Genomic DNA, 72,089 nt, shown 5'->3' with positions numbered 1-72,089 from the left:
TTGAGTTTAACCATAATTTTTGGATATAGTTTCATGTTCATAATAAAAATCATTTTCTCAGAATAACAACTTTTAAATCAAAGTTTATCATAGTTTTTAATTAACTAACCCAAAACAGCCCGCGGTGTTACTACGACGGCGTAAATCCGATTTTACGGTGTTTTTCGTGTTTCCAGGTTTTAAATCATTAAGTTAGCATATCATATAGATATAGAACATGTGTTTAGTTGATTTTAAAAGTCAAGTTAGAAGGATTAACTTTTGTTTGCGAACAAGTTTAGAATTAACTAAACTATGTTCTAGTGATTACGAGTTTAAACCTTCGAATAAGATAGTTTTATATATATGAATCGAATGATGTTATGAACATCATTACTACCTCAAGTTTAGTAGGTAAACCTACTGGAAGTGACAAGAAATGATCTAGCTTCAAAGGATCTTGGATGGCTTGAAAGTTCTTGAAGTAGGATCATGACACAAAAACAAGTTCAAGTAAGATTTTTGCTCGAATTAAGATAGTTTATAGTTATAGAAATTGAATCAAAGTTTGAATATGAATATTACCTTGAATAAGAAAGATAACCTACTGTATATAACAAAGGTTTCTTGATCTTAGATGATTACTTGGAATGGATTAGAAAGCTTGGAAGTAAATTAGTAAACTTGAAGGGATTTTTGAAGTATTCTTGAAGTGTTCTTCCTATGATGATTATAGCTTGATTCTTGAAGTGATTTTTGATGAAGATGATGATTAACTACTGGAAAAATACGTTCATAATAGTGTGGGTGTGTTGAGAGAGAATTAGAAAGAGATTTGGAAGTGAAATGGAGTGAATGATGAGTGTTAATTGGTGAGTGGTGAGTGGGGTTAAAAGGAGTTCTAGTTAGTTGACTAGCTCATGGTAGAAGTTAAAATTGATTAGTCATACATGACATAATCAAGAGTGGAATTCCATGCTAGTTCCTATTGGTATATACCCATAGTAAGTACGTTTTGAAGCTGTGTATAATACGGGTAAGAATACGACTAGAATTCTTGATGAAAGAAAAGAATGGGAAAGTAACTGTAACCATTTTCGTTAAGTATGAGTGTTTCGATATATGTCTTGAAGTCTTCCAAAAGTATTTTAATACATCTAAATACACTACATGTATATACATTTTAACGGAGTCGTTAAGTCATCGTTAGTCGTTACATGTAAGTGTTGTTTTGAAACCTTTAAGTTAACGATCTCAATTAATGTTGTTAACCCATTGTTTATTATATCTAATGAGATGTTAAATTATTATATTATCATGATATTATGATATATTAATATATCTTAATATGATATATATACATTTAAATGTCGTTACAACGATAATCGTTACATATATGTCTCGTTTAAAAATCATTAAGTTAGTAGTCTTGTTTTTACATATGTAGTTCATTGTTAATATACTTAATGATATGTTTACTTATCATAATATCATGTTAACTATATATATAACCATATATATGTCATCATATAGTTTTTACAAGTTTTAACGTTCGTGAATCACCGGTCAACTTGGGTAGTCAATTGTCTATATGAAACCTATTTCAATTAATCAAGTCTTAACAAGTTTGATTGCTTAACATGTTGGAAACGTTTAATCATGTAAATATCAATCTCAATTAATATATATAAACATGGAAAAGTTCGGGTCACTACAATAAGCAATCCAAATTGTTGAGACTTGTGTTTTTGAAAAGAGTTTTACACAACGTTTGACTGTCCAATATGACCGATGATATCACGAACTATATAACATACGATAATTATACATTTGTGTATATATATGTATTTATATATATATAACATGATCTAAGGATGGTTTAACATCTCATTGTGTACTAATGACAATGAGTTATAAGTATATTTTGAAACTACTAACTTAAGTTTTCAAAACGATAACTATACGTAACATTCTTTGATATATATACTTATAATCTATAATGCTTATACATGTATCGTATATATAATGTATTTAATCACTTTTTAAGGACTTAAATACATAAAACAATATAAGTATATTCACAAAAGATAGCTATATTTGAATTCTCGTTCCGTTTCCTCAAGATTTCTATACGTATATCTAGGGTATATGTACCCGTATCATACCCAGCTTCTATATGTATTTACTATTGGTATATATACATCAAATCAACATCCTAATCAACATTATTACTGCCCTAGATATGAGGTAACTAGGATTTGTCAAGTAGTATGAATTATTAGTAAGAAAACAAAATTAGGAATCCTTTTCTTTCTTTATAAACTAAAAACGTTTTTATAAATGAACACCATTTCTTCACTCCATTTTCTCATACCTACACCCTCATTTCTCTCTCAAAATACTCCTAACTTTATACTTGATAATCTCCAAGCATTTTCCCCATCATTTAGCTTCAATTACAAGCCTTAAACACCATAAGAAAACTCTTTCAAGAACATATCAAAATAACCACCCATTTGAAGAAGTTTACTTCCAACCTTTTGATCTAACTCCACCACTCTTTGATTTCAAGATTATTTCTTATATTTTGCAGTAACTTTGTCCAACTAACTTGAGGTAGTAACCTTGTTCATAATCTTATTCAATTCATATTCATATAGCTATCTTATTTTGTGGTATAAAATTTTAACAACAAGAACATAGTTTAATGATTTCAAACTTGTTCGCAAACTAAATAGATCCTTCTAACTTGACTTTTAAAATACTTCAAGACCTGTAATATATCATAATGATATGCTAACCTAACAAGATATAACTTGGTTTTACAAAGAACATCTTAAAAACTGAATCTACGTCGTCGGAGTACAACCGGGGGCTGTTTTGGGTTGGATAATTAAAAACCATCTTGAACTTTGAATTGGAAGTTTATGTTCTGGAAAAATTTTATTTCTTATGAATATGTTAACACATAAAAATTTCATGATTTAGCTCAAAGTGTAAGTATTTTTAGAAAAATGATCATTAAATGTTGTTTTTATGATGGAAAATGATCACTTTCATAAGTTTCACCAAAGTTTGACCTATAACCTATGATTTCGAATACAAACTAAGGTATTTTCAGTTCATATTCTTAAAATTTGACTCGATCCAAGGAAGTGGCAAGTTGAACCAACAAAAATGGAGTTGTAATGAAGAAACTACGACTAAAACAAGATTGGGTATCCGAAGCTAGTTTAGCTACGAAAATATTTGGAGAAAAAGTAAATTAATCATATCTTTTCTAATTAATATGATATTTTATATATAATTACTTATGATTTGATTTTATATATTTCAGGACCACCCGTAAACAACACGAGAAGATTAATCATAAGACCTCATGATTGTACGCAACACGTCATTTGACAACACGGTACTTTATGTACGCAACACGTCATTTGACAACATGGTACCATGGGTCGAGATTAATTTTGATCAATATGAATACGATGGGGTCTTTATTTATTTTATTTAAGCAACTAATTGTGGACCACTAATATCGGACTGCTAACTACGGACTAAGAAAATATTAAAATTATTAAAAGTATATATATATATGTAACGATTACATAAAAAGAAAATATGTTGATATATTATATATATGGTTAGGTTCGTGATATCTATCGGAGACTAAGTCGAATTAAATACCTTCAAGGCAAAAGTGAGTTTCATTTGCTCCCTTTTTAATTGCTTTTGCAATATATATTTTTGGGCTGAGAATACATGCGCTGCTTTTATAAATGTTTACAAAATAGACACAAGTACTTAAAAATATATTCTACGTTGAGTTGTACCACTGGCATATTTCCCTGTAGCTTGGTAACTACTATTTACATGGGTATTGTAAACGCGAATCCTGTTGATAGATCTATCGGGCCTGACAACCCCAACCGGACTGGACGACCAGTATTCAACGGTTGCACAGTACTTCGTTTTGGTGACTACACTTGGTACGGTGTAGTGAGATTTCATAATAAAGGGAATATGCGACATTGATTAAATGTAAAGTATGGTTACCAAGTGCTCAACCACTTAGAATGCTTTACATACACTTGCGAGTGTATTATGTTTATGATTATGAAATCTTGTGGTCTATTAACATATTGAAATGATTGTTATGATAAACCTATGAACTCACCAACCTTTTGGTTGACACTTTAAAGCATGTTTATTCTCAGGTAAGAATTAAGTCTTCCGCTGTGCATTTGCTCAATATAAGGACATTACTTGGAGCCGATCATCGCAATGGGACCAAATGTTGATGACTTCGTCCAGGTGGATTAGGACGGGTCCTTTCAGTTGGTATCAGAGCGGTGGTCGTAGCGAACCAGGTCTTGCATTAGTGTGTCTAACTAGTAGTTGTTAGGATGCATTAATGAGTCTGGACTTCGACCGTGTCTATATGTCAAAAGTTTTGCTTATCATTTCTAGTCGGAAATCATCTGCTTATCATCCTTAGGAAATTACCTGCTTATCATTCATAAGTCTAGACACATTTTACTGCATTTACTGCATTGATAGTGTATAGACGAATTCTTATCTTAGCATATCTGTTATTGCAAACTTTGACTGATATCTTTTCAAAGATTCTCCGTAATTTACGGGATTTTGGTATTATATATACATATGTAAATTATGTATTGAAGAGTACCAAATCTAACTCCTATAATCTATTCCATACCAAAAATTCATTTTCCCCATTATACAAGATGGATTCCGCATCTAGGTCGAATTCTTCAGATTCCGACAGTTATGCCGATATGGATTTCCATTCGGGCTCCGAAAGCAGTGTCACCGGAATGGATCAACCAATTTCCCATCATCTATTCTGGATGAATTGGGGATGGGTTCGTAATATACTAAATCACTGGAGACAAGAAGAAGGTGATCCATTCCATCCACCAAATTGCCCTCTTGGCAATGAACCTGAAGCACTTACCGGCGAACCTATTCGAAACACCATTTTCTCTCTCATTTCTAGAGTATCTCGTCACGATTATATACTATCCCATATTACAAATCTTGTTCATTCACTCGCTCCAACCGCCAATCATCCCGGTGTACTAGCAGAAGTTAACGAACTTCGCGCTCGCGTGACGGCTTTGGAGAACCTGGTGCGAAGGTTGCAAACACCAGCAGCAGCACCAGCAGCATAATCAGCACCACCATTAATAATATCAACAATACCATCATCACTACTAACAAACAACATCCGCATCACACATCTCGACATCATAATCTATCCCACAAACATCAACATCATACGCACCATAGATACCAAGGAGTACCAACAATAATGAACGATGAAGTATTGATCCATAACTTCATTGATATTCTGCGAAGAATATGTGGTTTCAAAAAGTTTTACAGATTTCTTATTCTAGCTCAAACCGAAAAGCAAATGAGATTAATATCATATTAACTCATTAAATTCATGATTTCATCTGAAAAAAATATATATGTATATATGTTTTTATAAAGATTGTAATTAAAAGTTCTTTTGTACAAAATATTAATGGTGAATTTTTTTTAACGGGTAGGTAATACCCGAGGAATAATTAGATTTCATCTTAATAAGTTACATTGTACATTCGTCGAAGCTGATTCAACAGTCATTTACTATCCTACTTACAAACACTGATATATGTATCCGTTCACCGCAGAATAACCATTTTCATTCAATTTCATATTTGGATTTTGACTTCCCAGAATCCAACAAGTGGCATATGAAGAAAACATATGACAAAATAAAATCTGTTAGAAACAAACAAATTAACTATGAAAAATTTTGTTAAGAATCCATGCTATCTGTTCCAGCTAACTGTTCCTAGCTAACTGATTACATTTTATTTATCACAGTTTATTTATCGCAATTTAATTATCGCACTTTTATTTATTGTCATTTAATTTCTGTAATTATTTTACGCACTTTAAATATCGGGACACGTATACAATGTTTTGACATATCATATCGACGCATCTATATATATTATTTGGAATCACCATAGACACTCTATATGCAGTAATGATCGAGTTCTCTCTACAAGGTTGAGGTTGATTCTACAATAATATATATAGTTTGAGTTGTGATCGAGTCTGAGACGTATACGGGTCACGACACGTATTAATTAATTCGTATATTATATATTAAACTATATATGAATTATTGGACTGTTACTGTGGACTATCGACCATGGACTAATGACATTGGACAATTAAAATGAATTAAAATATTGATTATAACATATGAAACTAAACATTTCTTCAAAATTGCCACTTGATTTCATCTTAAACCTCATTGTATCTCGACGATTACAATCAGCGTTCAAATCTATCATGATTCTTAAAAACACCTCAATCGAGAGGATAAACCAACCGCACTTCATCTACAGAAGAAAATATTGATGCATATAGTTATGCACCTGAAAAACCCTCAGAAACTGAGTAAACATTTGACACGTATATGTTCTAGTTCCTTTGACATTGTTATTACTGAAGATCGTTTTGCAATCCCTTTCCAAAGAAGCTAATTTTGTCACAGCTCCAGCAAGTCAACTCCGACTTTTCATCCGAAACAACTTTATTATAACCGCGATATATATGCGTACTCTTTATTGTTACTGGGGAACCTTTTATATTCCACAATATTACCATCAGCGATTAATCATTCTAAAAAAAACACAATTCTCCTGAAACTACCTCGGTTTGATAACCGATGACTCAGATCAGTTAACTTTGAAAATACTGACAAAGCAGCATGTTGTAGATGATCTTAATGGCCAAAAGTTTGATAATAAAGAAAGGAGTGTTAGGAACGCTCGATAGAAAATTTAGTACCGAAAAGCGGATTATGCGAAACTATGAAGAAAGCCGTGGACAAATCACAAAGAATAAGTTTGCCTTCAAAGAATCCAAATGATTCTGTGCCTGCTGAAATCGTTAGCAAACATCTTATTTCTCATTCTAAACCTTCACAGACAAATCTTCTTCATCATCCATTGATATTAGAAATTCTAAGATATTCTCGTATGTTCTATTATAAATATCCTCCATATTTCTGGCGATATTTTCACAACTATTCTTATCTGAGATGATTTATCTCTCCGTAATATCTGCAACATAAAAGAAACTGTGTTAGTTTCTAAATTCTGAAACCTTCGAGTTTAAAATATGAATGTTTTGAAGTAGTGTTGGGAACTGAAGCATGGATTAGTATAATATAATGACACTTGATCAACGTCATTATATTACAGTAAGTCATGCTGAGTTTCTAATGAAGCATGATGATTCACAGTACTGTCATCATGTGCCATTTACACGACTCTTACATTCTATCTAATCTCTAAACATATCAAGAGAATATTTTTCTGGATGACTCGGTCTTCTCCAGGGTATTCTGGTAATTTAACAAATCAAAATTGTTCTATTACCATTTTCTTCTTAGAGCATTAGCTATGTTCATTCTGAATTTCATATCTACGAATTCCGGACCATTACTCGCTTGACTCGAAGTCGGGAAGAGAAAATGAAAGCATGAAGCTTCGAAAAATAATGAAGAATATAAACTTCGATAATAACCCCGAAATTACAAACCGTGTATATCGATGCAGATAGCAATATAGAGACACGGGAGAATTAGAAACACTATAAACACAAGAGTATAGTAGAAGTTAATAGATTCTTCTGGTGGTAGATGAAAAAGAAGAATGACAGATATAAAAGTTAGGAGTATATCAAGAATCAAGACTGGATGGAGCATATTGATGAATGCTTTAAAGTAAGAATCAAGGGAGAAAGAATAGAAGGTGTGAGTCATGGAAAATAAGGAAACGAAGGGGTGAATTTATAGTGAAATATTCGATAGAGCAATCGAAACAGATTATTGCATATAATCAAAGAAGATCCAGATTTCCTTAATCACCATAGAACCAAATCTTATTACGTAAGATTCTCTTTAAATCCCTTAAATCCCGGAAATCAATCATAACTACGTCATCGGTTAAGACAAATATATTTTACTCATCTCACTCTTTTACGATAGTCTCATTTATATTCTTCGCATAATTGAATCGTTTTATCTACATTACTCAATGATGATAAAACTCCATTATCACCTTATATTTGTCATGAAAACCTTCTTATTGTTATCCATAACAACCTCTATCAAATTTCGGGGACGAAATTTCTTTAACGGGTAGGTACTGTAATGACCCGAAATTTTCCGACCAAATTATACTTATGAGATTAATATTTACATAAATTAAACCATACCAACATGATAAGCAATCCAAATTGTTGAGACTTGTGTTTTTGAAAAGAGTTTTACACAACGTTTGACTGTCCAATATGACCGATGATATCACGAACTATATAACATACGATAATTATACGTTTGTGTATATATATGTATTTATATATATATATATATATATATATATATATATATATATATATATAACATGATCTAAGGATGGTTTAACATCTCATTGTGTACTAATGACAATGAGTTATAAGTATATTTTGAAACTACTAACTTAAGTTTTCAAAACGATAACTATACGTAACATTCTTTGATATATATACTTATAATCTATAATGCTTATACATGTATCGTATATATAATGTATTTAATCACTTTTTAAGGACTTAAATACATAAAACAATATAAGTATATTCACAAAAGATAGCTATATTTGAATTCTCGTTCCGTTTCCTCAAGATTTCTATACGTATATCTAGGGTATATGTACCCGTATCATACCCAGCTTCTATATGTATTTACTATTGGTATATACACATCAAATCAACATCCTAATCAACATTATTACTGCCCTAGATATGAGGTAACTAGGATTTGTCAAGTAGTATGAATTATTAGTAAGAAAACAAAATTAGGAATCCTTTTCTTTCTTTATAAACTAAAAACGTTTTTATAAATGAACACCATTTCTTCACTCCATTTTCTCATACCTACACCCTCATTTCTCTCTCAAAATACTCCTAACTTTATACTTGATAATCTTCAAGCATTTTCCCCATCATTTAGCTTCAATTACAAGCCTTAAACACCATAAGAAAACTTTTTCAAGAACATATCAAAATAACCACCCATTTGAAGAAGTTTACTTCCAACCTTTTGATCTAACTCCACCACTCTTTGATTTCAAGATTATTTCTTATATTTTGCAGTAACTTTGTCCAACTAACTTGAGGTAGTAACCTTGTTCATAATCTTATTCAATTCATATTCATATAGCTATCTTATTTTATGGTATAAAATTTTAACAACAAGAACATAGTTTAATGATTTCAAACTTGTTCGCAAACTAAATAGATCCTTCTAACTTGACTTTTAAAATACTTCAAGACCTGTAATATATCATAATGATATGCTAACCTAACAAGATATAACTTGGTTTTACAAAGAACATCTTAAAAACTGAATCTACGTCGTCGGAGTACAACCGGGGGCTGTTTTGGGTTGGATAATTAAAAACCATCTTGAACTTTGAATTGGAAGTTTATGTTCTGGAAAAATTTTATTTCTTATGAATATGTTAACACATAAAAATTTCATGATTTAGCTCAAAGTGCAAGTATTTTTAGAAAAATGATCATTAAATGTTGTTTTTATGATGGAAAATGATCACTTTCATAAGTTTTACCAAAGTTTGACCTATAACCTATGATTTCGAATACAAACTAAGGTATTTTCAGTTCATATTCTTAAAATTTGACTCGATCCAAGGAAGTGGCAAGTTGAACCAACAAAAATGGAGTTGTAATGAAGAAACTACGACTAAAACAAGATTGGGTATCCGAAGCTAGTTTAGCTACGAAAATATTTGGAGAAAAAGTAAATTAATCATATCTTTTCTAATTAATATGATATTTTATATATAATTACTTATGATTTGATTTTATATATTTCAGGACCACCCGTAAACAACACGAGAAGATTAATCATAAGACCTCATGATTGTACGCAACACGTCATTTGACAACACGGTACTTTATGTACGCAACACGTTATTTGACAACATGGTACCATGGGTCGAGATTAATTTTGATCAATATGAATACGATGGGGTCTTTATTTATTTTATTTAAGCAACTAATTGTGGACCACTAATATCGGACTGCTAACTACGGACTAAGAAAATATTAAAATTATTAAAAGTATATATATATATGTAACGATTACATAAAAAGAAAATATGTTGATATATTATATATATGGTTAGGTTCGTGATATCTATCGGAGACTAAGTCGAATTAAATACCTTCAAGGAAAAAGTGAGTTTCATTTGCTCCCTTTTTAATTGCTTTTGCAATATATATTTTTAGGCTGAGAATACATGCGCTGCTTTTATAAATGTTTACAAAATAGATACAAGTACTTAAAAATATATTCTACGTTGAGTTGTACCACTGGCATATTTCCCTGTAGCTTGGTAACTACTATTTACATGGGTATTGTAAACGCGAATCCTGTTGATAGATCTATCGGGCCTGACAACCCCAACCGGACTGGACGACCAGTATTCAACGGTTGCACAGTACTTCGTTTTGGTGACTACACTTGGTACGGTGTAGTGAGATTTCATAATAAAGGGAATATGCGACATTGATTAAATGTAAAGTATGGTTACCAAGTGCTCAACCACTTAGAATGCTTTACATACACTTGCGAGTGTATTATGTTTATGATTATGAACTCTTGTGGTCTATTAACATATTGAAATGATTGTTATGATAAACCTATGAACTCACCAACCTTTTGGTTGACACTTTAAAGCATGTTTATTCTCAGGTAAGAATTAAGTCTTCCGCTGTGCATTTGCTCAATATAAGGACATTACTTGGAGCCGATCATCACAATGGGACCAAATGTTGATGACTTCGTCCAGGTGGATTAGGACGGGTCCTTTCACGACTGCTCTCGACGATTCACGAACAATTAATTGTAAATAGATATGTGTGTATGTATATATAAATAAAGAATATTAAAAATAAATATTAAATGATTGTAATACTTGTTTGATGTTCGATTGATATTAAGCAAGTTAAATTCAAACTTATGTAATTTTAAAATAAACGGTGATACGAAAATGAGTTCTATAAATTTTAGGCTTATTAAAAATGTATTTAGGAACTATTTGTTGAATTTTAAAACTTTTTATATTTTACTTGGGGATGGGAGTGAATAATTAATGTAATTTTTATTTAATAGTTAATAACCGAATTTTATACCATAATGACCAAAATAAATAAATATAGTTACTGTAAAAATATGGGATCTTTCTGAGTACTTTTGTCCGCCACTAATTATAAACGGACTACGAATCATCACCCGTTTCAAACTGTCGACAGATGAAGAATAGGAAGACACGTTTTATTATCTTAACTAGTTCGGCTCCGGCCCGCGCGATGCGGTGGGGGCTTTCGGGCTGCGTATTCATATTTAACGTAGCGCTGTGTATTTACATAGGGGAACACGACCCATGTGTTAAGCGACGTTGTTGGTGTTGTCATCTTTATTGTTTTTTAAAATATGTCCGGTTAGAACGTAGTTAGTTTCGTTTTGTTGATAAAATTATTTCAAGTCTGACGGTGCTCGCGAAAAAATTTAACTCACGGCGAGCAGGAAGGTACGGGCTGTCGTTGTGTTTAGCGTTTTTCAAAAAGTGTCTGTTTCGAACATACTTTTTATCATTTTGTTCATAAAATTATTTCGAGTATGACGCTGCTGTCAGAAAAATTTAACTCGCGGCGAGCGGGAAGATACGGGTTGTCATTGTGTTTAGCTTTTTTAAAAAAGTGTCCGTTTCAAATGTAGTTAGTTTCGTTTTGTTCATAAAAATATTTCGAGTTTAACGGTATGGTTGGTGAAATTAAACTCGGAGCGGGCAGAAAGATACGGGCTGTCGAAGTGTTTGGGGGAGTTTTTATTTTAATTGGGGAAATTTACATTTTACCCCCTGAAGTTGAGGGTAATTTTTGTAAATTGGTTATGATTGAGGGGGGAGAATGAAAACTGTGAGTGTGAAAAGGGGGTTTACTGTTGTCATTTTTCCCCTTAGGGGACGACCAAAAACCCGTTGGGTTTTAGTATGTAAGGGATTAATTATTATTATATTAATACTTTAATTATTATTACATGATATGCATATTATATATGTATGCACCTAGTTGCAATAATCAAGCACCAACCACTTCTCCTTCTTAATCTCTCGTGAAAGCCCACTTAAGTCACCATAACACCGCCTCGTCGAGCACCATATCACCACTGTAAACAACCACGGAGTACCACTTTTGATCACCCATATTACCATCCTAAAACCGCCAAGTTTCCACCACGTTTTATTATCTCCTCCCGTTAGAATCATGAACACCACCACCCTTTCTCCTCCACCCTTAGAATCACCATCATGAAACCCATCATCACCACAACCATTACCACCGTTAACCACCACCTCACTACATACCCAACTCAAATTAAATCCTTATTTTCTTACTATTGTCAAAGAAAACTTAACAACCATCATCACTCATAAACTCTTGACCGATTACTATTTCGTTTACATGTTTGTTCGACCCATATCACCACCATTCACCATGAACCACCTTCTTTAATTTTGTTTTGATGAACCATCGGCTAACCATAAACTCGAGCACCATATCTCACCATCTTCACGCCACCACTCAACCTACTACAACCTTACACCTCCACCATTATTCACCACCTTTCACCACCTCTTAACCACCTACAACTATGAGCAACCACCACCCTATCCACAACCACCTTCATCATCAACAACCACGAAATCGCCACCACCTTTCTTCAATATTTTTTTTTCTCTCTCTCTCCCCCAAGCTCTACCATAAAAACCACCTTAGTTATTTATATTATTATTGCTCGCTGCTAGTTTGGTTTCTGTTTAAACCACCATCTATGCCATCCATGAAACTTAATTGCTACTATCCATTGCCGTTGTATTTCGGCTGCACCACTTATGTTTTCGTTCGAATTATTAAATGAAAGTTGATGATTATAATGAGGAGGGGATGTGGCGATAAAGATGAGTTATAAATAATGAAACTGCATGATGTATTTCTTAATACTCCATAGGTCATCATCATTTGGTGGGGTGTCGACATATTCAAGTGGGTGGGGAAAAGAAAGAATAATTCATGTTTGCAAAGAATATATGGTCACAATTTGTTTTAACTTTTGCGTATTATTGAAGTGATCTAGGTGTCACGGCTACAACAGCCATACCTCTTTGATGTTTATACTGACAATCAAGGAAAGGAATTATAATATATTATGGAGTGCATGTTCAAAAAGGAAAGTGGGATAAGGAGAAATGTGGCCGACCAATATTAAACAAACATCCCCACTCACATTTCCTTTTTATATGTTGAGCACCACCCAAATTTCAATCTAACTGTCGGTGGTTTTATTTGGAAACAAGCTAACGGACTTTGAATCCATTTAAGCATGAACCATGTTTCATTTGATAGTTGGGCTGTAAATTGAGTAGGCTTGTTGGGCCGTTTGTGTTTATTATGTTGGATCAAGCCTAGGTGGGTTATTGGACTAGGAACGTAAAACACAAACAATAGGGATTATGAAGTTTTATTTTTTTTTCTTCGTTTGCTGGTGATCTGTCTTGGCAGCTGGAAGCACCATGGCAAGGGTCAAAGATAACAGTTCCATCGAAGCTAATTGTTGGAGACAAAGATAATGGGAATTAAGATATAATTTAAAAACTTGCATGTGGAATTAGATACAAATTAATGGCCGACCAAGACAATTGGTTATATTATATTTTTTAGCAAGTTTAGAAGGAGATAAGCAGAATCAGATGAATGGTTAAGAGGGTTGTGTAACGAGAGGTCTCGAGTTCGAGCCTGTGCTAAGGCATTTTTTTTAGAACTTATTGGATTTTCCGTTTCTTCGAATGATATGATGGGTCAATCATTTGCTTCAGAAGAAGGATGCAGACTTAAAAGTTAAAAACAATTTAAGTTGGGTATTATTTCAGAATCGAAACATATAGCGTAATGGTTAAGGATGTTATTGGGTTAGCGGGACGTCGCGGGTTCAAACCCAAACTTGGGCATTTTTTAAGGGCTACTTCTTTGAGGTAGTTTACTTATTATTATTATTATTATTATTATTATTATTATTATTATTATTATTATTATTATTATTATTATTATTATTATTATTATTATTATTATTATTATTATTATTATTGTCATTAAGATTACTAAAATCATTATCTTCAATATTAACATATAACTATTATTATTATTATTAAATGGTAGTAATAGTATTATTATTAAAATTATTATCATTATAATTAGTATTATCATTATTATCATTATTATTATTAATAGTATTGTTTTTATAACAAATTATTGATTTTTGATATAATACCAATTACAATATATATATATATATATATATATATATATATATATATATATATAACTATATGTATGAATATTGATTATTTTACAAAATAACCATATATAAAATATAACTGAAGATATAAAACATAAATAAAGGATATATATATATATATATATATATATATATATATATATATATATATATATATATATATATATATATTATATTTTAATTAAAACAATTAAAATACATAAATATTATATAGAAGGAATTATGTGATTATATGTGTTAATATATATATACTTGATATAGGTTCGTGAATCCGAGATCAACCCTGCACTTGTTCAGTGCCGTCGTATGCATATTTTTACTACAAAATATCGTATAGTGAGTTCATTTGATCCCTTTTACTCTTTGCATTTTTGGGACTGAGAATACATGCACTGTTTTTACAACTGCTTTATTAAATGCTTTTGAAATATATTTTTGAACTGCGAATGCATGAAATGCTTTTATTAATGTTTGACGAGATAGACACAAGCAAACATTCCTCGAATGAATTATTATGCAGACAAAAGTTCTGCGGATTATTATTGAATTATGTGGACATGATAATTGCCACCAATTGATGAGAATATTTTTCCCCTGATTATTATTGCTTGGTAACCTAAGAATTAGAATCGGGTATGGCCTTAATTCACGCGAATCCTAAAGGTAGCTACCGGGTTTAACACCCCCACCCAGAATGTTCACTAGGCGGAAGAGCTAGTGGGCGTGGTGTTTAGTACTTCGAAGTTTATATATTATACAGATGAGAGGTTCTGTTTTGGGGATATTATTGATGCACATTATATGTTAAGGTCGGTTACCATGTTGAGCAATGAAATCGAAATGAATGTTATGTATCGAGAGAATGATTATTATACACAGGTTATGTGTATTAGTTTTGTGCACGAGATATGTGCACGATTATTTAAAAATCGCGAGGCAACCTACGGGGGAGAAAAGGATACGAACCTACTCTGCTAAGCATTATGAAAAATGGTTTTGTACACGGGATAGGTGTACTGTATTTAAATCTTGTGGTCTATCAAAATGATGAATTTTATTGTTTATGATAAACCTATGAACTCACCAACCTTTTGGTTGACAGTCGAAATCATGTTTATTCTCAGGTATGAAAGAAATCTTCCGCTGTGCATTTGCTCATTTTAGAGACATTATGTGGATTCATTCATGGTATATTTCAAAAGATGTTGCATTCGAGTCATTGGGTTCATCAAGATTATTATTAAGTCATTTATAGTTGGATGTATTATGAAATGGCATGCATGTCGTCAACTTTTGATGTGAAGAAAGTTTATCTTTTAAAAACGAATGCAATATTTGTAAAATGTATCATTTAGAGGTCAAATACCTCGCAATGAAATCAACTATTGTGAATCGTTTATAATCGATATGAACGGGTCTATTCAGTTGGTATCAGAGCGGTGGTCTTAGCGAACCAGGTCTTGCATTAGTGTGTCTAACTGATAGTTGTTTAGATGCATTAGTGAGTCTGGACTTCGACCATGTCTGCATGTCAAAAGTTTTGCTTCTCATTTTGTGTCGAAAATTACCTGCTTATCATCCTTAGGAAATTACCTGCTCATTATTCTTAGTCTAGACATGTTTTACTGCATTGACTGCATGAATAGTGTATAGACAAAATTCATATCTTAGCGTATCTGTTTATGTAGACTTGTCTGACTTATGCCGTAAATTCCTCCGTAGTCTACGAAATCTTCAGTACTATATATATATATATATATATATATATATATATATATATATATATATATATATATATATATATATATATATATATATATATATATATATATATAGATATTCTATGTAGTTAGAATATCATCCAATATTCGAAAATCATTTCATTTCGAAAATCCTTTATCTAACCGTGCAAGATAAATTCTGCAACCAGTGCAAGTTTCTCGGATTCCGACAACTATTCCGATATGGATTTTCACTCGAACTCCTAAAGCAGCGTCACCAGAATGAATCAACCAATCAGCCATCCCCAATTCATCTGATGGGTTCGTAGTCGACTTAATCAATGGAGACGCGAAGAAGGCAATCCTTTCCACCAACCGAATTCACCTCTTGGCGAAGAACCTAAAGCACTTACCGGCGAACCTATTCGTAATACCATTTTCTCTCTCATTTTCAGAGTAGCTCGACACGATTATATTCTATCCAATATTCTAAACCTTATTCATCCGCTCGTTCCGACCGACAATCATCCTGGAGTAATGGAAGAAGTCAACGAGTTTCGCGCTCGAGTAATCAATTTGGAAAACATGGTGCAAAACCTACCAGCTTCAGCAACAGCACCGGCAACACCAGTACCACCAACAACAACACCCGCAGCACAAGCCTCAATACTACACACCTCAACATCATAATCTGTCCCACGAACATCAACATCATACGCACCATAGATAACAAGGAGTACTAACAATAATGAACGATGAAGTATTGATTCATAACTTCATTGAAGAAATATTCTGCGAAGAATATGTGGTTTCTAAAAGTTTTAGAGATTACTTATTTTAGCTCAACCCGAAAAGCAAATGAGATTAATATCATATTAACTCATTAAATCCATGATTACATCCGAAGAAAATATATATGTATATATATTTTCATAAAGATTGTAATTAAAAGTTCTTTTGTACAAAATGTTAATGGTGAAAATATTTTAACGGGTAGGTAATACCCGAGGAATATTTAGATTTCACATTAATAAGTTACACTGTACATTCTTCGAATCTGATTCAACGGTCATTTACTATCCTACTTACATCCACAGATATACGAATCCGTTCACCGCAGAATAATCATTTTCATTCAATTTCATATTTGGATTTTGACCTATCAGAATCCAACAAGTGGCATAATGAAGAAAACATTGGACAAATAAAATTTGTTAGAAACAAACAAATTAACTATGAGAAATGCTGTTAAGAATCCACGCTAACAAAATCCTAGCTAACTGTTCCTAGCTAACTGTTAATTCCTATTTATATTTATTTATCGCAATTTTAAATCTCTCAATTTTATTTATCGTCATTTAATTTCTGTTATTTATTTTTATGCACTTTAAATATCGGGACACGTATACAATGTTTTGACATATCATATCGACGTCATCTATATATATTATTTGGAATAATCATAGACACTCTATATGCAGTAATGATCGAGTTCTCTATACAGGATTGAGGTTGATTCTAAAATAATATATATATACTTTGAGTTGTGATCGAGTCTGAGACATGTATACAATGGGTCACGATACGTATTAATTAATTCAAATATTATATATATGAATTATTGAATTAATAACTGTGGACTACCAACATTGGATAATTAAAATGAATTAAAATATTGATTATAACATATGAAACTAAACAATTCTTCAAGATTGCCACTTGATTTCATTTTAAACCTCATTTGTATCTTGATGATTACAATCTGCGTTCAAACCTTTCATAATTCTTGAAAACACCTCAATCAAGAGGATGAACTAACCGCACTTCATCTACGAAAGGAAAGATTTAAGCATATAGCTATGTACCTAAAAAACTCTCGGAAACTGAGTAAACATTTAACACGTAGCTGTGCTAATTCCTTTAGTGTTATTATTATCGAAAATAACTTTGCAACTCCTGTTCGAGATAGCCAGTTTTGTCACAGCTCCAGCAAGTCAACTTCGACTTTTCGTTCGAAACAATCTTATTATAACCTTGATTTATATGCGCGCTCTTTTATTGTTACGGGGAACCTTTTATATTCCACCATATTACCAACAGACGTACCAGCAGCCTCGTTGCTCCTTGGCTTAAATCTCTCTGACAAATCACTATATTTATCTATTGAAGTCTTATCATGAACTCATCGGCATCTTAAAAACGATAATTACCATACCAAATACCGAGAGGCATCAATCGATAATCTCGAATTTCTCAGCAATTCTATGACAACAATTATATATATATATATATATATATATATATATATATATATATATATATATATATATATATATATATATATATATATATATATATATATATATATAACTTCTATCTCCTGGATTTACGAACTTCAATTCTGAATTTCTGAAAAGCACTTTAGCCTATGAATCAGTTTTCTGAGTTTTGAAAAAGTTGATGAAGCAGTGAAAATTGAAGACTGCCTTAACAGTCAAAAGTTTGATGATAAAGAATGGAGTGTTGAAAAAGCTTAAAGATTTTGATACTGAAAAATGAATTGAGCAAACCATGAAGGAGACTCTGAACAAATCACAAGGACTAAACTTGTACATAAAGAATCCTGATAATTCTGTTCTGATGAAATCTTTAACAAATACCTTGCTCCTTAATCATTCTAAATCATTGTGAATGAATTTTTTTTTCATCACACTTTGATTCTAGAATTATAAGATATCATGGTATCTTTCATTATAAATATCCTCAATATTTCTGAAGATATCTTCATAAATATTCTGGTCCGATATTATTTATCTCTCCGCGATATATGTATTACATCATAGAAGAAACTGTTTCAGTTTCTAAAATTTCTGAAACCTTCGAGTTTAAAGTATGAATGTTTTTTTGAAGTAGTGTTGGGAACTGAAGCATGAGTTAGTATAATATAATGACACTTGATCAACGTGATTATATTACAGTAAGTCATGCTGAGTTTCTAATGGAACATGATGAGTCACAGATCACACTCACATCATGAACCATGTTACACGACTCTTTCATTTTACTTAATCTCTAAGCATATCACGGAAATATTTCCTTGATATTTCCGTTCTACTGTAATTCCAATAGTTTGCTAATAAATCGTGCTATTATATTTTCTTTTTGATTAGAAGATTTTCTTAAATTCCTTGAATTTCGAAAATCAACCGTGACTACGTCATCGGTTAAAATGAATCTGCATTTATTCATTTCACTCTTTCGTGATAGCTTCACTCGTACTTTTCACCTAAACAAATTGTTTTATCCATATTACTCAATGATGATAAAACTCTATTTATCAACTCATTTTCGTTACGAAAACATTTTTATTGTTAGCCGTGACAACCTCGATCAAATTTCGGGACGAAATTTCTTTAACGGGTAGGTACTGTGATGACCCGGAAATTTTCGACCAAATTTAAACTTTATTCTTATATGGTTTCGACATGATAAGCAAAGTCTATTTAATTGAGTCTCAAAATTTATGGAACAGTTTACATGAATTCAATTGACCTTCGATTGCTCTCGACGATTCACGAACAATTAATTGTAAATAGATATGTGTGTATGTATATATAAATAAAGAATATTAAAAATAAATATTAAATGATTGTAATACTCGTTTGATGTTCTGATTGATATTAAGCAAGTTAAATTCAAACTTATGTAATTTTAAAATAAACGGTGATACGAAAATGAGTTCTATAAATTTTAGGCTTATTAAAAATGTATTTAGGAACTATTTGTTGAATTTTAAAACTTTTTATATTTTACTTGGGGATGGGAGTGAATAATTAATGTAATTTTTATTTAATAGTTAATAACCAAATTTTATACCATAATGACCAAAATAAATAAATATACTTACTGTAAAAATATGGGATCTTTCTGAGTACTTTTGTCCGCCACTAATTATCAACGGACTACGAATCATCACCCGTTTCAAACTTTCGGCAGATGAAGAATAGGAAGACACGTTTTATTATCTTAATTATTATTATATTAATACTTTAATTATTATTACATGATATGCATATTATATATGTATGCACCTAGTTGCAATAATCAAGCACCAACCACTTCTCCTTCTTAATCTCTCGTGAAAGCCCACTCAAGTCACCATAACACCGCCTCACCGAGCACTATATCACCACTGTAAACAACCAGGGAGTACCACTTTTGATCACCCATATTACCATCCTAAAACCACCAAGTTTCCACCACGTTTTATTATCTCCTCCCGTTAGAATCATGAACACCACCACCCTTTCTCCCCAACCATTAGAATCACCTTCGTGAAACCTATCATCACCACAACCATTACCACCGTTAACCACCACCTCACTACATACCCAACTCAAATTAAATCCTTATTTTCTTACTATTGTCAAAGAAAACTTAATAACCATCATCACTCATAAACTCTTGACCGATTACTATTTCGTTTACATGTTTGTTCGACCCATATAACCACCATTCACCATGAACCACCTTCTTTAATTTTGTTTTGATGAACCATCGGCTAACCATAAACTCGAGCACCATATCTCACCATCTTCACGCCACCACTCAACCTACTACAACCTTACACCTCCACCATTATTCACCACCTTTCACCACCTCTTAACCACCTACAACTATGAGCAACTACCACCCTATCCACAACCACCTTCGTCATCAACAACCACTAAATCGCCATCACCTTTCTTCAATATTTTTTTTTCTCTCTCTCCCCCAAGCTCTACCATAAAAACCACCTTAATTATTTATATATTATTGTTGCTCGCTGCTAGTTTGGTTTCTGTTTAAACCACCATCTCTGCCATCCATGAAACTTAACTGCTACTATCCATTGCTATTGTATTTTGGCTGCACCACTTATGTTTTCGTTCGAATTATTAAATGAAAGTTGATGATTATAATGAAGAGGGGATGTGGCGATAAAGATGAGTTATAAATAATGAAACTGCATGATGTATTTCTTTATACTCCGTAGGTCATCATCATTCGGTGGGGTGTAGACATATTCAAGTGGGTGGGGAAAAGAAAGAATAATTCCTGTTTGCAAAGAATATATGGTCACAATTTGTTTTAACTTTTGCGTATTATTGAAGTGATCTAGGTGTCACGGCTACAACAGCCATACCTCTTTGAGGTTTATACTGACAATCAAGGAAAGGAATTATAATATATTATGGAGTGCATATTTAAAAAGGAAAGTGGGATAAGGAGAAATGTGGCCGACCAATATTAAACAAACATCCCCACTCACATTTCCTTTTTGTATGTTGAGCACCACCCAAATTTCAATCTAAATGTCGATGGTTTTATTTGGAAACAAGCTAACGGACTTTGAATCCATTTAAGCATGAACCATGTTTCATTTGATAGTTGGGCCGTAAATTGAGTTGGCCTGTTGGGCCGTTTGTGTTTATTATGTTGGATCAAGCCTAGGTGGGTTATTGGACTAGGAACGTAAAACACAAACAATAGGGATTATGAAGTTTTATGTTTTTTCTTCGTTTGCTGGTGATCCGTCTTGGGAGCTGGAAGCACCATGGCAAGGGTCAAAGATAACAGTTCCATCGAAGCTAATTGTTGGAGACAAAGATAATGAGAATTAAGATATAATTTAAAAACTTTCATGTGGAATTAGATACAAATTAATGGCCGACCAATACAATTGGTTATATTATTTTTTTAGGAAGTTTATAAGGAGATAAGCAGAATCAGATGAATGGTTAAGAGGGTTGTGTGTGAAACGAGAGGTCTCGAGTTCGAGCCTGGGCTCGGACATTTTTTTTTAGAAAAGAAGAAGAAGGATGCAGACTTAAAAGTTAAAAACAATTTAAGTTGGGTATTATTTCAGAATCGAAACATATAGCGTAATGGTTAAGGAAGTTATTGGGTTAGCGGGACGTCGCGGGTTCAAACCCGAACTTGGGCATTTTTTAAGGGCTACTTCTTTGAGGTAGTTTACTTATTATTATTATTATTATTATTATTATTATTATTATTATTATTATTATTATTATTATTATTATTATTATTATTATTATTATTATTATTATTATTATTATTATTATTATTATTATTATTATTATTATTATTAAGATTACTAAAATCATTATCTTCAATATTAACATATAACTATTATTATTATTATTAAATGGTAGTAATAGTATTATTATTAAAATTATTATGATTATAATTAGTATTATCATTATTATCATTATTATTATTAAAAGTATTGTTAAATTATTGATTTTTGATATAATACCAATTACAAATATATATATATATATATATATATATATATATATATATATATATATATATATATATATATATATATATATATATATATATACATTAATATAACTATATGTATGAATATTGATTATTTTACAAAATAACCATATATAAAATATAACTGAAGATATAAAACATAAATAAAGGATATATTTATATAATTACAACAATTAAAATATATAAATATTATATATAAGAAATTATGTGATTATATGTGTTAATATATATATATACTTGATATAGGTTCGTGAATCCGAGGTCAACCATGCACTTGTTCAGTGCCGTCGTATGCATATTTTTACTACAAAATATCGTATAGTGAGTTCATTTGATCCCTTTTACTCTTTACATTTTTGGGACTGAGAATACATGTGGTGTTTTTACAACTGCTTTATTAAATGCTTTTGAAATATATTTTTGAACTGCGAATGCATGAAATGCTTTTATAAATGTTTGACGAGATAGACACAAGAAAAACATTCCTCGAATAAATCATTATGCAGACGGAAGTTCTGCGGATTATTATTGAATTATGTGGACATGATAATTGCCACCAATTGATGAGAATATTTTTCCCCTGATTATTATTGCTTGGTAACCTAAGAATTAGAATCGGGTATGACCCTAATTCACGCGAATCCTAAAGGTAGCTACCGGGTTTAACACCCCCACCCAGAATGTTCACTAGGCGGAAGAGCTAGTGGCCGTGGTGTTTAGTATTTCGAAGTTTATATATTATACAGACGAGAGGTTCTGTTTTGGAGATATTATTGATGCGCATTATATGTTAAGGTCGGTTACCATGTTGAGCAATGAAATTGAAATGAATTATATGTATCGAGAGAATGATTTTTATACACAGGTTATGTGTATTAGTTTTGTGCACGAGATATGTGCACGATTATTTAAAAATCGCGAGGCAACCTACGGGAGAGAAAAGGATACGAACCTACTCTGCTAAGCATTATGAAAAATGGTTTTGTACACGGGATAGGTGTACTGTATTTAAATCTTGTGGTCTATCAAAATGATGAATTTTATTGTTTATGATAAACTTATGACCTCACCAACCTTTTGGTTGACACTTGAAAGCATGTTTATTCTCAGGTATGAAAGAAATCTTCCGCTGTGTATTTGCTCATTTTAGAGACATTATGTGGAGTCATTCATGGTATATTTCAAAAGATGTTGCATTCGAGTCGTTGGGTTCATCAAGATTATTATTAAGTCATTTATAGTTGGATGTATTATGAAATGGCATGCATGTCGTCAACTTTCGATGTGAAGAAAGTTTATCTTTTAAAAACGAATGCAATGTTTGTAAAATGTATCATTTAGAGATCAAATATATCTCGCAATGAAATCAACTATTGTGAATCGTTTATAATCGGTATGAATGGGTCCTTTCAAAGTGTATGTTGGAATGAATGACAAAGACCCTTTAAATAAGCTTGAAAGTTGCCTGCAAACGGTTGGCAGGCCGTTTGCAGGGGCCGTTTGCCAGGCCAGGCCGTTTTTAGAGGCCGTTTAACTTGGGCGTGTGGCAGGCCGTTTGCAAGCCAGGCAAGTCGTTTGGCAAGCCGTTTGGCTTGCTGATTTGCTGGATCGTAACTTGATTTCTTGTCTTTCACCGTTTTCGCTCTAGAATCTTCGTTTTAGCTCCGATTCTCTTGATTCTTTTTGCACCGTCTTTGTAATTACTTGCTCTTCAATTCTAACTGACGAAGTGAGTATTTTTTCGATAAAGTTCGAATCTTTCTTGTTTTTGGGCCTTAATACCAGGGTGAAAACGTGACTTTTTAGCCGATATCAGGCTACCCGGGAGGGCGAGTAATCTAAACTCATACTATAATACACGCAATCCAGCAGGATTACTCCCTGGCTGTTTCCAACTCTTCTCAGACCATCACTAAATATTCGTTCCGGACGGGATTCGAACTTGAGACCTCATGTAAGGAACTCAGGACCTCAACCACTCGACTATGTAGTGATAGTTAATTGCATTAAAAAAATAAAAAATCGTTGTTTTAAAAAAAATTGTGCCTTAAAAAATCCTGATTTAAAATTGAAATTGATTTAAAAGTTACTGTGAATTAAAATTGATTTGGAAGTTACTGTTCATCATATCTAATTTGATTTGGAAGTTACTGTTGATCGTATCTAATTGAATATATAGAGTATTATAATAAAAATTAGTACACGGAGTCACGGACTTTCAACAAATAAAATGTTGAGACTCTAAAATATTAATATACTCACATTTATATTGAACTAGTCTCGAGCAGCCTGCACGATGCGGCGGGGGCTTTCTGCCTGTATGTGCGTATTTAACGTATCGTTGTGTATGTACAGAGAGAGAAACGACCAATGGGTTAAAGACCCGTTTAGATGTCGGTGTGGCTAGTGTTTTTAAAAAGGTATCCGTTTCGAACGTAGTTAGTCTCATTTTGTTCGTAAAATTATTTTAAGTTTAATGGTGGTAGCGGTGAAAATTAATTCGTACTGAGTAGGAAGATAGGGCCCGTTGAAGTTTACGGTGAGTTTTCTTTTTATGATTTAAATTAAAATTTAAGTTACGCTTTTAACCCCTAAAAAATTTAACAGGCCAAGATAGTTGAGAGGGGTAAAGTGAAAATTCGCAGTGTTAAAGGGAGGTTTGAAACGACAAAAAAAAAAATAAGGGGGACAACATGTCTCCCCACCTCTTTTAGTATTAACCAGTGAAATGACCCGTGAAATCACGGGTTTGTTTAAACGAAACAATTTAATGACATGTTTTAGGTATTAAGTGAATGTAAATGCTAAAGTCATTTATTTTAATGACCCATAGAACCATGAATTTCGACTAAGAAACTTGTCGTTGTTTTTACAAATATATAGATACATTTATTTTCGCATACGTATGTAATGTTGTTAATCTCGTAAATAGAATTCATTTTTGAATATTGATAATATGATATATATAACTATAATTATTATAATAAAAATAAATAAATAAATAATAATAATAATAATAATAATAATAATAATAATAATAATAATAATAATAATAATAATAATAATAATAATAATAATAATAATAAAGTTTGCTTAAAGTTGAGTATTTATATTGTTAATAATAATAATTAGTTAATAATAAATATTTTTTGAAATTTTTTTAGATAATTTAAAATACAATTATTATATAAAGTTGTACAATATGCTTTAAAATTTATAAATGTGTTCATTGGGTGTTCCGTAGAAAATTGTACAATTTATTTTAAAGTTTGTAAATATGGTCATGTGGGTATTTTATCATAAGGTTGTACATAATGTTTCAAATATTGTATATACAGTCATAGAGGTGTTTTAATTTCTTTCCATAATAATCGTAAAATTTGTTTTTATTTTGTATGTTTTTTATGGCATTATCGTGTTTTTTAGTATTTAATTAATTAAGTAGGATTTAATAGAATTAATATATAAAATATTAGCGACATCATCATTTATGAAATTAAAATGTAATTATTTAAAAGATAAAATTATTATTTAAGAGGTTTATTAGACTATATAAATATAAATAGTATTAATAGTATTAACTAGTTATCGAACCCTCGCTTCGCGCCGGGGGTTCGGTTTTTAATGTATTTTATTGCGTTTAGTAACATTATTTTGTGGCTAACGATGATGTCGTTGAAGCGCAACTCGAGTCGAACTAAAAGGTATAACCCGTGAGAGATTTAAATGTTATTTTAAATTAACAATATATGTGCATCTCCGCGTTTCGCTATGGAATTGTCTACTTTTAAAAATTTAACGCAAAATCAACGTGTATGAAAAGTACCCCAAATATTTAGCGTTTTTTTAAAAAGCGTCCGTTTTGCGTATAGCTAGTGACATTGTGTTCCTAAAATTATTTCGAGTTTAACGATGGTGTCAGAAAAATTTAACTCGTTGCGAGCGAGAAGATATGACCCGTTGAATATTTGAGTGGAGTTTATTTAAGATTTTTTATGAAAATGGTTATTTGACACTTTACCCCCTGTTTGGGGGGTCGATTTGAATTTTTCCAAAAAGTGTGGGGGGCTTTGTTGGTGAAATTAAATTTAGTTAAAAGTAAAAAAAAGATGAAAAGTCGAAATTGCCCCTGGTCACTATTCATAACTTTTGTCTGTTAGTTAGTATGATAATTTGTTAATATTCACTTGAAACAGTTGCATCTTAAAATCAAATATAGTTTGAGTTTGACGCAAGGTCAAACCTCAAGTTTTGTATTAACGTTAACATTGAAATTATATGCAACTCCATTATATTATACTCGAGTTTAATAGTAGATAGTTAGTATTGAACTAGTTTTTTTTTTTTTTTTTTTTTTTTTTTTTTTTTTTTTTTTTTTTTTGAGATCACCCATAGTGACTAAACTACCCATTTTATCTCCCGTAGTTGCATAATCCGCCCTCAACTACTACCCTGAAGAAAACCCGGACCAACTCGAGAGCATGACCGGTAAAACCCCTTTTCCGCTGCCCCGCACTAAGCCAAAGGCGACCTAGGGAACTATTGTCTTTTATAAGCTTATCATATACTCCGTAGATCCTTATTTTACTATTTTAAATGTTTATCGTTACATGCAATTTCGCACCAACCGAGCCTTTGTGTAGTTCCTCATTTATTTTTTTTTATTTATGGTGCGTTTGTTTACCTGCATGCAGCATTTAACGCGTTTGTTTTCGAATTCTGAATGACAAATGATGTTGAATGGTTCGACATTCAGAGTTGAGACACTTTTTAATTATTAAACACCTAAATTTTATGTAATATCTTTCTTAAATCATATCCAAAACACTTAACAAACAAGTATATTGAACTTTTTGGTTATGTAACACGTTAATAATGTGATTTTACGCAAATCGTATCATTCATTCGAAATGATTATTAAACATCTTATTTTCATTCAGAATCAAGTTTAGTCAAAAACTTTGATCATTCAGATTATGAACCATTCAACGCTAATAATTAAGTTTTATCAAACACAGCCTTAGAATGATTTCTTAAATGGATATATATTGAGTCGCAGTTGGTATAATTGTTATACAATCTACTATTTGTTTTTTTCAACAGAGGAATGAATTATACAAGTACATACGTCTTTGTTTACATCTTCTGCTATGAAAAGAAATGGTAGGGACTAATTTATGTATCCTATTTTGCAAGTATTTAGTAATTATTATTAATAGTAACTACCACTCCAATTTGTATATGGGTCACTTCGATCACTTACACTACCTGCATGCTGCAACTAATTAACCATATTCCAGAAGTCCCCAAGTTCCTTTTCGATCATGATGTATATCGGTCACTTACACTACGTCCGATATTATATATGCATTATATAATTTCTATCGTATTTTTGCTGGTTGTATCTAAGTCATCAGCTATATATACCTAACTAATCGCTGGTGGAGCCTTCGCCTAATTGATTATGACAAGTTTTATCACATGGATAAGGACAAGCAACCTGCTTAGAAATATTTCTGTTGAAGTACCAGTCACCAACTGATTCTGCAATTTTCTGGATTAAGGTTGAAAATGATTAGCTCATTCCATCAAGTCAAAACACATTTACAATTCAGAAAAATTTTGTATACATCAGATAGGTTGAACATAACATTTTTTGTAAAAAAAAAAAAAAAAAAAAAACACACAAACTAAATTACAGTAATTACTACGTGTTAGTTGGATTAGGTTGGCCCAAGTCCGATTGTGGGCTTGGGTCCATTAGGGTTTTTAGAGTTTATGTGTGTCCTTGTATCCCTATATATATCGGGCTATAATAAAGTTATACCGATGGGTTTCATTCCTTAACATGGTATGAGATTGGGGTTCTCTAATCCTCTGACCTACCGCTTCCGCTTCAACTTGTTATCCTCCGGTCATCGACTAATTTGTCGTTGATCCGGAGGGATCTTAATTTGTTTATTTCAGTTAGTTTATTAATATGATGTTAAGCATGAGCCGTCTTCCACCGTTAATCTCTTATTCATCCACTCACAAATCCCTTATTCATTCACTTACGTACGGCGGTAACTCGATATCTAGTTTTATTTTTTTTCTATCCCTCGTGCAAAATATTTGTTATTGGAATTTTTACATCTAGTCTCCCAAAAATCTTCTGATGTATTCTCAAGGAATCTAAGGCAACAATTAAACCTACAACCTACACTTTTCTTTTCTTATTACTCCATATTTTGTTACGTTTACCACCATAGTAACATAATAATCGGCGTGAGGCTGAGCCGCCTAGCTTGACTAGGTTCCAAACCCCGAAAAAAAAGAGGAATAAAAAAACACGAAAAAAGAGAATATAGTCAAAATTCTTGTTTGCAGCGTTGAAGAATATTGTTATCGTCGACAGAAATTGCATACGAAAGTGGTACTTGATCCTTAGGCACAAGCCACGGCGTAAAAAAAAAAAAAAAAAAAAAAAAGCTACGGAAAAGGAGAAGCCATCAAGACATACGTAACCAAGCCAGCGAATATCGGTCTATTCGGCGCAACAAATCAAGAAAAAAAATATATTATGTTTTTTTATTACTATTTATTTGATATTTGTGTTTTCTTTCCAGTCCGAGCTTTCACGATTTCGCTGCTCGAACTGCGGGGGAGTGTTAGACGGATTAGGTTGGCCCAAATCCGATTGTGGGCTTGGGTCCATTAGGGTTTTTAGGGTTTATGTGTGTCCTTGTATCCCTATATATATCGGGCTATAATAAAGTTATACCGACGGGTTTCATTCCTTAACACTACGTAGCATTAAAAGGGGGAAAATTATCTGAAAAAGGTAATCATCTTGGCAAAATTTGACAATAAAGTTAATATGACATTTTGTCGATGACCTAAAATGACAATTTTGTCATAAAGGGATTTAAATTGCCAAAATATTCTACTCCGTATTCAAGTAAAGGTAAAAAAAATTTGATCGATTTTGTAGACTCTATACATCATATATTTATCAAATATGTGAATTTTTACTAGGCAGATATACTACATAAACATTATTTAGGATTTAAACACTGACAAATAATGTTATTGTTTATTTATATAGTATTTTTGTCAACTAAAAAAGTAACATTAAATATATACATGGTGTATAAAGTCTAAATAAGTTAAAACTGGCGAAAAATGCCAAAATAAAGAAATGGAATGTTTTGAACTTTTTTCATCAACTTAAATCCTTTTACGTCACGAATTCAAAATTAATGTCCTTTTAAGATATCGACAAAAGTCAATCTCTTTATCGTCTAATTTTGACAAATAGTTACTTACTTTTTATACCACTTATTCTATATTAAAGAAGATTTGTACACAAAAAAAAAAGCAAATTAAGATTTGTTAATGATGACGAACCTTATTATTAATTTTTGGGGAGTCTAGTGCGAACCAAGTGTCTTGTGACTCACTTTGGCAATGAGCAAAACATGAATTTATAAAAACTCCTCCACTTGATGAATCCGATAGAAATGACTTCAAAGCTGTTAGCATCTCGTCTCTGAGACCTAAAAGAATCATAGTAACATTTACAATACGTATATATGTTACATATACTGGTAAGTAGATGTTGATTACTCTTCAGTAATAAAAAAAAAAAAAAAAATAGTATTAAAACAGTTTATGAACCATGCAAAACCCGAATTTGATCAGGACGACATGCTGTTGGATTCAATTTGCAACTTTTCCAAACTGCACGTGGATCAGCAGATGGTGGAACTAATATGTGGTGAAACTGTAGTACTAAACATGGGTTAATGTTCTTCGTAATGGTATGGTATAATAGTTGTTGTACATAATAAATAAATGATATATATCTAGCTTACTTGGTATATATCGTATGCAGGGTTTAAGATGAAAACTGGCGGTGTGATGTATTTGAGTAAGTATTGTGGAAAGAAGCACTATGAAGCAACTAACAATAAAATTGTCAAATAATAATAATAATAATAATTGAAAATAAAATAAAATGTTAAGAAATTCAAACAGAAAGAAGAGAGTTGAAATACACATCACCTGTTTGGGATCACTGATAGAACTTGTGCAGGCCTTATCCAGGTTCTTTTCTATTCCCTGTTATGATAAAAAAAAAAAAAAATTGCTGTAATTTTTTACCAAGTGTTGTCAGGTTACCAATTATTCAATTGTTGGTTGTACCTGTAGAGTGACAAGATTGTGATAGAATATTCTTTGTGTATAGTTCTTGGCGATGTCTTGTCTGCATGCAACCGGAAGATTGAATACAAAGAATAAGTTGAAGTAACAGGCGGAAAATGCCAAAGAAAGAAACGGAGGTGAGAATCTGACCTCATTTAGTGAAACTAATTGAGATAGGCTTAAAGCCTTGAGAAATTATAATACATTTAAATCCTTACAGCCTCATAATAAATTGTTATATACGTACAAAGAAAATCAGTATGATTGTATACAAACAAACAAAAAATTTCATCATGTATGAATTACCACAGACATCAATCAATTGGTTAATGAGAAAAAGTTACAAAGCGGTCAGAAAAAGGTTTTGATTGACTACACAACATGTTGGACCCACCCATATTGTTACGTTTAGAGTTAACAAAGTTTAGAACATACGCGTCCATGAAGAATCCGGCGTCACCCATGCATTTGACAGTTGTAGTAGCTGGTAGATAAGTTTTGAAGTTATTGCAATGCAAGTAGGCTGCTAAACCCCCAGCTGAACATCCAGAAAGCAAAGCCTGAAAATTTTAGTAACTTTTTTATGTCCTGTTTTGTTTCATAAGATGAGATGAAGAAAAATCATGATGAAATATTTTATGGGGCTTTCTAACATATATACCTTGTTAGCTGACTTCAAGCCTATTGACACAAGTTCTTGAATCACTGCTTGCCAAATCCGTTGCCCTCGGAATAAAAGTTTTAATGTCTGTACTTCAGAGTTACATGATAAAAAAGGAATATATATATATATATATATATATATATATATATATATATATATATATATATATATATATATATATATATATATATATATATATTGGTAGGTTCAAGAGGGAAGTAACCATTCGGGGGGAAGCGGGGGGAAGCAAAAACTTTTTTTTTTTTCGTTTTTTGAAAAAACTTTGTTCACGAACATTATAGATGAGATGAAAATATGAACATTTAGTAGAGACACTTTGTGATAAATGTTTTTATTTTGGCGGAAAAACGCTCGAGGAAGTAATATATAACAATTATCGTGTTTTTCGAGCGTATTTTGAAGTTTTAGCTATTGGGGTTTAGATATTAGGGTTTAGATATTAGGTTTTATAGGGTTTAGATATTAGGGTTTAGAAATTTAGGGTTTAGGGTTTAGATTTAGGGTTTAGATTTAGGATTTAGATTGAGTTTTTAACACGAACGGTTTAGAGTTTAGGGTTTAGGTTTAGGGTTTAGGGTTTGGTGTTTTGAGTTTATGGAATAAACCCAAAACACCAAATCCTAAACCCTAAACCCTAAACTCTAAATCGGGCTAAACTTTACTTCACAAAACATGAAAAAAAACGTTCATATTCTTCACGAACAATATTATCTAGAATGTTATTTTTGTCAATCGTTTTCCTGCCTAAATAATAACATTCATCACGAAGTGTCTCTTCTAAATGTTCATATTTTGGTGTGATCTTGATGCCGGAATTTTTTTTTTTCAAAAAAACGAAAAAAAAAATTTGCTTCCCCCCGCTTCCCCCGATTGGTTACTTCCCCATTGATCCTGCCCCTATATATATATATATATATATATATATATATATATATATATATATATATATATATATATATATATATATATTACAACAAGTACTGTAATTTCTTAAAAAGATGACAATAAAAGTAAATCATAATTAACTGTTTGTGATATGACTCTGTGTATTCACATACCCCATTCTCGAACTTAGAATCCCCAGCAAAAGAACCTCCGTCGCAGTATCTAATCTTTACGCGATTCCAGTTGTAAAAATCTGCTCAGGTTAGTTTTTTTTTTCTAGTGTAAGCTTACAGTTGTCTGGATGCAAACATATATATATATATATATATATATATATATATATATATATATATATAGGGGAGGATCAACGGGGAAGTAACCAATTGGGGGGAAGCGGGGGGAAGCAAATTTTTTTAATTTTTTTGTTTTTTTTTTAAATTTTTTTTTCGGCATCAAGATCACACGAAAATATGAACATATAGAAGAGACACTTCGTGAAGAATATTAACGTTTTTTTTTTCTTCATGTTTTGTAAAGTAAAATTTAGCCCGATTTAGAGTTTAGAGTTTAGGGTTTAGGGTTTCCGTTCGTGTTAAAAACTCAATCTAAATCCTAAATCTAAACCCTAAATCCTAAATTTCTAAACCCTAATATCTAAACCCTATAAACCCTAATATCTAAACCCCAATAGCTAAAACCTCAAAATACGCTCGAAAAACACGATAATTGTTATATATTACTTCTTCGAGCGTTTTTCCGCCAAAATAAAAACATTTATCACAAAGTGTCTCTACTAAATGTTCATATTTTCATCTCATCTATAATGTTCGTGAACAAAGTTTTTTCAAAAAACGAAAAAAAAAACTTTTTGCTTCCCACCGCTTCCCCCCGATTGGTTACTTCCCCCTTGATCCTACCCTTATATATATATATATATATATATATATATATATATATATATATATATATATATATATATATATATATACTCTTTGTCTAATTCTTGATTGAATATATCTTCAATCAAGATATGAAAACATATATATATATATATATATATATATATATATATATATATATATATATATATATATATATATATACTCTTTGTCTAATTCTTGATTGAATATATCTTCAATCAAGATATGAAAACATATATATATATATATATATATATATATATATATATATATATATATATATATATATATATATATATATATATATATATATATATATATATATATATATATATATATATAATGTCAGGATCAATGGGGAAGTAACCAATTGGGGAGAAGCGGGGGGAAGCAAAATTTATTTATTTTTTCGTTTTTTGAAAAAACTTTGTTCACGAACATTATAGATTGAATGAAAATATGAACATTTAACACTTTGTGATAAATGTTTTTATTTTGGCGGGAAAACGCTCGAAGAATCAATATATAACAATTATCGTGTTTTTCGAGCGTATTTTGAGGGTTTAGATTTAGGGTTAGATTTAGAATTTAGATTGAGTTTTTAACAAGAACGGTTTAGAGTTTAGGGTTTAGGGTCCTAAACCCAAAACCCTAAAATCTAAATCGGGCTAAATTTTGACAAAAAGTACTTCGCAAAACATGAAAAAAAACGTTAACATTCTTCACGATCAATATTATCTTGAATGTTATTTTTGTCGATCATCCGCCTAAATAATAACATTCATCACGAAGTGTCTTTTTTAAATGTTCATATTTTCGTGTGATCTTGATCCCTGAAAAAAAATTCCAAAAAAACGATGAAAAAAAAATTTTGCTTCCCCCCGATTGGTTACTTCCCCATTGATCCTGCCATATATATATATATATATATATATATATATATATATATATATATATATATATATATATATATATATATATATATATATATATATATATATATATATATATTCACAAACATATTACTCCTTATTATACAAGTCCACCCTTTTATGGGGCATGTTCAAACGAGAACTACAAGAAAAGCGAGAACTGCGAGAACTTTTCAAATTCATTACTTTTATGCTTTCAAAAGCAACAAATTACATGTAAATGTTAATTAATGTTCATATTATTAACAAACATATGTTCATTATCACAAATTACATGTTAAATTGTTAATTATATGAAAGGTTCACATGTTTACAAAACAAATATGCACATGTGAACGAGAAACTATATAAATGATTATATATGTAAAATTTAAGTTTTTTCGAACTATTTTATGTTCATTTTTACTCTCCATCAATATTTATGGGTGATTCAATCTACTCACATGTAAAAATATTTGTAAATTAGAAGTTCTCGCAGTTCTCGCCATTTTTGTAGTTCTCGTTTGAACTTTTGACCCCTTTTATTTAGTATATATACAGGTATATGAATTTTATTAGTGCTAAAACGGGCATGAAAGATCAAGAACATAATATTAATATAAAAATATTTAAATGCACATGACAAAAGTGTTTCAATTTTAAAATATAAGCAAAGTTAGTTAGAGGGACAAAACCTCTTAAATACCTTATAAACAACAAAATTAGATGACTAATCTAGTTAAATTAAGATATGAAAAAAGATTATACAGGTTAAGCTGATCCAATCCGACTTGTACTAATAGGTAGTAACTGAAGTAAGCTAGAAATGATGGTGATAAAAACTGAAACCAATATATATATATATATATATATATATATATATATATATATACCTGGATTGCGAGTTGCGTTGTTACTAAGAATGCCTGAAAAGGTAGCTAGCTTGTTCATTAGACGTGTAGAACCCCGACGAGTTTTGGCTCGCTCTGCACATGATTCGATATCATTACACCACCCACCACCCTATCATTACAAGTTAGTATATATGGTGCATATATCAACGACCCCAAAAACAAAACTTATTAATATGTTTTCAATTAAATCACTAGAAATTTGTAATGATTAATGACTTTATGAATTAGCTATCAGACTCCAGTAATGATGCCCTTTAGAGGCATATCATTCACACCCAAGCACTCCAAAACTCACCCCTTCTGCCGCCGCTTCCTTAATTAGCGAATTTTTCTGTCTCTGTTTTTTAGGTCATTGTGGTTTTGATGGCTGTCATGTGGGGGTGTGTTTTGGCGGTTGGTGTGGTTTCCTTGAAAGGGATGTTAAACTAGTGCCTTTGGCTACCGGATCTCAGTATCCAACTGTTGCTCTCGAGGTTTGGTGGCTTCATTTGGATTTCATTTATCAGTCGGGGTATTGTATCAATGGTGTATGTGTTTGTTCAATTGTTGTACGTTGCGCATCGGTAAATCATTTCAGACTTGTAGAGTCAGTATAACATTTGCAATTCTTGGATCGCTTTAATTTTAACTTAAGGGTTGTTTACTTTTTCCTTCATTAAGTCTCATATGAATAAAGATGGCAATATGGATTTTAAATGACTATATAATACATTAATCACTAAATGGATAATCATGTTTACTTATTATTATTATTATTATTATTATTATTATTATTATTATTATTATGCTGAATACACAGTATGAATGATGACAACTTTAGCACTAAACCATTTAATAAGTATAGCTATAACTATCAACTATCAACTATCCTACATAAAAATACAAACAAAAACAACCTCCTTTATTCTATTCGAATTACCAAAGGCCATTTTCACAAATTACAAAAATACCATTCAAAATCATTAACATTAACCTAGAACACTACCCTCTCTGATCACATCTCCAAGATTCTAAGCAGACCTACAAATTAAAAATATAAAACTATATAATAGAACTAAATGAAGTGTTTTTACTCTTTACATATGAACATAGTAAAATCAAATAGAATCAATTCAGATTGTTTACCCACATATAAACCAAATAAAATCAATAATAACATAATACGATGGCGTACGAGATCGACGGCATACCATTTTTCAATTGAATCCAAAGAAGCAACGTTATTATCAACAAAAATTAGTCAGCAAAAAGAAAGCAGTGTAGATTGGTGAACGAGCAAGGGTGCATTTTCACAGCATCGAGTGGGGTGCCATCACCGGAGAAGGGTGCTGTTTGTCGGAGCAAGGGTGTCGGAGCTCTTTGTCACAACTTCTTATTTTTTATTTCAATAAAGGGTTAAGGTTTTTTGTTGTTATTACTTTCAGTAGTTAAGGGTTTAGGGTTTTTGTTATTTACAGGTACATGAAGAAAAAATAAAGGGATTATACCTAAATGCCCATTTTTTAGTTTTTTTAGTTTTTGCCTCACTACCCATAAAAAATTAAAGTTTACAATTTGCTCGAGGAGGACGTAAGGATGCAAGGTGGCTATTGTGACCTTGCTTTCCTGTGAACGCAAGGACGCAAGGTGCCTCTTGCTCTTGCTAGCATATCATAATCAACGTTTTCTTTCAGACATTTCATCAAACACATTACGTGCACATTACGTTTTATTAGTTTTGATACTAATCATGTAAAGGTTACTAGCTAGGAAAAGGTTTATGTTATACATTTAGTCATTTTAATGTAAAAAAAGTTGGATCTGACATTAAAACATTATTGATTATGATTATGATTGCAGCTTATTATGTTTGTTTGTGGTAGTTTGGTGCTTTAATGTATGTACACCATATATGTTGGAGCCATTGTACGTAAAACGAAAGGTGCACGTAAGGTGTTTGATAAAATGTCTTAAAGAAAATATTGATTATGATATGCTGATAGGAGTAAGAGGCACTTTGTGTCCTTACGTCCACCGAGAAGCAATGTCGCAAGCGGCACCTTGCGTCCTTGCAGAGCCACCTTGCACCTTCGGCGGACAAATTATCAACTTTTTTTATAAATGGATTATGAGGTAAAATGACAGACAAAATGGGTATTTAAGTGATAATCTCAAAAATAAATACTCCGTATCACGTATAAGGGTAGTGATGCAATTATCACTTATCATGATTGTATATGGTAACATAGCATTTTGAGATGACCCAGTCCTCATGTGGATATGAATATGAATATCCACATGGATATGAATATTGACAATAAATTGGTAACATAAATTTGATAGATTCATTTAAATGTACTAAACTATCCTTAAATTATGTGTTTAATATAGAAAAGACAATTCTAGAAACTAACCTAAAATGGATCTATCAAATTCATATTTGGAGATATCACCTCCCATATTTGTGGGTGCGTTGGACGCATGAGTATAAGCTTGAGGCGCGTCATTTATGGGATGTTGTGCTTAAAGCTGATGCCGCGTGGAGTTGGCGAAAGATCCTGAACATTCGGCCCTTATTGCGTAACTACATTGTATGTCAAGTTGGTGATGGGAAGCTTGTATCAGCGTGGTTTGATGCGTGGGACCCTATTGGTCCTCTGGCCAATATTATTTCTACTCGGGACATTTGTCGCGCTGGGTGGAACTCGAAAACTGTCATTTGCGACATCATTAGCGGGTCTGGGTTCGCTTGGCCTTCCGATTGGCTTGACAAATATCCATTGATTAGTACTATTAATGTTCCTATTCTTAGCACTATTCCAGATACGTATGGTTGGAAAAGGGACAATGATGTCGTCTTTGGTTTTTCGGTTAAAAATGCATGGGAGTCTTTTCGTCCAAGAAGTGCAAAGGTTCCTTGGTATGATGTGGTTTGGTTTTCTCATAGTATCCCCAGGCATGCATTCTTGTTGTGGCTAGTCATGGGGGAGAGATTAAAGACTCAGGACAAACTTAAAGCTTGGGAGATTAGAGATGGGAGTAGTATGGTGTGTGCCTTCTGCAAAGTGGGCCCGGATTCTCATGTTCATTTATTTTTCTCATGTCCTTTTTCTATGTCCGTGTGGAAGATGATGCAACCTATGATGATTATGGATCTCAATGTTTTCGATTGGCATGTTGTGGTGGACAGAATTTCGCCCGTGGCTGCTCGCAAGCTAGCACGTGTTATGGTTTCTAAGTTGTGTCTCGCTGCTACAATTTATGGTCTATGGCGGAAACGTAACTCAAGGATTTTTAAGAAGGTATTTCGGACTGAAAAACAGGTGTTTGATGCTATTGTTTCCAACGTCCGATTGAAACTAATGACAATTAGTTTTAAGAACTCTTCTAATGTGTCGCGAATTAGAGATATTTGGAGGTTGGATAACGTTAATGTCTAGCGGCTAGTTTGTAGGTCGTTAGGTGTTTTGGTTTTTGTGGCTTTTTTTTGCCTTTGGTTGTCGTTGAGGGCTTCAGGGCGTGCCTGTTGCCATTGTGCTTTCGTTGTAACTATTCTTTTTATTATTTTTTAATAATATTCACCGGGGTAACCCTTTACCCAATATATATATATATATATATATATATATATATACACACACACACACACACACACATTTGGAATAGTAGTAAGGGATCAATCAGAGAGACTTAACCATTCACGCGTTCATCTCGCTGTAGCTGCATAACCCGCCTCCAACTGCTGACCAGGAGGAAGCTCGGCACAATCTGAATGCATGGGCGGTAAAAATCCCCTCCCACTGCCCCCGCAACGCGATGTGCGGAAGCACTCTTGGGTGGAATTCAAAGGTAAAGGGGCAACTTTGTGTGCAATGTTGCACCCCACATGAGTTGAACTCCTGACCTCTCACTAAAAGAGACACGTCACTACCACATGGTAATAAAACATAAGGTTAGATATACATACATATTTACAATTAGAAACGCATTTATAATTTTACATACATTTTGTTTGCAACTATATAATAAATTGACTATGGTATATTACAATAAACATGCATATCTAACCAAATAAAAATACAAATTATACATTTAAATTGTCATTATCTATGATTAAAGGTAAATTTAACAGATTGTGTTTTATCTTCGACAAAGATTATACGTTCTTCTAGACAAATATTAATTATGTCATGTTATATTTTCTTTTGTTATACTCGCTACGTCTCAAAATAATTGTCATGTTATGACTTTTCAAAGTCATTCTTTATCAAATTTTTATTTATGTTATAAAATTAGTGATAAAAATTATATGAATTGATTGGATTTTAAATGTATATCTTATTAGTAAAACTTTCCTCATCTGTTATATAAAAGATATTTAAAGTCAAAGTTGAAAATCGAAAACTTTGAAAAGTCAAAACTGGACAACTATTTTCGGACGGACAGAGTATTACGTTTTTGTTTTCATTACATATGGGGAAATATTATAATGTTTCTTGAATATTCAATACACTACAAGAAAAATAAGCTTTAGTGACGAAAGCTATTGGTCACTAATAACACTAAATTGGTCACTAAATCAAGTTAGTGACCAAAATATGTTGGTCACTTCTCGTCACTATAGATCCGTCACAAAATATTTTTAGAGACTAAAATACGAAAATTGGTCACTATAGTGACCATTTGATTGGTCACTAATATGGTATAGTGACCAAAATTTAGTGATTACTTTTTTAATGGTAACTAAATAGCATTATTAGTGACTAAATATTGAGTCGTTACTAAAAAATCGTCACAAATGAACATTTTTCTTGTAGTGATATCTATGAACCCGATTAATCTATTGAATATGAATATGAATGGATGATCTGAAATTAAATAAATATTGATATGAATGAAGAAAAATGAAATGGATATGAATTCAACATTATCTGATTTATATCTGATCTACTGTGTCATCCCAAGTTCCCACTGAACGCCAAATGTATTTTTTTTGTTTAAAAACATACGTCTTTAGATAGTAGTAATAAAACATTATTGCATATCAAAAAGCATACAACTGATATTAACTAAGATTTTATTATTAATTACCGTTAAATTAACAATCACGGCGTGAGAGAAACAATTACAGAGTAATTTAATTAAGTATATTTATATATAAAGATTACTCTCAGAATTTAGAAAATAGCCTATTAAACATCTTAAAATAATGTATCATTAAATTTGTTTCAAGACATTATATTATACAGTACAATATTTTTAAGTATTTTTAGTATTTAGTATCTAGATGTGATTAAAAAAATGTGATTTATGTAGGGATCATTACACATCTATAAGTAAGGTCTTATTTCTACTTTTCACATGTTAGGTGCATCATGTTAGTTTAGTTGGTCTAACAAAATATGGAACTATGATACGACTACACTTCGTCTTGTAATACTGTTTTTTATTTAATTTTGGTAATTATAATTAAGAGTTAGGTAGATCATGTTTTCCTAGTTGTTGAACATATCAGCTTTCTTTTAAGTTTAGCGCTACTACATATGGATATTATGCAAAAAGGTAATCACAAGATCATTTCTAATAGTGACAGTAACGTGACAAGGTAACGAGGTTTTTTTTGAAGGAACATAATAACCTGACAAAGGTGGTGTCACTGGTGTGATGAAGGGAAGTAGCGGGGAAGTGACGTGTTAAATTATTTGATAGGAAGTAATAAAATTACAAAAGTACTAGAAATGTAGAAATTGCCAAACGCACTGAGCTAGTGATCATCGCGTTCAGCTCATGAATCAGCTCATGATTTTTAGCTCGCAGTATGCGAGCCATCGAGCACACCTTCCACCACCTTGCTCATAATTATGCGCTATTAGGCGTAATGGTGCATGTGGAGGCCTTATAACAATTTATATTTATACAAATAGTCTAAAGCACACTAGTAATACATTTTCTATGCTTTTATAAACACAAATGCAGAGGCATTGTTAGTTCTATACAAATAAATAAATTATCCAAGGGAAATAATACAAACAAACCAAAAATCTCATGCAAAAGATTTAATCTTTAACTCCGAAATTGTTAGGTTATTAAGCTATATTTATATTGTCCATTAACACGATCTGAACCGACCTATTTGTGATATGATATATTTTGATGCTTTAACAAAGTTAAGTTCTCATTAATCCACAATAATTAGTTTGGGTGTTAGATTCGTAACCGCATACATGATCCCATGACGTAAAAATACATGATGAATGTTAAACGTAGCATTTAAGGTTACGTTTATTTTTATATATATATATATATATATATATATATATATATATATATATATATATATATATATATATATATATATATATATATATATATATATATATATACCATTTTACCATTTATATATTAATTTCTACAGTAATATACAATGCAAGTTAACCATGAATGAAGATATTAAATTTTTACAAATAAAAATCAATATTATAAAAAAATATTTATTTATATTATACAAAATTGTTTAAGAATATGAATATAAAAAAACTTAAACGTTTAAACATTCGTCTAAAATCGTTTAATATAAAATACACATTTGCATGACATGCAAATTACTTACGAGTTTACAACCATACTTTACCTATAAGAAAAAAAGTCATCCATTTTTTACTGGATTCATACTTTTCAAGTAAAATCGTAAATGAAATTGGTGTAAATTAATGTACCCTAAGACCATCGTCTTCGGTGCATTGCATTCTTCAGGGTTTAAATTAAGAATATATATCCGGAGTGTGAAAAAGTATATTAATTGGCCATTATTATTAATACTAGTAATTCAAAAGTACCTCAAATTGCAAAAGCCAATTACGTTCTCCAGGACCAAACCCCTTATGTATATGATACGCCGGTAAACTTGCGTCTAAACAATCTACACAAACATATCACTATATCAGTCCCAAACTACATACAACATTTACATATTGATATTGATATAAAATAAAAATTTAGAATAATACAGTAATAATGAGCTAACAAGAATAATGATTCGATATATTTATATACTTACATGCGTCAAGTGCTGCAGCGTTGCGAACTACTGTCATGCCTACTTGAAGACGATCGTCGGAGGAAACAGACGTTCGGGTGCATATTAGCAATAAGCTAATGATTAACATCACGAGCTCCATTGTAGAACTTTTATTATTATAATTTAATTCAACGCCTTTTTGAGCTCAGATATATGGAAAGTGGATGATCAGTATAAATAAACAAATGATGAATATAACGTCAATTATTATATATATACTGCAATTAGAAAACTCATGACCAGTAATTTGAAGTCACTATTTATGTGTGACTCTCTAATAAATCCTCCACGTTTTAAAATCGTCGGTGTATTTTTTTTTGGACATTAGTTTCGGATCATTCAGAGACTTAACCACTTACGTGTTCATCTCCTGTAGTTGCATAACTCGCTCCCAACTACTGCCTTGGAGGAAACACGGACCAATTTGAGGTCATGGTCAGTAAAACACCCCCTCCCCGTTGTCTCGCACTAAGCGAAAGGCGACCTGGGTGGATACTTCAGGTCACATTGAGTGCAATGTTGCACCCCAGCAAAGTCGAACTTCTGACCTCTCGCTAAGAGAGACAGACCACTACCAGCTGAGCTACAACTCAATGTTAATCGTTGGTGTATTAAGAAACTAATTATAAGAGTGTTTGATGTATGGAAAGTTATACTACATCAATAAATGGGCGACTTATTTTAATGCAGTGTTTTTTAATTGCAAAACGTCAATATCGATACCAAGGGTGGCTAAAAGTTTTAAATTCATATCTAGCTTGGGCTCTAAGACCACCCCGTATGGTTAGTTATCCGCCTATTACCCGCTCATTACCCGTAACTAACCATAGGCACTACTTAGTTACCCGCGTTAGTTACCCGCTTTCACCATAGATTTAACGGATGAGTTATAGGAATTGCGGGTCCCAGTGCTTTTTATTGTTGGACTTGATGCTTTATTGCTTGTACGTTGTATATTAAGAGGAATATTGTTTTAGCCATGATAGGGAGTGTTTAGTTATGAGTTAGTTATAGGATATTGGTGTTGATGTGGCGCTGATGTGGAAGGTTAAGAGGATGAATAGTTTAGTTACGATAGGGAGTGACCTAACTACAATTTACTTATTTGCATATTCTTATAACGAGCAACAGGTCGTATTTTGTACAATTGCCAATAATGTGGGACCAAATTCAGTCTAAAGTCAATCCTATCATATAGCAAGTAAGTTGGTTTGAGGTAATGATTAACTTAAGGAGTAAATAGATGGGTAAAACAAAAGTGTGGATGCAATATTCAAATATTCAGAGCCAATGGTATATTATTGACTGAGTCTTACTATCTAAGATGAACTCTAAACCTCAATCAAACTAGTTTTAAAGCCTATTTAAATTGTCACGGAAAGCTAAGGTTCTGAATATTCTAATCAAAACTAATATGCCCACTCCCAATGCTAATCTTAACTGACTGAAACGACCTTATGGATTGTGTGATGCCCCGTCCAAAGCCTCTATGGTACGGATCATCAACAACATGTCCATTACACGGTATAACACTATATGCTATTTTAAAACAAGGTTTTGCATTCATAAAAAGATAATGTTTTTCCAACGACAAATGTTTTACAAAAGTAACGTGCTTCTACGGATAGAAAGTATTAACAATAGTACGTGACACTTAGGTCATTACATAACCATGGTTCGAATACAACATAAGTAGTGAATGCAAAATAAAAGTCCATGATTAAGAGACGTCTCTAACAATGCAGAGTACAACGGATGTATAATCGTCTTAGTTACCTGAGAATAAAACATGCTAAAAAGGTCAACACGAATGTTGGTGAGCTATTGTTTTATTGTAAACAATAAAATAATGTAGACCACAAGATTTTTATATTCAAAACAGTATGAAAAGTATATGCTTAACCGTGGACACTCGGTAACTAACTTAACAAAGTAATATATATATATATATATATATATCACCCCCTAAAATTACACTTGGCGAGTTCGTTAAAATAGACGAAGTATTAAACACCCGTTGAATGCTAGCGCGACTAGCCCGATTGGGGATGTCAAGCCCTATGGTTCCATATCTAAGATTCACGTCTAACGGTTCATAAACCAATAGTTAAACGTTACCGAGCTAAGGGGAACATTTGTGCCGTTATGTCACCCACACATACATGAAGTTAAAGTACTCGTGTCTAGTATGTAAAACATAAAAAGCGCATGTATTCTCAGTCCCAAAAATAGTTAAAGTAAAAAGGGAGCTATAACTCACAGTGAGTGCTTAGTATAGTAAACAGTGCGTAAACGTAAGCAAGTAAGGTGGTCGATTCAACGAGCCCTCGTCAAGTTGCTAAGTCAATAATCGTGTCTAGATAAGTTTCGTATGAAGTTTAAGGTAAGTCGAGTGACATCATCATCATCATCAATCATCAAAAGAAAACTCGTTTAACAAAAGTAAAGACTGGTTTAGAGGGCTGACTTAGGACAGCCGTTGTGCCCTCTATACAAACTCAATTAACGAGTGGTCAGTGGCCAAGGCTCCGTTTGTGAGTCCTTTAACCGTTGCCAAATTTCCAGATCTGAACTCAAAGTTTTCAAGCCGTGGCGACAGTCTGAGCGAGAACAGGTCAGAAATTTCAGCACGTCATTACAAGGTAGTAGTAGGTTTCTTTTGACCATAACTCCTAAACCGTATATCGAATTTAGGCGAGTCTTAAACAAAAAGTCATCTACACAAACTAAAATTTTTGAAAATCAATTTTCCAGAAAGACCAGGTGCTGGTTCAGATCCGGAAAATACAGTAGTTTGTGCTCCGGTGGGTTTCTTAACTCACGGTGCTTATCATGGTTCTCATCCTTGATGCATTTAAGCTTCAAGTGTACAACTATAGATACTTTTGCATCATTTTGGTCAAGCTTTAACCATCAACACACTTATTAACATTAAATGAAAAGAAGACCAACTCTTTAAGATTTTCATGCTACATGGTGAACCAAAGTTACATCCTTAGCATTAAGCATTGTTTCTTATCATCTTTATATAAGTTTATGTGCGTTTATCATATGTAGATGATAAAGACTTGATTTTTTTATCACCATTAAAATCATAAAAAGGTTACAAGTAAATGAGATCTACAACAAAATTTAGATCCCAAGTATTATGAAACCCTAAGCTAGAAAGCTTGGATTCTTACAACATTAATGAGACCATAAGCTAGAAAGGTTAGATCTAAACAAGATGAAAGGACCCGTTCATATCGATTATAAACGATTCATAATAGTTGATTACATCGTGAGATTCTGACCTCTATATGATACATTTTACAAACATTGCATTCGTTTTTAAAAGACAAACTTTCATTACATCGAAAGTTGACAGGCATGCATACCATTTCATAATATATCAAATTATAAATGACTTAATAATAATCTTGTTGAACTCAACGAATCGAATGCAACGTCCTTTGAAATATATCATGATTGACTCCAAGTAATATCTCTAAAATGAGCAAATGCACAGCGGAAGATTTCTTTCATACCTGAGAATAAACATGCTTTAAAGTGTCAACCAAAAGGTTGGTGAGTTCATTAGTTTATCATAATCGATCATTTTCATCATTTTAATAGACCACAAGAATTTCATTTCCAGTTCTCATAAATATACGTCCCATGCATAGAGACAAAAATCATTCTTATGGATTGAACACCTGGTAACCGACCTTAACAAGATGCATATAGAATATCCCCATCATTCTGGGACTCCCTTCGGACATGATAAATTCGAAGTACTAAAGCATCCGGTACTTTGGATGGGGCTTGTTGGGCCCAATAGATCTATCTTTAGGATTCGCGTCAATTAGGGTGTCTGTTCCCTAATTCTTAGATTACCAGACTAAAAAGGGGCATATTCGGTTTAATAATCCAACCATAGAATGTAGTTTTAAGTACTTGTGTCTATTTCGTAAAATATTTATAAAAGCAGCGCATGTATTCTCAGTCCCAAAAATATATATTGTAAAAGCATTTAAAAAGGGAGCAAATGAAACTCACAATACCATATTTTGTAGTAAAAATATGCATACGACGGAACTGAACAATGCAAGGTTGGCCTCGGATTCACGAACCTATATCAGTTATATATATTAAAACATATAATAACAACTAACAAATTTATATATTTATAATTTACATATCGTATTACTAAATAAGTTATATTTATCCTATATACCTTAAGTAGTTAATATTTATTCGTATAATATATTTATTAATTTATTAAATATTTATTAGAGTAGTTTAATAATATAATATTTATCATTTATCATAATATATTAAAAATAGAAATTTATTTCAAGGTTTATATGTGTTAAGAATATATATATATATATATATATATATATATATATATATATATATATATATATATATATATATATATATATATATATATATATATATATATATATATATATATATATATATATATATATATATATATATATATATATAGCTTACAAAATGTCATTTTAATAATAAAAATCTAGTAATATGTAATATTTATATAATAATGTTATTATGTTTGCAATAAAAATAATAATACCGTAGTAATAATAATACTAACGATAATAATAGTGATAATAAAATAATATAAATAAAATTATATATTAAAATCATGTTAATGAAAATAATATTAATGATAGTAATAATAATGATAAAGAGTAATAAGTAAATTACCTCAAAGAAGTAGTCCTAAACAAAATGCCCAAGTCCGGGTTTAAACCCGCGACGTCTCGCTAACCCGATAACAACCTAAACATCTTTGGTTCATCATCATAAATCATAACCTCACGATCATCAATAATGATTATCAATATCTTAACCGTTTGTCGTCATCATTAACTTATTATTTTGAGTGTCTTTATTCATTATCATATATCATATATTATATATTATATATCATATATCATATATCATATATCGCCATGTGTAACATCACCACGACATCATCAAGCTTATCATAACATAACCCGTTCATCATCTCGATCATCATCCTCAATATCATTCTCGAACCCTTATATATATCATGTACACGTATCATCACCATCATGTATTTAACATGTACCATACCATCTTCATCACCTCATCGTCATCAATATCATTATGATTCCATCATAATCAACATCACAATATATCATCATCGTGATCATGTCTATTATCACCATCATAATCACTTTATCATTATTTTAATATCATCATACCCTATCGTGATTAGTCTCATAACAACTACATCATCGTTATCATTCATATTTATTCACGGTTCACTATTATTATATCCGTTGTCATTACCATATCATCATAATCATGATCCTAACATCCTCTAGTAATCATCATCGACTATCATTCATCATCATATTTTGTATCGTAACCATCATCATAATAATAATACCATCGGTATCATCATCTCATCACCAACTCGATATACCATATTACTTGTTCAAAAACAAAAATATAAGTAGCAGTAGAAGAATAGTTGACCCAACATCTAATGGGCTTGACCTTATACGAACGGCCCACTATCAATTAAATTTAACAAGGCTTAAATAAAATCCATTAGCCCAATAACAATAATAAACATGTCAAAGCCCAGCGGTGATATCTTGTGTTTTAAAAAAAAACGAAACCTAGGAAGGAATAAAGCATCCCCGTTTTTATTTATATTTATTATTTGGTTCGAAAAGCAATTGGCTGGGAAAAGATAAAAATGTCGACATAAAGCAATAAGCATCTTGTTTTCATTATTTCTCCACAGAACCATTATTATAAAGCATCATTATTGTGTATTCCTTCTCCTTTTTCTCTCATTTAATAACTCTTCTACAACCCATCATTCACAGTTCCTTTCTAAAAACCGTATAGGAATAGCTCAGTTCGGCTGCAACAGCAGCTATTCAGCTTCGAGCAGAAGGAAAAGAAGATAGATAAATAAACAGTGGCGGGTTTGAAGGTGGTTCTGGGTAACGGATTGTAAGGTGTTGTAAGGTGTTCATGGTGATCGACCAAAATAGAAAACGGAAACAGAAATTGCTAGGGGCTGTAAAACGATCGAGGTGGTGGTGGTTTATTATGTTGTAGTGGTGTGCGTGTGGTGATTGAAGATGATGGTGGTTGTAGTTATGATTAGTGTGGTTCTTGGTGATGATGATGGTGATCGTAGTTGGACTGTGGTGGTGGTGTTTCTGTCGAATTGTAGCTGCAAAAAAGAGGGAATCAAAAGTATTGGTTTATGGTTGTAAACTATAATTATAAAGGAGTGTTTAAAGAGTTGGGTTTTAATCAAGTGAGTTGTGTTGTGGGTCAAAACAGAAGCTAATAGCAACGATTAGGATGGTGTTTTACAAGGTGGTGATTCTTCTTGAAGGAAAACGATTACAATCATAAACAGCACATACAACGAGTATTCTCCAGGAAGTAGCAAGAGTTATTCAATGGTGATGATTTGATTTTTCAAATGGCGATAAGATAATAGACTTGTTGCTGCAAGTCGTATCTGGAAGTAATAACAATGAGGATGATTATGGAGGTCCTTGTATATTTAGTAGATAATGGGTTTTGATGAGCTCGATTGATAAAAAAAATAATAATAAGCGATATAGTAGCAGGAGTGCAACTACTGTAGTTAATTGATTTGATTTGGGTTCGAGGTGTACTACTGCTGAGATAGCCGTGAACCCCTTGTGGGTTCGTTTCATTCGACACTGAAAGAAAAAGAGAAGAAATAAGTGTAAGTTTACCTTGATTGTTTGTTTTAGTTGTTGAAGGGTCTATTGGGTCCTTTGGTTCGTAGCATAAAACAGAAACTATATAGTTGTAACAGCTCTTGTCCATGTTACCGTATCATCTGTGTAGTTTGCAGATTTACTAAGATTGTTGTTATTGCTCGATTAAAACATAAACGTATAGTAGCTGTGGTTGTCTTCAAGTGATGTAGTGATTGGTGGTGTTTGATCGAGACTGAAACAGTATGCAACAACTTTAATCTGGGTTCAAGTTGTAGATGGTGGTGAGTATGATGGCTCGTAAGAGAGTAAGGGAGATGGATCGATATAGTTGATATATCTTTGTATATAGATAGTTTAATGAGGGAGATGTATATCTTGTATATATCGTAGATCATAGATGGATAGTGAAAGGAAAGAAAACAACCAATTATTGGTAATCATATTTTAATTAGCGGGAGGCAAGGAATCACGGTTGTAAGGAAGGAGTAAAAATAATCAAAAAGCAGATTTGATTTATAACTGATTTTGTTTGTAATGAATCGACTTTGTCATGTAATTCATATTAGAGACAGGGAATTAGGATTCGATTGTGATATATAACAAAGTCGTACAATTGATTTTACTTTTTCATCTATCTTTAATTAATATTAATATTTAATGAATATATTAATAATGTTAGTAAAATACTAATAATACTAATAACAATAATAATAGAAATAATAATAATATAAATGATAAAAATAATTAATAATACTAATACTAATAATAATAATAATGATAGAAGTAATAACAACAACGATAATGATAATTTTTAGTAATAATGATAATGAAAGTAATAATAATATTAATATAATAACTATATTTTAATCTTGTAATTACCTTTAATATATTAATATTACCATTTATTAATTATGTAATGTTTAATAATTATATAATATATAATTGAATTTTTTTTATATATTTTATATATATTACAATATACATATAATAAGAGAAATCATACTTATATATAGATTCATTCTAATAACAGTTTAGTTATTTTGTATATTACTTTATATTTTCAATTCAAATGATTAAATTGTATCTTATTAATTCAAATTAATATGCACACTTATTTATATTTACATATATATATTTATTTACATATTTACTTACACATAATTGTTCGTGAATCGTCGGGGATAGTCAAAGGGTACTTTCATATATGAAACAGTGATATATTTTAGAGACTCAACTTAACAGACTTTTCTTATCGTGTCGAAATCATATAAAGATTTAAGTTTAAATTTGTTCAGAAATTTCCCGGTCATCACACAAGATATATGAGACCATAAGCTAGAGAGCTTAGATCTAGTAAATGTAATGAGATCAAAAGCTAAAAAGCTTAGATCTAAACAAAATGGTGAAACCCTAAGCTAGAAAGCTTGGATCTCTAATGTTCTTGTAGATCCTTAAAGCATAAAGCTAGATCTACAAGTTTTATGAAGATCGTAAACACAAGTTTTGATCTTTTAACAAAAGTAAAGTAATTTAAACAAATAAAGAAAATTCAAAGCTAGAGAGCTTGAATCCTTCATGTTCTTGTATAATCTTCAAACAAGAGTTTGAAGCAACAAGATGTAAAGAAGATACAAGTTATAAAACTTGATCTTGAATGTGATGCCTCGTACAAAACCATCGTGTACGAATCATCAACAACAGGATCATTACAAGGTTAAGTACTATATGCTGTAATAAAAGAAGTTGCATTCACGATAAAAAGATGACATCATAACCGACGTCAATTGTTTTACACCAACAGTATGCTTCTACGAATAGCAAGCATGAATAAACGTATGTGACCCTTAGGTCGTTACAAAACATAGTTTCAATTGTATTAAAGTTCGAATGCAAGATAAATAGTTCATGCGATGATAACACTAGAGCAGCGGGTGTCTACGGCAAGACTAGCACGACAGCGGAAGCAAATAACCTTAAGCACTAGAGAAAAACATGCTTAAAAACATCAACACAAAGGTTGGTGAGCTATAGTTTAAGTATAACAGTATGTAAGGTAGGCCACGAGATTTCAGTGCTACAAAGAGCGTTTCAAAACAGTATGATAAAGTATATGTTAGCCGTGGGCACTTGGTAACTAACTTAACGTTTATACCCCCTGAAAGTACACTTGGCAAGTGCGTATGTTTACGAAGTATTAAACACTCGTTAAATGCTAGCGCTACTAGCCCGAGTGGGGATGTCAAACCCTATGGATCCATATCTAAGATTCGCGTTCACGGTTCAAAAACCAACGATTAAACGTTACCGAGCTAAAGGGAATGTTTATGCCGTTGTATAACCCACACATATATAAGTTTAAGTACTCGTGCCTAGTATGTAAAACATAAAATCCGCATGTATTCTCAGTTCCCAAAATAAGTTAAAGTAAAAAGGGAATGCTATAACTCACAATGATAAAGTAGCGGTAAAGTATGACTCGGAAAGTAAGCAAGTAATGAAGGTTGTCCAAACGGGTTCTCAACCTAAGTCAAATAGTACTAAGTCAGTAAATCGTCCGAATAGGTTTAAAAGTATGTAAATAAGGTCTTAAGGGTCATCATCATTCATCATCAAACAAAAGGCGTAAAGTAAGTTTCGTTTATGAAAGTAGTTTAAAACAAAGGCTGAGTTCGGTCAGCCACCACGGCCTCTACCCTTACTGAAATAAGGTGAGACCAGTGGCCATGGCTCCGTATATGAGTCCTTTAAGTGTGGTAAAATTTACAGAAGCAAACTCGTCTTCGTTTGACCGTGGCGACGGTCTAAGTGCGAGTAGGTCAGACATTTCTGCACATCGTTAAAAGGACATAGTGACGATCGGAGGGCCATAAATCCTAAACCGTAACTCGGATTAAGATGAGTCCTATATGAAAAGTTATCTACTCGAACAGAGATATCTGAAAATCAACATTAAAACAACCCAGGTATTACTGATCAGACCCAGAAACAGAAAAACAGTAGGGTCAGTAGGTTCCGGTGGTTCTTGGTGCTCGATGCTTATCATAGTTCTCATCCTTGATGCATATAGCTTCAAGTGTACAACTCGTTGATGTGTTTGCATCATTTTCACCAAGGTTTGACCATCATAACCCAAGTGTAAGTCTAAGACATGAAGCACAACTCACTTAAGTGTTGCAAGTGTTTTGATGAACCAAAGTTACATCAAAGTCTTAGATTTAACACATTCATGAACTACAAAAGTAATATTAACCAAGTTTTGACTATTATGACACAAGTGTAGGTCTAAGACATGTAGCAAAACTCACTTAAGAGTTGTATGAAATTTGACGAACCAAAGTTACATCAAAGTCTTAGACCTAACACATACATGAACTTTAAAACTAATAATAAGTTACAAACTTGAAAGTAAACTTATGAAATCAAGATCTTGAGTTGTAGAACATAGTTCTTAGTTTGATCTTGAAGATCAAAGACTCAAAAGTCTAGATCTAACATAAGTGTACAAAGTTATAGTTAAAGAAAGCTTACTTACATGTTCTTGAACTTTTAAAGTTAACTTTTGTTCAAGATAAATGAGATCAAAGTTAACTAGTAACACTTGACCAATTTTAACCAACAAACATGAATTTAAAGTGCATAATATAAAGAAATAAACTAAGTAAACAAGTAGTTAGTTCAAGGTTGTTCATACTTTAAATATTCAAGCATAAGTCTTGATCTTTAGAAAGTAAACTTTAAAGTTTACTTCATGAACTTAAAGTATGATTTACAACCATGAACTTACAACTCTTGAAACAACATATGTAGAACATAAACTAGTAAGTTTAGTTCTTGTGTGTTCTTGAAATACAAGATAAAAGAAGAATGAAACTAGTAAGTTTGATTCTTGAAACTAGTAAGTAATTAACTAACAAATACATGTAACTAAACAACAACCAAGATCAAGTGATTAAAACAAACAATGATGATGATGAGAGAGTGGTGTTAGGCCATGGTTTTGGCCAAAGAAAAGGAAGAGGAAGAAGTTCATAATACTTACAAGAAAGGAGAGAATATGAGAGAAAAGTTGAGAGGATTTTTGCAAGTAAAGTGTGTGTTGTAAATGAGAGAGTAAACAAATGAGAAGTAATGAGAAAAAAAAAAGATTTGAATCCTCTTGTGCACCATTCTAGGCCACGGCTACAGCAGAAAAAAAAAAGAGGGAGGCAATTGTCTACTAGTTCTTCATGTGTTAAAGCTTAAAAGGTGGTTATTAGATAGCCATGCATGGGGATGATGTGTAACTAGATTCCTTAAGTATTGATAATGCTAAAAACGAACATATATTTCATAGCATTATTCCTCAAGAAAGACAAGCTTTTAGTTGCAATTGTTCTATTTACAAGTGATATTCGTTTAAATAATAAAAGGTGAAGACAAAAGACAGATTCGACGAATTGAAGACGCAAACGACCAAAAAGCTCAAAAGTACAAAAGACAATCAAAGAGATTCCAATTATTGATAAGAAACGTCTCGAAATTACAAGAGTACAAGATTCAAAACGCAAAGTACAAGATATTAAATTGTACGCAAGGACGCTCGAAAATCCGGAACCGGGACCAGAGTCAACTCTCAACGCTCGACGCAACGGACTAAAAATTACAAGTCAACTATGCACATAAATATAATATAATATTTAAATAATTCTTATAATTATTTATATATTATATAAATAATAAAAATCCGTCGGCAAGAAAGGCTCCAAACTTGTGTGAGCTGTAAAAGCAAACTCCGCGAGTTGCAGAGTTTGCAGTGCAAAAACTACGCGAGTCGCGGAGCCCCTAATTTTGAAACTACCTATAAAGCTCGCGCATTCTGATCATAAAAAATAAAAAAATATATATCCATCCTCTCTATATCTATACGTAAATATTTATATTTATATTTTAATTTTAATTTTAATTCTAATAATAAGGGTATGTTAGCGAATGTTGTAAGGGTGTAAGTCGAAATTCTGTCCGTGTAACGCTACGCTATTTTTAATCATTGTAAGTTATGTTCAACCTTTTTAATTTAATGTCTCGTAGCTAAGTTATTATTATGCTTATTTAATCCAAAGTAATCATGATGTTGGACTAATTACTAAAATTGAGTAATTGGGCTTTGTACCATAATTGGGGTTTGAACAAAAGAACGACACTTGTGAAAATTAGACTATGGGCTATTAATAGGCTTTATATTTGTTTAACTAAATGATAGTTTGTTAATGTTAATATAAAGATTTACAATTGGGCGTCTCTATAAATTACCATATACACTCGATCGGACACGATGGGCGGGGTATTTATATGTACGAATAATCGTTCATTTAACCGGACACGGGAATGGATTAATAGCCACTAGAATAATTAAAACAGGGGTGAAATTATGTACAAGGACACTTGGTATAATTGATAACAAAATATTAAAACCTTGGGTTACACTCAGTCGACATCCTGGTGTAATTATTAAACAAAGTATTAAAATCTTGTTACAGTTTAAGTCCCCAATTAGTTGGAATATTTAACTTCGGGTATAAGGATAATTTGACGAGGACACTCGCACTTTATATTTATGACTGATGGACTGTTATGGACAAAAACCAGACGGACATATTAAATAATCCAGGACAAAGGACAATTAACCCATGGGAATAAACTAAAATCAACACGTCAAACATCATGATTACGGAAGTTTAAATAAGCATAATTCTTTTATTTCATATTTAATTTCCTTTATTTTATATTTAATTGTACTTCTAATTATCGCATTTTTATTGTTATTGTATTTAATTGCACTTTTAATTATCGTACTTTTTAATTATCGCAAGTTTATTTTATCGCATTTTTATTAATCGCAATTTCATTATCGTTATTTACTTTACGCTTTAAATTAGGTCTTGTATTTATTATTTTACATTTGGTTTTAACTGCGACTAAAGTTTTAAAATCGAAAAACCGGTCATTAAACGGTAAAAACCCCCCTTTTTAATAATAATATTACTTATATATATATTTGTATTTTTACAAAAGTAAACTAATATAGCGTTAAGCTTTGTTTAAAGATTTTCCCTGTGGAACGAACCGGACTTACTAAAAACTACACTACTGTACGATTAGGTACACTGCCTATAAGTGTTGTAGCAAGGTTTAAGTATATCCATTCTCTAAATAAATAAATATCTTGTGTAAAATTGTATCGTATTTAATAGTATTTCCTGCTAAAATTAATAGCTATTTTATACCACTCTGCTCAAACATCAAGTATTTTTGGCGCCGCTTCCGGGGAACCGCTTAAAAGCCGGAAGCGCAACGCTAATATAAAAAAAAAATTATTTTTAGTTTACTTTTATAAAAATACGTTTTTGTAAAAAATTTACGTTTTTTTAATTATTCGAAAATATAAAAAGAAAAACAAAAATATAAGTATTTTTAAGATTTTGTTAAATATTTAAGTTTTATAAAGTTTCTTTATTTTTATAAAAGTTTTATTTAAGTATTTTGTTTTTATTTAAAACATAAAAAAAAAAACCGAAAAAAATAAAATATATATATAAATCTAGTTTTACGATTTTTATTTATAAAATTATAAAGTAGTTCTATTTTTATTTAAGTTTTTAAATATAAGTTTTTATTATATAAATATTTAGATTTTAAAACAAAAAAATAAAAAAACGCGTCAAGTTTTATACTGTACCAGAGTTGAATTTAGGAACCCCGCGACTCGCGGATTTTTCTGCTTCGGGCACCGCAACTCGCGGAGCTACTCTGACACCGACAGAACCCTAATTCAGCATTAATTACGGGTAATTATTAATTATTATTATTATTAACCCTAAATAATAATTATTATTATAATTACTTTTATTTTAAAGTTTCTTTTTATTTAATTTGTTTTATTTAGTTAAATTAGTTTAATTAAATTGTAAAATTAATAGTTTTAATAAATAAATAATATAAAAATAATATTTTTTTATAAAATTTGTACTTTTTACAACTTTTTGTATATTTTTATATTTTGTCCCTTTTTAATCGTTTTAGCGTAATATTTGTATTTTTAGCTCATATTTAGTTTTAAACTTAGTTTTTGCCATAGTTATTTTTACTTCTAGATTTTTAGGCTTTGCCGTAGAATTCCTTAAGTGCTTTTTCTTTAGACTAAGATTTAGGTGCTTTAGAATTTTGCGACGCCTTTTTAAGTTTTAGTTTCTTTTTAAGTTATTTCCATTTGGGATTTAGTTTTTCCTGTAAGCTTTAATATTTTTAGACGACTTTTTCCTATGTATCAATTATCATTCCAATTAGTAATCTCAATTTGCGATTATAATTTTAAGTTAGTTGTAATAATAAGGTTAGGTTAGTCAAGTGTTTTTAAGTTTTATAAGTTTCTTTTATTTTTCCGTCACCTTTTATTTTTCAACTATTTTTCTTTTTCGACCTTTTTCGACGAACTCTTTTTCTTTTTTATTTCTCGCTATTCTAGTTTTAGGACATAGATTTTTATTCTACTTCTTATCTAAATTTCTTAAAATTACGAAAATTTATTTTAAGTGGTTAAATTGATAGACATCAAAATTTTCTGGTTCGTAGTAATAGTTGGATTTGTACGTGGACCGGGTTATTGGAGCCAAACAGTCCTCAATTATATTGAGACCAAACGAATCCTGCCCCTCTGCTGCATCTTTTGGCTATTCGAAACGTGGGCAAAATCAGAAATGTCTATTAATTGGATAACTTATTATAATTTTTCTTTTCTTTTAAAAACTAATAGGATATTCAGTGAATGCACCGAGCAAGACGTTCACCACCTTTTGTACGTTCACCACCTGTAACTAGATCAAGACATTTAGCAAATATTACCGCCGTTGATTTTTCTTTAGAATCATCATCCAGTTGACCAAGTACTCCAGTTCAAATTTCCGATAATCCATTTTTTGAACCCGACCTCACAATTGAGAATCCGGAGAATATTCAGGAACGATTCGTAGATCCTGAACCATTAAATTTTCCTCCGGAACCACCAATCATTCAAACAGAGATTGTTGAGGAACGAACCATTAAATCAGAATCCTCTAGTGATTCCGATTCAACAAATTCAATTATGGAGAATCTGGAACCATTAAGTATGGAAGACCGAATGAGAGCTAAACGCACTGGCCAAGGTCACGCAATTACTCATCCAGACATTAATGCGCCAGATTATGAAATCAAAGGACAAATTCTACACATGGTGACTAATCAATGCCAATTTAGTGGTGCGCCGAAGGAAGATCCAAATGAACATCTACGTACCTTTAATAGGATCTGCACACTATTTAAAATCCGAGAAGTGGAGGATGAACAGATATATCTCATGTTATTTCCCTGAACTTTAAAGGGAGAAGCCAAAGATTGGTTGGAATCGTTACCTGAAGGGGCGATTGATACATGGGACGTTTTAGTTGAAAAATTTCTTAAACAATTCTTTTCGGCATCTAAAGCCGTAAGACTTCAAGGAGAAATTGTTACGTTCACACAGAAGCCAAATGAAACTCTATATGAGGCGTGGACAAGATTTGGAAAGTTATTGAGAGGATGTCCGCAACATGGTTTAGACACCTGTCAAATAGTACAAATATTCTACCAAGGATGCGACATCACTACAAGGAAAGACATAGATATAGCAGCTGGTGGTTCTATTATGAAGAAAACCAAAACTGATGCTTACAAAATTATTGATAACACTGCTTCCCACTCACATGAGTGGCACCAAGAAAAAGATATCGTTAGATCATCTAAAGCAGCTAGAGCCGATTCTAGCCATGACTTAGATTCCATTTCCGCAAAGATAGATGCTGTCGAGAGACGAATGGAAAAGATGACTAAAGATATTCACTCAATACGAATTAGTTGTGAGCAGTGTGGAGGACCACATTTGACAAAAGATTGTCTCAGTATTGAATTAACAATGGAACAAAGAGAGAATATTTCATACATAAACCAAAGACCTGGAAATAATTATCAGAATAATTATCAACCGCTAAGACCAATTTACAATCAAAACCAGAACTATAACCGAAATATTCCATACAACAACCAACAAAGTCCTAACAATCAACAAGTATCCAATAATAATTACAATCAGTAAAGACCTAATTTTCAAAACAAACCACCACAACAAACCGATGATAAAAAGCCGAATTTAGAAGATATGATGACGAAGCTAGTTGAAACTCAAACGCAGTTTTTCACATCTCAGAAACAAACTAATGAACAAAATGCTCAAGCATTTAGAAATCAACAAGCTTCTATTCAAAATCTGGAATAAGAAGTAAGTAACCTAGCAAGGTTAATAGGTGAAAGAAAATCGGGAAGTCTACCTAGTGATACAAATGCTAACCCCCAAAATGAAACAGCTAAAGCCATTACCACAAGAAGTGGTACAACACTTAAACCATCTGAAATACCTGTAACTTCTGATGAAGCTATTCCTACTCCACAAGAACCACAACCTAATCAAGATAAGGAAAAAGAACCGGTAGTTGAAAAGGTTAATGAAAATAACACAGTTAAGGCTAAACCTTATGTTAAACCATACCAACCACCACTTCCTTACCCGAGTAAAATGAAGAAAGAGAAACTTGAAGCCGAGCAATCCAAATTCTTGGATATGTTTAAACAGATAAATGTAAATCTTCCTTTCATTGATGTAATTTTAGAAATGCCTAGATATGCTAAATTCTTGAAAGATCTAATCTCAAATAGAAAGAAAATGGAAGAACTCTCGGCTGTTACCATGAATGCTAATTGTTCAGCAGTGCTGTTGAATAAGATACCAGAAAAATTATCTGATCCAGGAAGTTTCACAATTCCATGTTTTCTGGGTAGTCTTAGTTCAATAGAAGCATTGGCAGACTTAGGTGCTAGTATAAATCTAATGCCGTATTCACTATACGCTAAACTAGACCTTGGAGAATTGAAACCAACCAGAATAAGCATACAACTAGCCGATAGATCAATAAAATATCCTAGAGGGATAATGGAGAACATGCTAGTTAAAGTTGGTACTTTAGTATTTCCAGTAGATTTTGTTGTTCTGGACATGGAAGAAGATTCTCAAGTTCCTCTCATATTAGGAAGACCATTCTTAAACACGGCTAAAGCAATGATAGACGTGTTCGGTAAGAAATTGACCCTAAGTATAGAGGAGGAGAGTGTTACCTTTTCAGTTGATAGAGCAATGCAACAACCACAATCTGCAGATGATACATGTTATTATATTCAAACTATAGATGCACATGCAGAATTATTAGAAGAATTTCCAGAATTACAAGGAACAGGAGAATGTTCTTTAGGAGAAGGTAATGAACCAATTGATGAAGCTGAAATGTTAGCTACACTTATAGCTAATGGATATGAACTAACAACAGAAGAAATTCAAATGCTAAAAGAAGAAGACAGATATCGATACAAATCATCGATAGAAGAACCTCCGAAATTAGATTTAAAGCCACTTCCAAACCATTTGGAATACGCTTATTTACATGGTGAATCTGAATTACCTGTAATAATATCGTCTTCTCTTACAGAAAATGAGAAATCACAACTCATTTCTGTGTTGAAAGCTCATAAACCAGCCATTGCATGGAAGATTCATGATATTAAAGGAATAAGTCCTTCGTATTGCACACATAAAATCCTTATGGAAGAAGGTCATAAAACGTATGTGCAACGCCAACGAAGACTAAATCCTAATATGCAAGATGTAGTTAAAAAAGAAATTATTAAACTGCTAGATGCAGGTTTGATATATCCAATCTCTGATAGTCCATGGGTAAGCCCAGTTCAATGCGTACCTAAGAAGGGTGGCATGACTGTCATTACAAATGAGAAAAATGAGCTTATTCCTACTAGGACTGTAACAGGATGGCGTGTGTGTATTGATTATAGAAAATTAAATGACGCCACCAGAAAAGATCACTTTCCCTTACCTTTCATAGATCAAATATTGGAAAGATTAGCCGGAAATAGTTACTATTGTTTTCTAGATGGATTTTCCGGATATTTTCAAATTCCAATAGCACCCGAAGACCAAGAGAAAACCACATTCACGTGCCCTTATGGTACTTTTGCTTACAAACGCATGCCATTTGGACTTTGTAATGCCCCTGCAACCTTTCAAAGGTGTATGATGGCGATTTTTCATGACATGATAGAAGAATGCATGGAAGTTTTCATGGATGACTTTTCAGTCTTCGGTGATACATTTGAAACATGTCTAGTTAATCTGGAACGAATGCTCATTAGATGCGAACAATCAAATCTAGTTCTTAATTGGGAGAAATGCCATTTCATGGTTAAAGAAGGCATCGTTCTTGGACATAAAATTTCAAAAGAAGGAATTGAAGTGGATAGAGCTAAAGTAGATGTAATTGCTAAACTTTCACATCCCACCAATGTTAGAGGAGTTAGGAGTTTTCTAGGGCATGCCGGTTTTTACCGACGTTTCATAAAAGATTTTTCTAAAATTGCCACTCCTATGAATAAACTCCTAGAAAAGGATTCTCCATTCATCTTTTCAGATGAGTGTATCAAATTTTTTAATATTCTTAAAGAGAAACTCACTAATGCGCCGATCATGATAACACCGAATTGGAATCTACCATTTGAACTAATGTGCGATGCAAGTGATTTTGCAATGGGAGCCGTTTTAGGACAAAGGATTGAAAAACGATTTCAACCTATATATTATGCTAGTAAGACGTTACAAGGAGCACAAACAAACTATACAACTACTGAAAAAGAACTCCTTGCTATTGTCTTTGCTTTTGACAAATTTCGATCATATCTCGTTCTAGCAAAAACGGTGGTCTATACCGACCATTCTGCTCTTAGATACCTATTTTCAAAACAAGATGCTAAACAAGATTAATCCGTTGGATCTTACTCTTACAAGAGTTTGATATTGAAATCCGAGATAAAAGAGGAGCAGAAAATCTCGCCGCTGATCATCTTTCTCGTCTTGAAAATCCTGAGTTAGAAGTTCTAAATGAATCGGCCATACAAGACAACTTTCCTGATGAATATCTATTGAAGATAGATTATAAAGAAATTCCATGGTTTGCAGACTATGCAAACTACTTAGTTTGTAGATTCCTTGAAAAAGGATTATCGTACCAAAGACGAAAGAAATTCTTCAGTGATATAAAACACTATTTTTGGGAAGATCCACATCTGTTTAAAAGTTGTCCCGATGGAATAATACGCCGATGTGTATTTGGAGATGAAGCTAGTAAAATATTAAACCATTGTCACACAGGACCAACAGGAGGGCATTATGGGCCTCAACTAACAGCAAGAAAAGTTTATGATGCTGGATTCTATTGGCCTACAATTTACAAAGACGCACACCTTCTTTGCAAATCCTGTGATGCTTGTCAAAGGGCCGGAAAAATAAGTCAACGTGATGAAATGCCACAAAATGTCATACAAGTATGTGAAGTATTTGACATTTGGGGTATTGACTTTATGGGTCCATTTCCAAAATCTCATAATAATCTCTATATTCTCGTAGCCATTGATTATGTATCTAAATGGGTGGAAGCACAAGCTCTCCCAACTAACGATGCACGAGTTGTAGTCAACTTTTTAAAACATCTTTTTGCAAGGTTTGGAACACCGAAAGCTTTAATAAGTGATCGGGGTACTCATTTTTGTAATAATCAACTTGAGAAAGTTCTTAAAAGATATGGAGTAACTCATAAAATCTCCACCGCATATCATCCACAAACAAGTGGACAAGTTGAAAATACCAACCGAGCTTTAAAACGTATTCTAGAGAAAACCGTAGGATCAAATTCAAAGGAATGGTCCATTAAATTGGAGGATGCACTCTGGGCTTTTAGAACAGCCTACAAAACTCCAATTGGAACCACACCTTTTAGACTTATTTATGGAAAAGCATGTCATCTTCCAGTAGAAATTGAACACAAAGCATTTTGGACTTTGAAGACATGTAATCTTGATTTACATGAAGTCGGACGTCTACGATTAAGTCAACTAAACGAATTAGAAGAATTAAGACATGAAGCATATGAAAATTCATTAATCTATAAAGAAAGAACGAAGAAATGGCATGATAAAAGAATCAGAAGTTCAAAAGAATTTAAAGAAGGAGACAGAGTTCTTCTTTTCAATTCACGATTCAAGCTATTTCCTGGAAAATTGAAATCAAGATGGTCTGGACCATTCATAGTCAAAAGAGTTTTTCCATACGGAACGATAGAATTAATAAATTCAGATGGGATTAAATTTAAAGTTAATGGTCACAGAGTTAAACATTACATACATGGTCCGATGGAAGAAGACAATGAAGTTAATCACAATTTCGATACCACAGCTAACTAAGTATAGGGGGTTTATGTATTTCTGTTAGAGTTAGATTGTCTGTTTTCGTGTAGTTCTCGAAAATGGAATCCGAATGGTCTTTCCCTAGCAGACCCTAAAGAACTAGTCTTCTCCCCCCATTCTGAATTTTTATTTTTTTTTAGGTTTTTACAAAATGAAGACTGCCTGTGAACTAATCCATGGTCTAATGCTACACGCTTTGATCACTAAACGTAATAATGACACACTTCCGAGTGAAATAGTATCAGTAATCAGAGAAAGATTGGACGGAGTTAGAAAAGAATCCAGATGCGAAGATAATAAGTTACAATTTGGTAAAGGAAAATCAAAATCTGCAGCGAAAAGAAGAGCACGACACCTAGAAAGATGTCACAAATGCGGAAAATGGTCACATGGAGGTAAATGTTCAAATAATCAAACCTATTCAAATACCGAATTTGTTACTTTATGCAGAGACGGACCGTTCATATGTTTAGAAGAAAAGACACTGAATGCTCGAGGTTACGCCTATGTAGCCATGGAAAACCAATTAAACCGACTATCTTATGAATGGGATAGATCATATAACTAAGAAATCTATTTCACAGGTATGTTTGTACAGTTTTTATTTTTTTTTATTTTTAACCTTTTGATAATAAACGCTAATTTGTTTGCTATAAAGTATTAAATTGGTATTGAATAAAATTAGGTTTGGCGACCGAAATTATTGATATCATTCAAAAATTTATTACATCACTGCGAAATTTAACGTTTATTCTTAAGGTATAAATATCTTTAATCAATCAACCCAAAATATTTCAAAAATTCGTCATGAGTTAAATTAGGTCTTGGAACCGAAATTACTTTACCGAAAAGAGGAGCGCATATTTTTGATAATATTTGATTGATTAAAGTGGGATAAAAGCCAAAAAGATTTTTAATTTTATTTTTACCATGTTTTTAAAATTAATATATAAATCTTAAATTAATATTGTAAACTTTGTAAAAACAATATATTTAAAATTGTAAATATTTGAAAAATTAATATAAGTTTGGTATGAATTTATAATATAAATTTTTAAATTAAGTTTGGTGTGAATTTTTAATTTTTAAAAATATGAATTTTATTTTTATGCATTTTAAATTTTAAGTTTGGTGTGAATTTTTAATATTAATTTTGAATTTTATATTTAAGTTGTGTGAATTTAAAAACAAAAATTTACTTTATCTCATTAAGTTAAAAATATGATTTTTAAAATTCGTCGTAAGTTGAAGACTAGGTCTTTGAACCGAAATTGCTTTACCCGAGGGAGGGTCGAGAACTTTTATTATCATTATTTTTAATCTTATTGAATTAAAGTATGCCAAAAACATTAAAAAACCCAAAAATCTTAGCTTTTAAAACAATCGCTACAAAAAGACAAATTTTAAAATTTTGTCGAAGGACGGACTAGGACATCGATCCGAAACGACCTCGTCCTAAATAACAAGGGAAACAAAATTTTAAAATTAATTACTTAATTGTTTTAATTAGTATAAGATGTTTAAAAAAAAATAATAATAATACAAACTCCGCGAGTCGCGGAGTTTGAAAGGGAAATCCACCGCGACTCGCGGAGGATGCAAAATCCAGAAAAAAATATATACTTATCGAACTGATCAGTCCCAACCCACAACACAGAAAAAAACTGCGAAAATAAAGCCGCAAAAACTCGAAAAAACACCCCCAAAATCACAATTTTTAACCGTTAATCATCAAATCTTTTACTAAAATCATGTTGAGAAGGATGCTATCAAGGAATTACTCAAGAAAAATGGTAAATTTCTACACCTAAACACCATTTAATCCGAAAATTAGTGTTCTTGAGCAATTTTTTCCCCAATTTGATTTTGATGCTTTTTAGTGTAACTATGCTTAAATTGCTTATGTATTATGCTTGTATAACCTAGATTGATGCTATTTAACATGATTAGAAGCCTTAAACTTCAAATTTTGAGTAATCTAGGGTTTGTGTTCTTGAGCAAATTTGGGGCTTTTTGATATAAACAGGTTATGGCCGATTTTTGTCATGAATTGTTGCTAAATTAAGTAGTGTAACATGTTTAGGTAGTTAAATGATCCAAACTTTGAGCCTAAACATGATTTTGAGAATTAAAGTGGACTTTTCAAGTCTAAAAATTCATGAACTTGATTTTTGAGAGATAATGCCACTTGAAACTTGTTTAATTGCTAGTAATGATTATTTTGACATGTTATTTGAGTTGAATGCTTATGAACTTGGCGAACATTTTCGTATATGCTTATTTGAAAAAGTGTAGATTTGATGAAAATATGAAAATGAGCTTAAGTTTGATATAAATTGATCATGTCATTGTAATTATTTTGATTGATGATTTTGCTGACACTAATGCATATTTGGATGCACAAAAATTGTGTTTGATGTGTTTTGCAGACTGAAAGGGGTGAATCTTCATCCCAAGCTCGCAATGCTCCTGCTGAGAATGCGGAACAACAGGAGGTGGATAACTACTACAAGCAAGATATACCTCATCCAGTCATGACATTTTCTGATATGCACTTGGAAGATTTGCACCCGAACCTGAGATTTGACAGACTTTGGATAGATTATCCAAAATACCACAGGGGTTTGCATACTCTTCATTCTAAAGTTGTTGAGGTACCTAGGGTCATAGAATGGGGACCATTAGAAGCTGTAGAATTGGCCGGGCCAATTAGGGAATTACTTGCACAGAGGTATGGTAATTCTACTTTTAACGACTGGGTACGTTTATTCACCATGCGTAGACCTGTATATAAAGTATGGTGTGAAGAATTGTTGTGTAGTATAGAATTAAATGATCGGGTAGCTAGTTTAACCGATCGATCTTTGATTGGATTTTTGTTAGGAGGTTCGATGCGCCACATGTCTTTACTAGACATGGCTCAGGCTTTACGTATATATACGCCTGAGGAGTTAGCATCTGCCGATTGTAGAGGGTTGATAATAAATGGTAGAAAGATAGATGAAAATTTTGATACACACGGTGTATGGAGTCAAATGACAAGCCATCACCGATTCAAAGGGGGAAATTACTCTTATTTGGATATAGATAGAGCTGAATTAAGAGTAATTCATAGGTTTTTAGCTAATTCGATTACACAAAGAGGTAAGAACAAGGAAAAGGTAAATGAACAGGATTTGTTTTACCATATGTGTATTCGAGACCCACAAAGCGCTGTAAGTATACCTTATTGTGTGGGTTATTATTTATCAGCTATGGTTAGGGGGATGAGACCGCATAGCATAATAGGAGGTGGTATTTTTATTACTTTGATTGCTGAATATCTCGGTGTGGATATAAGTCGGGGGGGATTATTAGTCGAAGAACCAGAACCCCGCGATACTATAGGTTTAAATGTATACCATGGTGCGAAAGTTTTGAAGAGGCGAAATAACGCCGCAGTACAATACCATGGTAGACATCCACAGGTTGAGAGAAACCAATAGCAAGGTAATGTAGGAGGGGAAATGAAATGCAAGAAATGCAAAGGTTTATAGCTTCACAGGAGTACGAAAATGCTAGACAGAGAGCATTTGAAGATTGGCAAGTTCATCAAAACCAAATCATAGCTCATTGCCAACATATAGGTAGAAACTATATTCCTACTCCAAAACCCATATTCCCTCCCTGGTCTATAGAGATGCAACCACCGTATCATACATATAACCCAGCCGAAGCATTCTATAGCATCTATGGTTATGCATGGAACCCCTATTGGTATCAGTATCATCCCTAGTCTACTTAGTTTTATTTATTTTGTAATTTGTAATGTTGATACGTTTAATACTTATGTTAATATTGCAATAGTTTTTATAATTTTCTAACTTTTATTCTTAGATTTTAATAATTTTTGAATGTGGGGTAATATACCAAACTTCAAAAATATGTATATATGTTTGCAGTTTATCTTATGTACACAACAGGGTAAAACAACGCATTTTCAAAGACTGGCATTAAGTTCAGCAAAAGCAACTAATTTTAACGACAAGATGCAAAATATATGTGAAATAACAACAAGACAGAATGAACAAATGATGTGCACCATTTATCATTCAGCAAACAAACGCCAATATATTTGGAAACTTTGGTAAAAATTTAATCATTTTCACACAAATCACCCTCAATAATTTAAATTGTTACTAATTTCTTGCAAATGAGGGCATTGCAAGATCTTAAGTGTGGGAAGGGGTTAAATTCTTTCGGATTTTATAATTTTTATCTTAAACACTTGGTTACCATTAAAAATACTAGTAAAGCAGTAGTTGTATTAGAATCTAGTGCTCTCTGATAATAAAGAACAACCCTAGTCTTATATACTGCAAACACCGGTGAAGGGTTATTCCGAAAAACTTATCTAGGGTAAAAGCTAGATTGAATTTTCAAAAGATCAAATATTTTCATAAAGATCCAATTTCCTTAAGGATCTAAATTTTCATAGTCATGTGGGACTGTAAACCGCCTTTCAAATGTACACTTTGCTTTGGAAAGCGAAAGTAAATCGGCTATTTGATTGCAAGTGTCATTGACCTAAACCCGAGGCAACTGTGGATGACACACCCACCTTTAACCATGGTTCTATCGTCACTATCATTGTTTATACCGCTGTATCAAAATCACTGATGTATAAAGTGTGAGAATAAAAAAATGATTCGAGTGAAGTGTGATTTTATTTCAAGTTATGTATTGCTTGAGGACAAGCAACGTTCAAGTGTGGGGATATTTGATAGTGCTCCAAATGAACATATATTTAGTAGCAATATCCTCCCAATATGTAAATTATTTAGTTGTAATTGTCCTATTTTAAGTTGTAATCGTTTATATTAAATAAGTGCGAAGACAAAAGGCGAAAACGAAGATTTGAAGACGCAAACGTCCAAAAAGCTCAAATGTACAAGATACAATCCAAGTGGTTCAATTTATTGATGAGAAACGTCTAAAAATGACAAAAGTACAAGTTGCGGAACGCAAAGTACAAGATATTAAATTATACGAAAAGGCGTTCGAAAATCCGGAACCGGGACATGAGTCAACTATCAACGCCCGACGCAACGGACCAAAAATTACAAGTCAGTTATGCACAAGAATATAATATAATATATAAATAATTATATTAATTATTTATATTTTATATTTATATATATAAAACGTCGGTAAAGAAGATCCAAAAGGGTGTGAGCTGTATTCCATTTCCCCGCAACTCGCGGAGTTCTCAGGCACAAAGTGCCGCGACTCCTGGAGCACAGAAATTTCAGAATGCCTATAAAAGGTCTCGAATCCTGCTGAGTAAAATAACATAATAATAATAATACTCCGTAGTATAATATATATATATATATATATATATATATATATATATATATATATATATATATATATATATATATATATATATATATATATATAATATAGATTAGTGTTATATTAGATTATTTTGGGTTATGTAAAAGTTATTTTTACAGGTTTTAAAGTCAGAGCTCTGTTCGTGTACCACTACGCGATAAATAATCAATGTAAGCTATGTTCTCCTTTTTAAATTAATGTCTCGTGCTTAAGTTATTATTATGCTTATTTGAGCCGAAGTAATCATGATGTTGTGCTAAAAATTAAAGACGGGGTAATTGGGCTTTGTACCATAATTGGGGTTTTGATAAAAGAACGACACTTGTGGAAATTAGACTATGGGCTATTAATAGGCTTTATATTTGTTTAACTAAATGATAGTTTGTTAATGTTAATATAAAGATTTACAATTGGGCGTCGCTATAAATTACCATATACACTCGATCGGACACGATGGGCGGGGTATTTATATGTACGAATAATCGTTCATTTAACCGGACACGGGAATGGATTAATAGCCACTAGAATAATTAAAACATGGGTGAAATTATGTACAAGGACACTTGGTATAATTGATAACAAAATATTAAAACCTTCGGTTACACTCAGTCGACATCCTGGTGTAATTATTAAACAAAGTATTAAAATCTTGTTACAGTTTAAGTCCCCAATTAGTTGGAATATTTAACTTCGGGTATAAGGATAATTTGACGAGGACACTCGCACTTTATATTTATGACTGATGGACTGTTATGGACAAAAACCAGACGGACATATTAAATAATCCAGGACAAAGGACAATTAACCCATGGGAATAAACTAAAATCAACACGTCAAACATCATGATTACGGAAGTTTAAATAAGCATAATTCTTTTATTTCATATTTAATTTCCTTTATTTTATATTTAATTGCACTTCTAATTATCGCATTTTTATTGTTATTGTATTTAATTGCACTTTTAATTATCGTACTTTTTAATTATCGCAAGTTTATTTTATCGCATTTTTATTAATCGCAATTTCATTATCGTTATTTACTTTACGCTTTAAATTAAGTCTTGTATTTATTATTTTACATTTGGTTTTAACTGCGACTAAAGTTTTAAAATTGACAAACCGGTCATTAAACAGTAAAAACCCCCCTTTATAATAATAATATTACTTATATATATATTTGTATTTTTACAAAAGTAAACTAATATAGCGTTAAGCTTTGTTTAAAGATTTTCCCTGTGGAACGAACCGGACTTACTAAAAACTACACTACTGTACGATTTGGTACACTGCCTATAAGTGTTGTAGCAAGGTTTAAGTATATCCATTCTCTAAATAAATAAATATCTTGTGTAAAATTGTATCGTATTTAATAGTATTTCCTGCTAAAATTAATAGCTATTTTATACCACTCTGCTCAAATTAAGTGTGGGAAGGGGTTAAATTCTTTCGGATTTTATAATTTTTATCTTAAACACTTGGTTACCATTAAAAATACTAGTAAAACAGTAGTTGTATTAGAATCTAGTGCTCTCTGATAATAAAGAACATCCCTAGTCTTATATACTGACTACCCAATTCTAGTAAAATTTTTCAAAATTTTCAATTAAATGAACTCAAAATCATGTTTATACATATTTATGAACGATAAAACTAGGTTTTAACACCGAAATTATTGTAACCTCGGAAAGGACATAAATTGAGAAACAAACCAAAATGTTAAAATTCATTTAAAATGGAATAGAGGACAATAAAAAGGAAAATAAAAGCCAAGTGTGGGAAAATTCTCCAAGTTATTCAAAACATATATCACATATTTTTGTACAAATAACTGAAAATACTTTTGCTTTGGACTAAACTAAAAAGTTTTACCTGATTTACTGTAAGAAAGATGGATCTACACGATGAATCAATTCCATCATTAAAAGGAAGTAAAGTCTTCCGAAAAAGACACGCGCTTCTTGATTTAGGTCAAGAAGTTGTCGTCCAGACCAGCTGTAGGTTGACGAAAAATCTAGAAAAGTCATCACTAAAATCAGTAGAAAATCCACGAACCTCAGCATTAAACAGGGTCGCCAAGTGGTCAGATTTATCCTAACCATGAGAAGGATTTATATCGTACAATGGGGGGGGCACCATGCAAATTAGCTTGATAAGACTAATGAATCAGATCCCCAGAAAGGATAATCTCCTTAAAAGATCAAAAATTAGCTTTTAAGCCTGATATTACTCAATCCTTGAGATTGACCTTAAAGATTGAGAATTACAAACTCATGGAATTCAATGATATCTAAACTCGAGCTTGAACGAGAAAATATTTTGATCAAAATTACAAACCGATTTGTTTTCTGAAAACCCTATTTTCAAAGCGTTCATTACCATTGAACGTAAAATCCTAGGAATTCACCTGGAATTCATTAGGTCACCTGAACCAAATTGGGTGTCAACCGTAAGAACGGTAGTTGCATAGCATGGTCAAAGACAGGACCTTGTGCCAGACCGAAAAATTATAAGGATGAGCTTTACTATTGCTCCTACCAAGGATAGTAATTGCGTCTGACATGTTATAGACCATAATTAAAAGCATGTCAGGGCACATTGCCTTAACAGTTGCTTGTTCAACGCTTTCCTTTACAACCGGACGGTAGTTTACCGAAAGGTAATATACGGGACAAATAAACTGGACGTGTTGCTTTCCAAATACAAGGTTAGCAAATGGGTGACACAAAACCATAAGTGTTGAGCTAAAATTTTCAAATCTGAAACCCACCAAACCCACAAAAATATTTTGCAAACACCGGTGAAGGGTTATTCCGGAAAACTTATCTAGGGTAAAAACTAGATTTAATTTTCAAAAGATCAAATGTTTTCATAAAGATCCAATTTCCTTAATGGATCTAAATTTTTATAGTCATGTGGGACTGTAAACCATATCGTTACTACCATTGTTTATACCGCCGTATAGAAATCACTGATGTACAAAGTGTGAAGAATAAAGAAGTGATTCTAGTATTTCAAGACGATATTGCTTGAGGACAAGCAACGCTTAAGTGTGGTAATATTTGATAATGCTAAAAACGAACATATATTTCATAGCATTATTCCTCAAGAAAGACAAGCTTTTAGTTGCAATTGTTCTATTTACAAGTGATATTCTTTTAAATAATAAAAGGTGAAGACAAAAGACAGATTCGACGAATTGAAGACGCAAACGACCAAAAAGCTCAAAAGTACAAAAGACAATCAAAGAGGTTCCAATTATTGATAAGAAACGTCTCGAAATTACAAGAGTACAAAATTCAAAACGCAAAGTACAAGATATTAAATTGTACGCAAGGACGTTCGAAAATTCGGAACTGGGACTAGAGTCAACTCTCAACGCTCGACGCAACGGACTAAAAATTACAAGTCAACTATGCACATAAATATAATATAATATTTAAATAATTCTTATAATTATTTATATATTATATAAATAATAAAAATCCGTCGGCAAGAAAGGCTCCAAACTTGTGTGAGCTGTAAAAGCAAACTCCGCGAGTTGCGGAGTTTGCAGTGCAAAAACTACGCGAGTCGCGGAGCCCCTAATTTTGAAACTGCCTATAAAGCTCGCGCATTCTGATCGTAAAAAATAAAAAAATATATATCCATCCTCTCTATATCTATACGTAAATATTTATATTTATATTTTAATTTTAATTTTAATTTTAATTTTAATTCTAATAATAAGGGTATGTTAGCGAATGTTGTAAGGGTGTAAGTCGAAATTCTGTCCGTGTAACGCTACGCTATTTTTAATCATTGTAAGTTATGTTCAACCTTTTTAATTTAATGTCTTGTAGCTAAGTTATTATTATGCTTATTTAATCCGAAGTAATCATGATGTTGGGCTAATTACTAAAATTGGGTAATTGGGCTTTGTACCATAATTGGGGTTTGAACAAAAGAACGACACTTGTGGAAATTAGACTATGGGCTATTAATAGGCTTTATATTTGTTTAACTAAATGATAGTTTGTTAATGTTAATATAAAGATTTACAATTGGACATCTCTATAAATTACCATATACACTCGATCGGACACGATGGGCGGGGTAAATATATGTACGAATAATTGTTCATTTAACCGGACACGGGAATGGATTAATAGCCACTAGAATAATTAAAACAGGGGTGAAATTATGTACAAGGACACTTGGTATAATTGATAACAAAATATTAAAACCTTGGGTTACACTCAGTCGACATCCTGGTGTAATTATTAAACAAAGTATTAAAATCTTGTTACAGTTTAAGTCCCCAATTAGTTGGAATATTTAACTTCGGGTATAAGGATAATTTGATGAGGACACTCGCACTTTATATTTATGACTGATGGACTGTTATGGACAAAAACCAGACGGACATATTAAATAATCCA

General features: G+C 32.0%; 1 protein-coding gene across 1 annotated transcript; it reads right to left on the bottom strand.

Annotated features, from left to right (window-relative positions):
• Positions 1–27,994: 27,994 nt before the first annotated feature.
• LOC139895651 (pectin acetylesterase 9-like) lies at positions 27,995–42,222 on the bottom strand. The gene is made up of 12 exons (XM_071878177.1): positions 42,102–42,222; positions 41,881–41,963; positions 35,045–35,174; positions 32,494–32,573; positions 31,412–31,498; positions 31,186–31,310; positions 30,751–30,811; positions 30,610–30,666; positions 30,420–30,497; positions 30,223–30,328; positions 29,953–30,101; positions 27,995–28,117 (listed from the first exon to the last, which is right to left on the bottom strand). The coding sequence occupies exons 1-12, from the start codon at positions 42,220–42,222 to the stop codon at positions 27,995–27,997; spliced, it is 1,200 nt and encodes a 399-aa protein (XP_071734278.1).
• Between the last annotated feature and the right edge of the window lie 29,867 nt (positions 42,223–72,089).

The sequence above is a fragment of the Rutidosis leptorrhynchoides genome, chromosome 3 (genome assembly GCF_046630445.1).
Source record: "Rutidosis leptorrhynchoides isolate AG116_Rl617_1_P2 chromosome 3, CSIRO_AGI_Rlap_v1, whole genome shotgun sequence".
Lineage (NCBI taxonomy): Eukaryota > Viridiplantae > Streptophyta > Magnoliopsida > Asterales > Asteraceae > Rutidosis > Rutidosis leptorrhynchoides.
Note: the sequence above shows the minus strand (reverse complement) of the source record. Positions and strands in the feature narration are given on the sequence as shown.

Excerpts from the sequence above, each read along its gene's own strand:
- LOC139895651 (XM_071878177.1), bottom strand. The coding sequence starts at position 42,222 with ATGGAGCTCGTGATGTTAATCATTAGCTTATTGCTAATATGCACCCGA. Across the intron at positions 41,964-42,101 it reads CGCTGCAGCACTTGACGCAT|ATTGTTTAGACGCAAGTTTA; the intron begins GTAAGTATATAA and ends ATGTTTGTGTAG. Across the intron at positions 30,329-30,419 it reads CTGCATACGATATATACCAA|TTTCACCACATATTAGTTCC; the intron begins GTAAGCTAGATA and ends TTAGTACTACAG.